At 49.6% G+C, this 68,125-nt stretch overlaps 2 protein-coding genes across 2 annotated transcripts; one reads left to right on the forward strand and one right to left on the reverse strand.

Annotated features, from left to right (window-relative positions):
• The first annotated feature begins 3,014 nt into the window (after positions 1 to 3,014).
• Dhcr24 (24-dehydrocholesterol reductase) lies at positions 3,015 to 29,821 on the forward strand. The gene is made up of 9 exons (XM_006987200.4): positions 3,015 to 3,455; positions 6,474 to 6,629; positions 13,680 to 13,785; positions 14,284 to 14,402; positions 15,821 to 16,084; positions 20,088 to 20,231; positions 26,489 to 26,686; positions 27,033 to 27,211; positions 27,297 to 29,821. Exons 1-9 carry the CDS (start codon positions 3,225 to 3,227, stop codon positions 27,448 to 27,450), a joined length of 1,551 nt encoding a protein of 516 aa, XP_006987262.1. The 5' UTR covers positions 3,015 to 3,224; the 3' UTR covers positions 27,451 to 29,821.
• A 7,564-nt stretch (positions 29,822 to 37,385) lies between these two features.
• Positions 37,386 to 67,675, reverse strand: Cimap2 (ciliary microtubule associated protein 2). The gene is made up of 10 exons (XM_016005733.3): positions 67,472 to 67,675; positions 65,997 to 66,084; positions 65,445 to 65,609; positions 65,143 to 65,265; positions 63,234 to 63,371; positions 62,973 to 63,116; positions 60,572 to 60,733; positions 59,494 to 59,619; positions 56,324 to 56,457; positions 37,386 to 37,680 (listed from the first exon to the last, which is right to left on the reverse strand). Exons 1-10 carry the CDS (start codon positions 67,528 to 67,530, stop codon positions 37,608 to 37,610), a joined length of 1,212 nt encoding a protein of 403 aa, XP_015861219.2. The 5' UTR covers positions 67,531 to 67,675; the 3' UTR covers positions 37,386 to 37,607.
• Positions 67,676 to 68,125: the final 450 nt, after the last annotated feature.

Here is a 68,125-nt window from a genome sequence, read left to right on the forward strand (position 1 = left end):
TGACCTAAGCAGCTGCTCCGAGAACACGTTCGTTCCTCTGATTTGACAGCTGCTTCCTGAAGATGAATTTTTAAAATCTACTTTTACATGGGCTTCCTTCTTCTCTTCCCAAGGATAAAACCATCCTAATTACTGATTTTCAGTTTCTCCTACACAATACTCGATACTAGTTAATTTGTAAGTTAAACTTGCTGTCCAGATTACAGTATGCCCAAACTTTCCTCGAAACACTTAACTTCCAAAATAAAGACCCTGTCCCACCACTCTCCTCTGAGAGCCTCTCTGGGTTGAAGCGTCGAGGGATACGGCACGACACAAACCTGTCGTTTTTCGTTTTCTAGAAACTACCTTTAAAACATGAACCAGGAGATAGCTCACTCAGCAGAGTGCTTGCCATGAAAGCGTGAGGACCTGAGTTCAGGCCCCCAGCATCCATCTTAAAAGCCAGGTATGGAGGGGGGCGGGGTAGGAGAGATGGCTCAGCCATCCAGAACCAAAGGTTCGGTTCCCAGGACCCACATGGTGCCTCTCAACCACAACTCCAGTTCCAGGGGATTCGATGCCCTCTTCTGACCCTCACAAGATCCTGCACTCGTGTGGCATACATGAACTCATGCGAGCATACGCATATAAACACATACACACAAAAACTTTTAAAAACATTTCCCCCGAAGCCTGGTGTGTCAGCGCACACCTGCAATCCCAGCACTGGGAAGGGAAAAACGGGAGGGGCCCTAAGGACCTGCTGGCCCACCAGTCTAGCGGGCTCCTGGTTCAGTGAACGTCACTGTCTCAAAAAGGAGGATGGAGAGTTATTGAGAACAACACTCAACACTGAACTCTGGTCTACACACACACACACACACACACACACACACACACAGAGGCATGCATTTATACCTGCACACACACACACACACACACACACACACACACACACACACACAGAGGCATGCATTTATACCTGCACACACACACACACACACACACACACACACAGGCATGCATTTATACCTGCACACACACACACACACACACACACACACACACACACAGGCGTGCATTTATACCTGCACACATACACACACACACACACACACACACACACACACGCACGCACACACACACAGGCATGCATTTATACCTGCACACACACGCACACACACACAGGCATGCATTTATACCTGCACACACACACACACACACACACACACACGCACGCACACACACACACACACACACACACACACACACGCACGCACACACACACAGGCATGCATTTATACCTGCACACACACACACACACACACACACACACACACACACACACACAGGCATGCATTTATACCTGCACACACACACACACACAGAGGCATGCATTTATACCTGCACACACACACACACACACACACACACACACACAGGCATGCATTTATACCTGCACACACACACACACACACACACACACACACACACACAGGCATGCATTTATACCTGCACACACACACACACACACACACACAGAGGCATGCATTTATACCTGCACACACACACACACACACAGAGGCATGCATTTATACCTGCACACACACACACACACACACACACACACACACACACGGAAACTAAACAGGTAAAAAAAAAATTAATACTAACCCAAAATAATGTAATCATTCTGACAAAAATTATCATGAGTATTATGAACATGTGTTATACATTTAAAGGACATTTCAATCTGGGTAAGCTACCGAAAGCTCCCCGGTTGTTGTCATAGTTGGGAACGACAGGACAGTTCAGGTCTGACTGCTCCCTTTGGAAGCAGACAACCTCTCACTTTGAACTTTGATTGCTATTGGATATCCCAACTCCCGCCTACATTCTTCATTTAACCATTGGACAATACACTGGTATGTCTACAATGCCCTAGTTATTATGCTACAAACTGGGAATACAAAAGTGCCCCAGTAGCTAGGTGCTGTTTGCCCTAAAGCTCCATCTGTAGGCGTGAGAGCCACACAAAGGGACAATTATACAAAGGTGGAAAGAACCGTGCGCCTCTGAAGGAAGTCCATGAGTGTGGCTTTGGAGGTGGCACCGCGGGACCTCCAGGCTGTGTACTGTTTTAGTGAAGTGACAGGACGGGAAAGGACATTCTAGAGACAGATGCACCAAAGGCATCACCATAAAGGGTGCCAGGATGGATGGAGTGCCCGAGCGTGTGTCTGGGCGAAGGTGAAAAGGGAGGGAATCAGGAAAGACATGCAAAGCCGAGAAGGGTCTAGTGTAATCTCCAAAGCTTCCTTCTGTTCAGGGAAAGGGTAAATGCCGCTGGGCTTAAGGTCTGGCGAGGTCAGAGGCTGTTCCATAGCCTGGACCTGATTGCTTTGCAAGGCCAGGACCATGTGCTCAGTTCTCTCTCTTAATCCAGGGCTGCTGTGGCGTCGAAGCCCTTTCTTTCTGTCCCCAGGCCTCCGTCCACTTTGGCCTCAGTATGGAAGGATGTCACTGTCACCTCTGTGCTTTTAAATTGCTCGACAGGTGGAATTGACACACCATCGTGCTTGTAATGGGGGGCTCAGCTACCCACGGCCCAGAACTCCTAAGGGGTGTAGTTCGAATGCATTTACGGTAAACACCTTGAAAATCGAAAAACTATCCTCCCCCACCCCTGGTCTTGTGCACATGGAGTGACAAGACCTGCCCGGGTCAAGGCCAGGGGACTCTCCTGCCAGGGATGCTGGGTGGTTGTCTGGAGCGCCTCCCACCCTCGAGAGGTAGCCCAGTGCGCGACTGCTTGACGCGTGTCCACGGGAGACGCCCCCTAAGGGGGAGATCAGGGTGGTCCTGCAGCCTTCAGGGCGGGAACCCTGACTCCCGCCAACCCGGCCGCTGGCCGACCCTACCAGCGCCCCCCGCCCGGGTCAGCCCCTCCTCGCGTGCCGGCTAGGAGAAGAGGGTGGAGCATCCCGGTTCCCGTAGCCAATGAATGCAGCGGCTCCCTGGTCCGATCCCCGGCGCGGCTCACCATTGGTCGCCGCCTGGGTCTCGGCCCACCGAACCTTGGCGACCCAAGCCAATCGCGAGGCGGCGGGCCCGACTTACAGGCTCCCCGGGCGGCGGCGGCAGCAGGCTCTGAGCCGGCGGAGCAGCGGAGCAGCGGAGCGGGCTGCCGTGACCGGCGGCGCGAGCCCGCACCCTCCCGCGCGGCGCGCCGCGCCGACACCATGGAGCCCGCCGTGTCGCTGGCCGTGTGCGCGCTGCTCTTTCTGCTCTGGGTGCGAGTGAAGGGACTGGAGTTCGTGCTCATCCACCAGCGCTGGGTGTTCGTGTGCCTCTTCCTGCTGCCGCTCTCGCTCATCTTCGACATCTACTACTACGTGCGCGCCTGGGTGGTGTTCAAGCTGAGCAGCGCGCCGCGCCTGCATGAGCAGCGCGTGCGGGACATCCAGAAGCAGGTGAGCGGCGCGGGGCGCGGCTGTGCGCCCGGGGTTGCGGTCCGCCGGGCGGCGGAGCGGTGTGCCGGGCCCGAGGAGCGGGCGTGGGAGGGGGGGATCGCGAAGGACCCCGCGCGTGATGGGGGAAGGGACTGCCCAGGGGGATGAAACGGAATCAGCAGAAGCGCTGGGGCAACCAACAGAACCTTGCCCGGAGGCTTACGGAGTGTCCGCTAGGTGCAGGGCATGCGCAGTGCCTGGAAAACGAGGGACCCTAAACCTTCGGGAGGTGGGCAACAGTCAGGTAACTCATCAGGCCCCTCGCATTCCAGAGGAGGAATGGCCTCCGGGAGGTGGTGCTGGGAAATGACTCAAGTGGAGAGATTGGTTGAGCAAAGGTAGGGAAAGCTGAGGAGCAGGGCCAGTGAGAGGAAGAAGATTAGAAAGTCGGTTGGGAAAGGAGCATCATGGTAGGAAAGAGGTGAAAGTTTGTTTTGCCTCCCACCCTCGAGAGGTAACCCAGTGCGCGACTGCTTGACGTGCTTTGGACGCCTTTAGAATAAAGGACTAAAGAGAGAAGGTGGGATCCAGCCCCCAACCCCGTGTGTAGTCTCAGACTCTGCTCAGTGAAGTCACTCTGCACCCAGTAAGTAGATGATGAGTTCACATAGGCTAGCCGGCACCTAGGCTGAGACTCCTTCACAGTGAAGCCTTCTTCCCCCATCCGGGGCTGGCATGGGCTCCCTCTGCCCCTCCTTATATTCTTCTCTAACTGGCATCGGCTGCAGAGAGCGTCTGCTTCCTGCTGCCGCCCTCATGGCAGACGTCCTCTTGTTCCATTTACTTCGTGCTGCATGCTGCAGGCTGAGCCTGAGGTGCAGGCGGACCGACCTCCAGACCAGAAGACCTTGCCCAGTGAGAAGAGCGCACAGAGGGTGCTGGGGTCGGCGGTACTTTGACCTGCCACCCTGGGTTTGGGAACTCGCAGTGGAAGCCCCACGGCTCTGCTCCCACCCCACCTGCACGCTCCTTCCTGGGTCTTTCTGCGGGTTCTGTTTATGCAATTACCTGCTGGACGCCCTGGTTAGGTTGTGAGCTCCTAACAACTCGGGACTGTTATCTGACAGGTCCCCTGGGGGCCAGAGTATATTATATATTAGTGAGTGCTTGTTAGCAGAAACTAAATGGAAGGATGCTCTGTGAACAGGAAACAATGGGGCCAGCGGGGCCGTACCTTGTGCCTTTCGTGACGGTGATTTGCAGTCCACAGCCACCTGGTGTCTGGTACCTGTGTTACTAAAATGAGGTTTAAGTTGTGAGTCGTTCCGGAACAGCATCACAGGGCAGGGACTCAGACTGCCTTGGGATAAAGAGCCTGAACTCTCGTCTCCCTCGAACCCGTTCTCCATCCCATCCCATGGTTCTGGTTTCATTGCCTCATGTCTAAGTTTCTTACCATAGCTGCTTAAGTCGTTACCCACTTTCTGGACCCTTCCTGTCTCTCTTGAGAATTTGACAAAGAATGGTTTTTCTGGGCTTTGCCTTTTTGCCCCAAGTCCAATCAATGTTCCAGCCCTGATAGCGTCTACCGGTGTGACCCACCATCCAGCAGCACCCTACTCCGCTCCTTCACACTCGGTTTCCATGACGCCTCTGACTGCAGAGCCAGGCCGAGCTGGGTGGTCATGGAATTCACCTTCTGCCTTTTTTACTGCCCACTCATACGAATGCCTTCCTGCCAGACTGGAAGCCCCTCCCCATCCTGAGCCCTCTGCCTGACAGCCCCAGGGCGGCTTCCTCAGAAGTCTGACCCCTGACAGGGCTCTTGCAAAACTTAGTTGAAGCTGGTTTAAGTAAAAAGGAGCCGCGCTGGCTTATGTCCTGAAAAGTCCAGCAGGGCAGCTGGCTGAGGTGTGACCGAATCCAGGACCCCCTCTCCCGTCCGTCTCCATCTCGCCTGCCATGTCTTTCTTGGCTCTTCCTTCCCCCGAGTCGACCATTCTCACGGGGTGCTGTTTTCCTGCAGCGTCCCCAACAGTTTCTGGCTTAGATTCGGCCAGTGTAGCCCCCACCTCGGTAAAGAGGGTGTGCGCCTCCCAGAACCAGACTCGACGGCTTGACTATTGGGATCACAGTCTCGTTCCTAAAACTGTCACTGTGGCCAGCAGGGTGGAATCCGCCTCACCTGGGTGGAGGGAAGAGGAATTACTAGAAGCAGATGAAGAGGAAATGGACGGTGCCTGGATGCTCTAACTACAACCGTGCATGGTGCCTGCCTTCTCCGTCTGCAGGGACAAGATACCTCTTTTATTCCTCACCAGCGGATCAGGCCCTGCACCCTTTCTGCTCTGGCATGGAGGTTTTGCCAAAGTACCACGGCCCACCGCTGCCTGCTCCCCCCTCTCCCTGTCAAAGTGGTACATGAGTTAGCATGTGTGGATGCTGACAACAGGGTTTGGCCCAGAAGACGCTTCATAAGGAGCTCTTCTTCCATGGACTAAGCCCATCTGTCTTCGGGGCTCTGTCTTCCCTGCTCTGTGATTGGTCAGTCCTGGCTATGAATCTGGGCCTTGCCAGTCATGGGTTGTATGATCTTAGACAAGTTATTTTGCCTGGGTTTCCTCATCTGCCAAAGTGGGGCAGGTGGAGCTCATCTCAACCTCCTGGGATTGAGAGAATTAACAAGACAGTGTACAGTAGGTGCCTAGTCTAGCAGGAGCACACTGGAGATGATAACCATTTTTATAATCGCTCGGTTACCACCGTAAAGCCTTTCCTGAACTTTCCACTTAATGTTTTCAGAATACTTCGTTTTCTAGTTCTTTTCATTCTTCCTTGTACAGTAGCAACACATTGGCCCTTCTGTTGGCCTTGTGAGCCAGGGAGACTCCACAGGGTAAGGCCCTCAGGGGTTCACCATCCTCCCCAGTGGTGCCTGGGTAAAGGCATCTCTCCCAGCTCCCTTATCCTGAAAGAGGGCGTGTGAGCCACTCTGGGGATCCCAGATGGAGGCAGCTGAGTCTCTTCCTGTGGTTGCAGGTACGAGAATGGAAGGAACAAGGCAGCAAGACCTTCATGTGCACGGGGCGTCCTGGCTGGCTCACCGTCTCACTGCGGGTCGGGAAATACAAGAAGACTCATAAGAACATCATGATCAATCTGATGGACATTCTGGAGGTGGACACCAAGAAACAGGTGAGAGAGCTGGGCTTGTGCTTCAGTGGTGGAAAGTTTACCTAGCGTTCACAAGGCCCTGGGTTCAATCCCCAGTACTGTCCCTCTCCCCGAGGGAAAAATAAAAAAAGAAACAAAACCAAGTTAACATGTGCTGTACCCTGGCTGTGGGAGCAGGTGGACACTGCCCCTGGTGTGAGTGACTCACAGGGAATTGAGTTCAGTCAAGGACATCCCAGAGTGGACAGGACCAAGGCTCTCAAATAAACACACTGAGGCTTATATTAATTATAAATGCTTGGCCGGTAGCTCAGGCTTATTACTAACTAGCTCTACCTACCATTGTTGTCCTCCCAAGCCTCCCAGCCGCTGGGAGGAAAGACTGGCCATAGCCCATCATGCAAGCTGAGAACTCCAGGGAATCTTTTGATCATTTTAGTTCTATTTTAAAAAATTAGGGATGGAAAAATCACTGTCAAACATGAGCGACAAAAGGGAACCTGCTTACCCGCTTCCTGGTAAGAAAATATGCTGGTGGGGAAAAAAAGGCATGTGCTGGGGAGAGGTAGCCAGGAGAGGGGAACTTGCCCAGAAATGTGTACACTCTTTGGCCCACCTACTAATTCTACTTCTTAATGCTTCCGGGCCGTTTAGCTACGATAAGGTGTAGTCAGTCATTCTGCTTCTCAAAACATAGCTTGAGGAAAAGAGAATTGGGCTTATATGTAATCAGAGATCTTCCACACACAGATTTTGATTACATTTTCGTTTCTAATAGGACAATGCAATATTTAGCAACAAGAGAGTCAAGGCATGCAGTGTGTCCCCTTGATGGCATTTCATCACTGGGAGACCCTGGCCAAAGCACATGTATCACTGTGTCTTCTCTAAGACAGCTTAATTGATGTATGCCCGGCATCCAGTAAACTGCACCTATTTAAACTGCGCAATGGGGTCATAAATTTTGACATGAGTTTTGACAGCATTGCACCAGTGAAACCATTATTCAAACACAGAGCGTGCCTGACAGCCTTAAAAGGTTACTCAGAGCTCTTGGTAATTCTTCCCCTTAAGCCCCTCCCCTACCTGTTCCACCCACAGCCTCGGGTTAACAGTGTTCTTCTGTTGTTAGAAATGAGTGCTAGATTTTGGAGACTATTGAAAGAAATCATTTAGTGCATGCTTCTTTGGTCTGGGTTCTCTAATGAGTATTTTAAGATGCATCCATACTGAAGCGTGTGTACCTGGCACGTACGTCTGGCTGCTAAATAGTATCCTTGGCATGGCTAGATCAGTTTGTTTAGCTGTTTACCTGCGGATGGACATCAGGTTATTTTCACTTTGAGCCTATTACAAAATAAGAAGTCAGGAACATTTCTGAGTAGGCCTTCTGTAAACATGCAAGGACTTTCTTTGGGGCTGGAGAACTGACTCAGCTTTTGAGTTCAGTCTCCATCACCCACCATGTCAGGCAGCTCACAACCACCTACAACTCCAGCTCCAGAGGAGCCACTGGATACCTCTGAGCTACACACACACACACACACACACACACACACAGCTAGAGTTTTCCTGCCTTGCCCACAGTCAGGACAAATCTCTGTCACCCGCCAGTCCCATAGCTGCTCAGACCCAACCAAGTAAACACAGAGACTTATATTGCTTACAAACTGTATGGGCGTGGCAGGCTTCTTGCTAACTGTTCTTATATCTTAAATTAATCCATTTCTATAAATCTATACCTTGCCACGTGGCTCGTGGCTCATGGCTTACCGGTGTCTTCACATGCTGCTTGTCATGGCGGTGGCTGGCAGTGACTCCCTCCACCTTCCTGTTTTCTCTGTTCTCCTCTCTGTTAGTCCCGCCTGTACTTCCTGCCTGGCCACTGGCCAATCAGTGTTTTATTTATTGACCAATCAGAGCAATTTGACATACAGAACATCTCACAGCACACACACATAATTTAAAAAATCAAAATTAAATTAAGATAGGAGCCAGAGAAGTGGCTCATCAGTTAAGCATGTGTACCGTTTTTGTAGAGGACCCAAGTTTGGTTCCTGGTACCGACATCAGAGGGGTCATAACCACCTGTAACTCCAGGTCTGGGGGCCCAAAACCTCTATCCTCCAAGGGCACCTGCATACATAAACCCACATGAAAAGTCTCTCCTTGGACAAATGCGGAGGAGGAGAATGGCTGAGGTACTTGGCAGGCGGATGTTTGTTTATGTTTAAGGACTTGCTCCCGTTGTTGGTTGTTTTCCTAAGGAGTAGCTGCGTGGTTTTATAGTCCTGCGAGCAGTGTGTGTGCCTGCTCTGCATATCACTGAACCTGTCATAGCGGGCCTCGATTTTAGCCATGGTGTGTTGTGGTGGAGTCTCCTGGTGGTTTTAGCTTTGCTCTCCCCTAATGACTGAAGACCCTGGCCACCTTTCCATGCGCAGACTGGCCGTGGGCATGTCGTCCTTGCTGAGGCCTGTTCAGATCCTTTGCTAATTTTTTAAAATCCAAAATCATTCCGTATTTTCTTAGTCCATGGCTTGTCTTTTGAAAACCAGAATGTTATTGCCCATGCGGGAGTGTGGAGGTCAGAGGACAGCCGTGGGAACAGGTTCTCCGATCTTACGGGTTTGGGGATCAAACTCAGGCTTGGTGACAAGTCTTTCTTTATCCACTAAGCCGAGTCACCAGCCCGAAAATACTTTCTAGTTTCCCTTGTGCTGTGTGTTTTGGCCTTGGGTTAATTACCAGGATGTTTAGTTTCCTGATACTTACCAAACTATTTCTATCTCGGATTTCTGATCTAATTTATCTGTTGTCAGAAAATTGAAATCTAATTAAAAAAAAAAAAAAAAGAAAAGAAAGAAATTCCAGGTTAGTGTGTGTGTGTGTGTGTGTGTGTGTGTGTGTGTGTACATGCACGAGCTCATGAGTGCACTGTTTGGAGGGACAAGTTCCACACATGTCACTTAGGTCTCGTGGCTCGTAGTCTTGTTCGAAGCTGACTTTCCACCTTTCCTCTGCTCCTCAGTGAGAGACTGAAGTCAGTCTACAATTGTAGGTTTGTTCATTCTCTGCCTGCCGTGTATCAGTGTCCCATCGTGTATTTCAAAGCTCTGTTACTAGGCATAAACAGATATGTTTAAGACCTTTTTTATGTCCTTTTGATTAATCCCTTCCTTTTTTCATTATGAAAAGATGTAGCTCTGGTTGGCCTTGAACCCTCTACCTACTGCCTCCTTCCAAATCATGAGATACAGCTGTGTACTGCCACATCTGGCTGAGATTACCTTTTTAAACAATCCTTACTTATGTTCTTTGCTCTGGAATCTGCTTAGTCTGATATTGATAGCTTTTCATTTGACTAGCAGTCACATGATTTTTTTTTTTTAATCCTTTTACTGTTGACCTAATAAAGTGTGTTTCTCTTACAGGCAACACCCAGTTGGGTCTTGCTTTTTTTTTTTTTTTTTTTTTAATTCAACCTGGCAACCTCTGTCTTTTCATTGAGGTGGTAAGACCCTTGCATCTAACGTCCTTAATTGATGGGGTTCAAGCCTGTTGCCTGCCGTCTGTTGTCCGTTCATGTGACTCATTTGTTCTCTGTTCCTTTTCTCTTCTTCCCTGGGTTCTTTTGGATTACCAAATAATCTTAGCGATTCTGTGTTAGCTTCCTCCCTGGCTTACTCAGCTGCAGCTCCGCTTCGGGGTTTCCAGTATACATTGTCCTCGTTGCAGTCAAGTGATGCTGTCTGACTTCACACATGGCGTAAAGATCTTATAACAATATACCTTGCCGGGCGTTGGTGGCGCACGCCTTTAATCCCAGCACTCGGGAGGCAGAGCCAGGCGGATCTCTGTGAGTTCGAGGCCAGCCTGGGCTACCAAGTGAGTTCCAGGAAAGGCGCAAAGCTACACAGAGAAACCCTGTCTCGAAAAACAAAAAACAAAAAAATATATATATACCTCCATCTCCTTCCTCCCGCCCTTTGTACTCTTACATATTTTTCCTAGCTCCGCGCTGTATCATTGTCAACATAAAGAAACTTAAATAATAACATGTTTGTCCATGGAGCTTATTGTCTTTTCATTTCTATTCTAGAGGTGTGTTTCTGTTCATTTGTTTTCCTTTTGCCCAAAGGCACTCCGAACATTTCTTGTATATGTATATATGTGTATATATATATATATATATATATATATATATATATATATATTTTTTTTTTTTTTTCTCAGTACTTTGAAGAATTTACTCCACTGCCTTTGTTTGCATTCTTTCTAGCAAGAACTCTGTCAGGAGTTTTTATTTTAATGTATTTTTTTCAGAAAGAGATCCTTGAATCCAACCTCCCTTGTTTAGTTTCCTCCCTTACCAGGACCAATAACAATTTGCAACCAACCCCCCTAAATGATGACAAACATTCATAAACTACCGAACAATCAAAAACCACCCACCCCACCTCTTGGGAATGTGGTTATTATATTCTTAAAATTACTTCCTGCTGACTGGGGGCAACAGAATCTTTAGGGTACCCTGGGAAAATTGAGATAGTGGTCAAGTCCTGGGAGAGCTAGCTGTATTATTTTTTGTTTGGTCTCTGTGTGATGGGAAAGTGTAGGGCTTATCTAAAGTCTTAGCTGGATAGTCTGCAAGGTTGGACCATCTCAACTAACTGCCTTGAAATTGTCCCGAGTAGTTTCTAGTTCAAAGATGATCTTTGAGTGGTGTTTGTCAGCTTAGTGGCATCACCACAATCCAGGTGGAATCTTTGTTGTGGGGGCCCCATCATCTTTTTTGAAGACTTCAAAAATCACTGTTAGGAATGATCACAGTTCACTGCAGAAAACTTGAACATTTTAAATATCATATGCAACAGATCACAGATAGGTTAAAAGACCACAATCTATTAAGTATATCCAGGATACACAAGCTTAATTCCTAGTTACCTAATTCAGGATCAAGCCTGAAATCATGTACAGGAAGCTAGATGAAGCCTATTTCTAGAATTAGTTAGTACTCTATATGACCATTAATATCATGACAGAAAGTGTATATTATATATACAGTAATCTTGTAAATTTAGAGATAATATTATACAATAGACTAGTCCCTCTAGTTTCTTCTGTCCCATATAAGGTGGCTCTTCTGACATGAGACAGAGAGTTTGGATTTTTCCTTTAACAAGCATGCTTGGGTTTAGAGAAGAAGAGAGCCATGCTCCAACTCCAAAGCCAGCTTTGATTTTTAACTGAATTGGGACCACAAACAGACCATTTGCCTCTATGTCTGTAGAGAACAGCAGAAACAAATATTTGGGAAGATTTATGAAATGTTATTCTGTTAGAAATGTGCTATACCATTAGGCCAATTTTGCTCTTTTTCTTGGGACATTTTTCTCTGAATGATTTGTGCTTCTTCCGATGTCTCATTTGTTCAGTGGTCTTCAGGTTCTTTAATGGGATGCTTTTATTCTCCTGGAAAGACAAAAACAAAACCCTGCCCCAACCCTAACTTGGGCAAATTCCTTTTTTTGTCAGGAACAAAATGGTTTTTGACAACAGAAAAAATATTATCTTTTAATAATAAAATATAATTTTTTTCCATACATGATCCAAATGAAAGAAGGCCTTTTTTAGTCTTGTAAGTTAGTTTGGATTGAATGACCAAGTTGTTTGATGAGCTGTCGCCTCTCCTATCAAGAGGTCTCTCTCCTGTCTGAATCTAATTTTTATTGGTCTTGATGGTCTCCATAGCGCTTCTTCCCCTATGGAAACAAAAGCAGTACGTTTTCACACGGTATACAAATATCCCACAGCAAGCTGGGTGTCTTCTGTAATTGCTCTCCACTGTATGTATTGAGGCAGGGCTTCTCACTTGAGTCCCGAGCTTGTCAGTTTGTCCTGTCTGGCTAGCCAACTTGCTCTAAGGACGCCTGTCTTCCAGCTATCATGCACAGGGCAGGTTGTCACGGCTGCCAGGCAGTTACCTGTCTGAACGTCTGTCCTAGCATCCACTGAGTGGTCTCCCCAATCTTTAATGCCAACTTCTTTTTCACATGTGTGGGTGGTTGCCTACATGTGTGTTTCTGCATTATTTGCATGCTTGGTGCCTGCAGAGGCCAGAAGAGAGCCCATCACCTTTTGAACTGGAGTCACAGATGTTTGGTTGTGAGCTACCATGCAGTGCTGGCACTCAAACCCGGGTCTTTTGTTTTGGTTTTGGTTTTTCGAGACAGGGTTTCTCTGTGTAGCTTTGCTCCTTTCCTGGAACTCACTCTGTAGACCAGGCCAGCCTTGAACTCACAGAGATCCGCCTGGCTCTGCCTCCTGAGTGCTGGGATTAAAGGCGTGAGCCACCACCTCCCTCAAACCCGGGTCTTTTGGAAGAGCATCCAGCCCTCCCAACCGCTGAGCCGTCGATCCAGCCCCCTCTAGTACTAAATTTTCCGTCGTCAAGCAGATGTGTATGTGTGGGTTTGTACTTGTGTCTATGAGTGCTGTATTAGAACATACAAAAGAGCAGCATAGACATATGGAAAAGCAAGACAGATCTGCTTCGTGATTGTCATTGCTAAGTGAGTAGCTAGACTAGATGATTGCTGTTTTCATCCTCGTTTCTTTGCTGTTACTTCCAAATTAATATTTCTCCTATAATCTAGAAAAAAAATAACTAAGCATTTGTTGTATTTGATTCTGTTTGTTCGGGATTTGTTTTCATTCGTTTTTTTTTACAAGATCTTGCTAGATAGCCCCAAAGGCCTCAAACTTGAGGCTGTTCTTCTGCATGAGCTTCCCAAGTGCTGGGATTCCAAGCGTGTGCAGTCACATCCAACAGATACGAGATCTTCCAGAGGATGACATTCCACACTAGCTGACTCAGAACCGGAAGTCATATTCACCATAATTAAAGCAGCCAGTATGGTATTCTAGAAAGATCCATAAAGGCTGTATAGGACTCTCCAGGCTGAGTGCTTGGGACGGCTGAGGTGTCTGTCGCTGTCTGTGCAGGCTTTCTAGTTGGGTCTGCTGTTTCCCTCAGCCCAGCCTCTCTCTCTCTTGTCCCCTCTACAGATTGTTCGAGTGGAGCCCTTGGTGTCTATGGGTCAGGTGACAGCTTTGCTGAACTCCATTGGCTGGACCTTGCCTGTGTTACCTGAGCTCGATGACCTCACAGTGGGTGAGTGCCCCATGTTCACGGCAGGAGGGCTAGGTGGTCCCGAGCGTCAGAGTGGAGGAACATCGACCCCCTTCCGTATAGCAGATCTGCTCTGTGACGGCTGCATTTCCCTTTGGGCCGGAAATGGCCATGCTCCATTTCTGAGCAGTTCCGATGTTTTGACCCTGTCTGCTCCCTCATGACTGTCCATTGCTCAAGTTCTACTGGTGCCGCACGCAGGATAAGTTTGGTTCCTCTCCCTGTAGGGTCCGTGCCCCCCACCCCAAGCTCTTTTCCAGGGACAGCATCTTCCCATAGGTCATAGCACCCTGCCACCCAGTCACCTCTCTTTTCATTCTTAAACTGGATGCACACACAGACTTTTTTTTTTTTTTAACCTCTGAGGCTGGCCAGAGGTGAGGGTGCTCTCAAGGAGAGCATCCTAATGTAGCAGCTCCGTGTCCGCCAGCCCCACCCTGCACACCACAGCTCTCCCTGCTGACATCCATGTCTCTGCAGGGGGCCTGATCATGGGCACAGGCATCGAGTCGTCGTCCCACAAGTACGGCCTCTTCCAACACATCTGCACTGCATACGAGCTGATCCTGGCCGATGGCAGCTTTGTGCGCTGCACGCCGGTAAGTTCAGAGATGGGGGCATTAGGGACGGTGGAGTCAGGGAGGCTGTCCTTGGATGCCTCGCTTTAAGTATATCTATTGGGCTGTACAGCCCCTTAAATGCACTTAGGTACTGTTAAGAATGCTTCATGTATGTTATTTTCTCCAACAAACTGTGAGGTCAGATAGGAAATTCAAGCACAGAGAGGCTAATAACCTACCCAAGGTCACACAGTAAATCTTACACAGCTAGAACTTAAACCTGGGTCATTGGGTTCAAGGTGGGTACATCAGAGCCTCCAGAGCCTTGGCCTCACAGAAGAGAGCCCAAGGAAAGATGACTAGCTCAGGAATTCCGGTCTGGAATAAATAAGCCGCAGTCAGCCAAGGACTGTGTCACATTGGTTCAGCGCATCTCCCAACATGCTCAGTGAGCCCTGTTATCTGGTTATCGGGGAGAAAGGAGACAAAGGCTCCTGAAGCCGGGTCCTCTGACAGCTGTGTGATCTGGAGAGGGAAGGTGTGATGTCGGTTCCCGGCATGGAGCCAGGGGTGCGGCTTTGGGAGTTTGTGCTGCTGTGGACCTGGACAGTGAAATGAGCTAGTAGCCTAGGGGAGGGATTGGTTGACCGAGTCCTGCTGTACCAGAGGCTCCTGCTGCCGGCCACAAAATTTCCTTGTCTAGTCCGCTGTCACTCTGCTCCCTGTCCTGCCTGCCCCCAAGGCAATGCAGGTCAGAGCTGGCACGTCGCGGGCCTATTGATAACCAGCCTGAGGCTGAATTTTTTTTTTTTTTTTTTTTTGGAAAAGGGCTCTTGGAGACATAAAAAAAAATCTAACTTAGAATGGCCAGTGGACAAGGCAGTATCCATCTCTAGGACAGGTAGGGTCAGATGTTCAGAACCTGAGGAGGGTTGTAGAAAGAGCACGACTTCAGAGTTGGGAGAGCCTGACTGAGGCAGGTCAACTTGTAGAGACTCATAATCCTTACCTGTCCAAAGCAGGCAGTGCCCTGCCAGGCCCTGAATATAAGGTGAAGCAGGCCAGGAAAGGCATCGCTCTTTTAGCGCCAGCTCAGGAAGGGGGCGTTTTCACATTTTCATGCCTCTTGGCTACCCTGACTCGAGTAGGATCTAGCTCATGTAGCCTGCACTGGTGCCCCTCTGGGGACTTTGGTCATGACCTTGTTGGGTAGGTAGCATGTGGTTCGGGGGCTAGGCCTCAGCAGCAGGTAGTGGATGCTGTTCAGCTGAGCATCCCTGGTATAGGGAGCATTAGGAGATTAAATATGAAGTGGAAACTGCGGAGGGAAAATTGAGTGCTGATTATATTGTACATTGCTCAAGATAGCAACAGGCAGGAATCCAGCCCAGACCCTAGGTCCCTTTACTGACCATGTCTAGAGAACAAGCTCTCAGCATGTGCCAATTCTGTCTCAGTCTGAAAACTCAGACCTTTTCTACGCTGTGCCCTGGTCCTGTGGGACCCTGGGTTTCCTGGTGGCGGCCGAGATCCGTATCATCCCTGCCAAGAAGTATGTCAAGCTGCGGTTTGAGCCAGTTCGGGGCCTGGAGGCCATCTGTGAAAAATTCACCCAGGAGTCCCAGCGGCTGGAGAACCACTTCGTGGAAGGGTTGCTGTACTCCCTAGATGAGGCTGTCATCATGACGGGGGTCATGACGGATGACGTAGAACCCAGCAAGGTAAGCCAGGGGAAGAAAGGTGGCCTGGGGCTGGGCCTCTTCTAGACTGTTCCTTGTGGCAGCCCACCAGGGAACAGGCTCCTTCAGAGCTGTGTTGGGGCCATAAGAGTCCTGTTCCCTCCACTCCTGCCCCCTGCCTGTCACGTGACCCCTTTGTGGTAGGCAAAACCTAATGTCTATTGACAATCTGTGCCATAGATGAGGAATCGGATTCTCCAAGGGTTAATTTAAATTTTCACAGGATGACAGGGGCAAGATTGAGCAATTACCTTGATACATCCTCCAAACCAAATGGGCACACCCTCAGCTTTCACCATAAAATGGTGAATGTTTTATTAACATATTTTAATTATACGTAACAAGTGCATAATGTTTTAATCTTTATTTTCAGACAGGGTTACATACTAGCTCAGGCCGTCCTGGAACTCACTGTGTAGCCCATGCTAACCTCCAACTAATAGCCATCTGCCTCCCAAGTGCCAGGTTTAAAGACGTGTGCTATCATACCTGGCAACCAAGTAATTCACGTTTTTAAACAATAAACTAGTATGGCAATGTTGAATATGTAAGAAAGATAAGGTGCATGTCTACACACACACACACACACACACACACACACACACACACACACACACACTGTAACCACTTCCACAGCATGTGCTGATTTTATCCTAATCCAAACCACTTGGTGGAATGTAAGTACTCGGCCTAATTCAAGACTCTCTTCTTGTCCTTTTATACCAACGTTTTTATGAATGAAATGGAATCCTGAGCCAAGATGGGAGCACCTTAAATATGGGTGAGGGAAAGCACACAGCCCTCAATGGAGTAATTGTGTTCCTGCCTGCCTCCAGGAACAGGTGGCCGAAGGCCTTTTCCCCTACATTCTTGCCAACGGTCGTGAGAGGATCACACTTTGATTTTTGCCCATCTGATAAGGTTAAAAATAGTTCCTCTGTATTTTGTAGCTCTCTCGTTACTCACAGGCGTGAACATAGCTTTGCAGCGTTTCCTCGTTTGTCTGCCTTTATCTGTGATCGCCTCTTCAAATTTGTCTGTCCTGGGCTCTGCTGCCTTAGCTGACTTGCTGTCCTCAGAACAGTGCGATAAGCAAATGGCCTGTCTGTTGCTTATTAAAAAAAAAAAAACTACTGTCCACAGTTGGAAATAATTTAAGTTGCTCCCAGTTTGTTTGTTTTGATTTTAACTTAATTAGTGGAGCAGCGAGAACCTGAAGAATATCTTAAAGTAGAATTGGCACACCAAAGTATAGGCATCTCTTAAGGCTCTTGATCTGTACCTACACACTTGTATGTTTTAAAATTGGGGGCCTCAAGATGGCTCAGTGGATATGGGTACTTCCCACCAAGGCTGAGTTTGGTCTCTGGGACCTACATGGGAAAGACCAAACTCCACAATTTGTCCTCTGTTACACACACAGACACAGACACAGACACACACACACACACAATCCATCGATCAATCAATCAATCAATCAATCAATTTTGGTGTGTTTTTGTTTAACGGGAGAGGAGGGCAAAGGTTTGGCCCAGGGTCGAGTGCTTACCTAGTGTCTGAGGCCCTGGTCTTGTGAAATACAGGGATTGAAAAGGACTCACAAGTCCTGTGGCACCGTCTCCTCTCCGTATTAGGACATGAGGCCCAGGGAAGGGAGACTCCTGGAGATACCCAGCAAGCATAGCGGGATTACATTCTGGTCTCTGCTCCTGGTTCATGTGGGTCCCTGAGTCCCAGCTTCTAGAGTTTAGTGGCATCCACAGCATTGGTTGCTGGTGGCACATGTCTGTCTGGAGGAGGACACATGTCTGGAGGAGGGCATCCAGGAACATTAGTGGCAACAGAAGCCATGGAGCTGAAGTGTTCTGGCTCTCCCTGGCCCCAAGCCTAGTCACGGTGAGCATCCCACTCCTGTTCACCTATCAGGGGAATCCGGTCCAGAGGTGTTCCAGCGTCGCCCAGGCATTTCCTTAGAGACTGTCCACAGTGTAAAGCTGAGGGGAGGGACCAAGGGGAGAAGTCACCCGCCATACCAAAATAACTTGACCATTGTCTGATGGATTAGAGGCCATCAAAGTGTTAAAAGGATTTGTTAAAAGGATTTGTTCCGCTTTTTGAAGTGTTTGGACACCTGACCCAATCCCTGTATTTCCTGAGGAGGGAACGAAGGCCCCAAGACCCTTCCAGGAGCTCCTCCAGGCCAAGCTCCTCCAGAAAAACCCAGAGGCCAGAGATTCTTGCTTTTTGTCCTAGCAAGCAAGACTGGGACATCAGATGTTAGCCGAGCTGGGACAGGAGAGTAGTAGATGCCGTTAGATGGGTCAAGCGCCCCACTTTAGAAGTCAGCCAAGCACTGTGATGGGTCGTCTGGTGGTACCACCCAGGGGGAGGCTCTCTGTGAAGATGTAACCCACTTTACAGCCGGGCGGGAGCAGCTCTCTGTGGCTATGTTAAAGCCAGAATGAGCTTCTGTGGCCACCTGGCCTTCCCAGCTGCCATGTGTCCTGAGTGGTGGGTTAGGTTGACTTATTTATTATCGTGTTAGGGCTTCTCTGGTACAATGGTTCCCTAAGACCTTGGACCTAGGCACCCCAAGTTTCGACTTAATTACACAGTGGATGCCACTGCCAGGCAGGTGGCCAGGCCTCGGCTGCCTCAGATCAAATTGCTCCCGTCTGCTGCTGAGTTTCGGTCCCCTTCCCTTACCGAGCAGAGGCCTCACTATCCACAGGGAAGCCAGCTTGGGCAAACCATCTAGCCCACTGTGGCTCCCATGCTCCTCTCTCTCCACAGAGTGCCTGCCGCAGAGACGGCTCCACAAGAGGGGGGTGACGGGTGCTGGCAGCAGAGGGAAAGGTTGAAAGTCGGGGGAGAGCAAGGAACTGCTGCTGTGGCTCACCGTGGGCCGGGCCCCTGCCGGTGTGGTCCGTGTCGTGTGCTTTGATCTGTACAGCCACTCCAGTCAGAAGTATCAGTATCTCGCCATATGTAAAGTGAGACAAACAGGCTAAAGGATCAGCCGCATGGCTTATACATGGGAAGAGCAGATTGGTACACAGAATGTATAGTACGATACGGTCCTGATTTTTTGTTTGTTTTTTGTTGTTGTTGTTGTTTTGAGAGAGAAATAAAGCCCTGAAATTTATAAATTTATAATTTTATATATATATATATATATATATATATATATATATATATATAATTTTTAGATAATGTCTATTATTTTCATTGCTAATTCACACCAGTTCACACAGCTAGAGTATGGCTGGGCAACATTTGGCCAGCCTTCCAGCCCTAGAACGTTCTCTCTTCCCATCATGCCCAGAATCCACTTCAGGGGAGAGGGAGCTGGGGTCTGAGCAGCTAAGTCATCTTGGAGCCAGGCAGATCAAGGCCCCCGAACCCCTGAGAACCCTAAGACAACAGTCCAATGTGTCATTTAGGCATTGGAGGACACAGAGCCCTGGGCCGGGACCTGTAACCCTGGAGCTTCCCTCCAGGAGAGGGAGACTGTAGCGAAAGTGCTGAACCCAGAGGACTGGAGCCAAGTCGGGGAACATCAAGGAAGTGCCATGGTTGACTGGAGCGGGACCTGTGGCTTGCGGTGAGGGTGGGCCACGCCGGCTCTGTGAGGGCCTTGAAGCTAACCTGTACAGAGACCTGATTTTTCACTGGCACCGTGAACACTGGCTTCTGCTTGAAGCAGGACACTGGCTAAGATGGGCCACCAAGTTCCCTAGAGTGCCAGAGCCAGCTCCACGGCCCTGTGCCCAGCACGAAGGTCATTGAGCGACCGCTCTCTGCTGTAGGGTGCCCGCTGAGCCCAGCCGGCCTGGCTTTGAAGAGGGTCCAAGGCCACAGTTGACATGTCAGAGCTTTGAAAAGGCCAAGGGGATTGAGCAGCGGCCCGGATCACTGTTGCTCCCTGGTGGCTCCCTCGCGGTGTCGGGCGCTCTCTGATCACAATACCCTCTTGTCATTTCAGCTGAACAGCATTGGCAGTTACTACAAGCCGTGGTTCTTCAAGCACGTGGAGAACTACCTGAAGACAAACCGTGAGGGCCTGGAGTACATTCCCCTGAGGCACTACTACCACCGCCACACTCGAAGCATCTTCTGGGAGCTCCAGGTGAGGCGGGCCTCTCTCAAGGCCCTGGCTCCTCTGGGACAGCGGGCCATTCACGTTGTGGCCACAGTTCTCTGTCCTTTTGGTGAAGTCAAGGGTCTTGTCCTCACCGTCCAGCAGAGCAGTTGCCGTGTTTGGGGCTGGACACAGCCACCTGTAGTGAGAGGTTAGCTTTCACGGTTGACGTTGAGGGTGGGGCCATACTTTGGGGAAGGCAGACCTGCTGCTTTATCTTTCAGGAGGCATTATACATCCTTACTAAACAGAAGGATTCTAGCTCGGTGTGGGGCCAGAGCAAGATGGGGAAAGGCTGTGCAAAGGGGCAAGGGGAGAGTCAAGTTCAGCCTTGAGGTGAGATTGTGTGTAGAGATGAGTGGACAGGAGGCCAGGCCACACAGAACCTCCCGGACAGCTCCTGGGCAGAGGAACGGCCAGCGGGGGGCTAAGAGAATTAACTAGTACAGGCTGCATATGTCTGAAACACAGCAAGGTTGCTGAGCAGCTAGAGCCAGGGTGCAGAATGAGGTCACCAGCAGCCAGAGGCTGGGTCACACGGCTCCTTGTAGGTCAAGTGAGAACTTAATGCTTCATTCTAGGTGTGATAGGAAGCCGGTGGACGCTTTGAGCAGGGCGGTGGCGTGTCCTACTTTTTATTTTTAATCTTAAAGAATGCCTTTGGTAGCTGGAAGGAGAGTGGGGCCGGTTGGGGGCTAAGCGATCATGGAAAAAGAGATGAAACATCACTGTTGTCTGTGAGGCAGAAGAGGAGAAGAGCAGCGTGAGGGACTGTGATAGCTGAGCCGACCTACAGGATTTCCAGACAGATTGGCATGAGTTCAAGGTTGGAGACCCAAGAACTAGGTGAAGGAGGGCCCCTAACCACCACAGGAAGCGGGGCGGGGTGGGCATGGCAAAGGACCCTGGAAATTCTGCCTAGAGCAGCTCTTCTTGGAGCATACAGGTGGGGCCTCCAGTTGGTCGCCAGTCAGCTATGTGTGTGAGGACCGGAGGGTCTCAGCAGAGGTTAAGACCGTGTGTATAGATATGGGCACCGGTGAAATGTTTTTGAATTTGTAGGGGTTTGGTTGGGTTTGGTTGTTTTGTTTTTGAGATAAGATCCCATGCAGCCCGCGCTCATCTTTCTGTCACTGAGACTAGCCTCGCTCTCCCTGCCTCCAGCTCCCAAATGCAGAACTCTCAGGCCTGTTCCACCACACCTTGCCTTTTTTAAAATAGAAATGATATTTAAAGCCATGATAGTAGGCACATGAAGATGCCCAGCCCTGGTCCCCTACAGCCTCAGGGAGAGGAACCAGCAGAAGAGAAGGTCCCTTAGCCAGAGCCCAGGGGACCTTTAGGAAAGTGTCAGTGCTAAGTTCAATGAAGGGATAGAATCGGCTTTGAATAGCAGGTGAAAGCCGGAAGGCTGAGCTTGAAAGCATGGGATGGGAAAACCAATCTCAGAGGCGAACTTAACGTGGCAAATAGACACGGACAGAAGCCGGAAGGAGGGTGGGACTGAGGAAAAGACTCTTGTGTCTGTGAGTGTTTTTAGAAGGAGAGGTGACAGCATGGTTATGTGTCTGTCCTAGGGTGATGGGGAGAATGACAGTACAGGGCGGGGTGTTTTCAGAGTGGGATGGCTCCTTGGCTCAGCTGAGAAAGTGGCCTCATGGTGGTAGCATGTGTAGGAGGGAGCTGTCACTGGAAGTTGGGGACAGTCCAGAGGTGGGAAGTTGAGGGATTGCCCTTCTGGTCGTCTGTAATTTCTTAATGAAATCAGAAGTGGGAATCTCAGCCGGAGCATGGTGACAGCTTGAGAGGGGGACATGTGAATTGTCCCTTACAGAACAGGAAGTTCATTGACTGGGGATGACCAGGGGATTCAGCTTCCCGAGACTAGTGACCATGAACTCAGGGCAAAGCCGGCTTGTGGCTGTGGCTTTTCACACTGTGACTGGGTGCCAGGTGGGTAGAGTGGGCCACCTCTAGGGGAGGCTGGACAGTAGGACTGTGGAGTAGATGAATATAGACAGTGATCGTCCAGGGCTCAGGAAACATTCCCCCCCCCCACCGCCCCCGCCCCCGAGCTGAGGACCGAACCCAGAGCCTTGCGCTTGCTAGGCAGATGCTCTACCACTGAGCTAAATCCCCAACCCCTCAGGAAACATTCTTAAAGGACCAGCTAGATGATACTTTTATACTGAGTTCTGCTGCCACAGAGCACCGACCGCAGTGATCCGATCTGCAGTGAGTATGGTATGGGTGGTTCTGGGAAAAGATGCACCAGGACTAGTTTGGCTCTGAGATTAGATTGCCATGGTGACAATGTTGTCAGCTGTTCTGAGATAGGACCTGAGGGCAGTAGCTGAGCTCAGCGGAAAAATAAGATTGCTGGAAGATAAAGGCAAGCAGGCCGGGGAGCTGGGGTACCAAAGTGTGAGTAGGTCATAGGTGTGGCTATTAAAATCACCAAATATGAGTGCAAATGAAGGTGACAGTGATCCCAGACTCTGTAAAGTAGAGCTGCTGTGTACACCAGTGAATGAGAATGCAGGGATTCAGAACCCGGAAAGGGAATCAATGACAGTGAGGAGAGACAGTGGCCCAGACCTCAGTGATGAGAGCCATGGATGTGGGTGAGGGATTGCAATAGTCCAGACCCAGTGAGGGGTTCCCATGAGTGTGGATGAGAGGATGCAGCGGTCCAGGCCTTATTGAGGGGCACCATGAATGTGGGGTGAGGGGCACCCATGAGTATGGATGAGAGGATGCAGCACTCTGGGCCTCATTGAGGGGTGCCATGAAAGTGGGGTAAGAGGATCGCAGTGGTTCAGGCTCCAGTGAGGGATCCGTGAGTGTGACGGGGTGGGTGATGGATGGAGGAAGCCCTTACTCATGACCCCATGACAGCAAACAGCAAAGCAGTTGGCATCCCCCACAAAAGATCACCCAAGAGAGACTCGGGCAGATTCTGCAGGGTGCCTTTCATGTCCTGGTTTCCGGTCACTCCCGCCACATCCCAAGTGTTAGCAGCGTGTGTCATTTAATTGAACCCACTCCAGCTGGGGGTGCTGAGCCCCATCTCCTAAGGAGATAAGATTTTTTAACTGCTTCACAGTCTGTGCTCAGAAATGAAGCTTGTCGTGTAGGTGCGCTGTTAAGTAAACACTGCCCTAAATCGACTTCATTTACAGGACGGAACTGGAAGAACAGGTGTTTTCAGCCTGTGTTTGCCTACCCGGAGTTTATTTGCTCTTGGGACTTAGAAATGCAGGGAAGCAGGCAAAAGACCCACAACGGCAGCCGCCGAGCTGTCCGTCACAAGGAAGGCTTCAGCTGGCCCCCAGGAGCTCCAAGCAGAGCTGCCCTTCAGAATGTCGTTCCCCTTGAGATCAATAGACTTTACCCACACCTATGCCCTTCGACCAGGCTTTTTCCTTTCCTCCTGGCCTGCGTGAGGCAACTCCCTTCCGCCAAGGGTGGTTTCCTGAGGAGGCACCCAGTTCCCTGAGTCCCCGGGGGAGTGGGTGGAGCGCCCAGCTAGGTGGAGTTACAGAAGTTATGGAAGCTGAGACCTCTCTGATAAAGGACACACACAATCTCAAAATGTAGGCTTCCCACTGATATGTCTTTCCTTCTGTTGGCTGCCTTCAGCTCACCTTCCTCCCTGTAGAGGAAAAGGTCTGTGAAAGAACCCGCCGAACCTGCCTTCTGGGTGATGAGTCAGTCCTCCCCTCACCTGGGCCTAGCCTGGCTGGCTCAAGCACCTCCCGCCCTCCCCTCCCCCATCTGGGTCACTGAGCAGCACCAAGTTCAGGGCCAGCTAGGTAACCTGTCGGGCTGGGGGCACAAAACAGATCTAGAGTGCCACTGGAAGTCCTAAAATATAAAGCCTCTTCCTTTGTTCTGTCATAAATATTAGCATAATAAGTAAAACATTTTTAAGTTATTAGTATAGATTTTACTCTTCATCTTTTAAATATAAATATAAGAGCGCTTGCTGGGGCTCAGGGATAGGGTACTTGTCTAACACACATGAGACCCTAGCACAATGGGGTGGGGGGATCAAAGCGGAGGAGGGGGACGATGGGACTCACTGTCTTGATAATACTTTGGTCTGGAGAGATGGTTCCGTGGGTAAAGCGTTTGCTGCTGTTCGAGACTGAGGACCTGGGTTTGAATCTCCAGAACTCACACTAGGCATGATGGCCCACCCACATCTATAATCCCAGAGCTTCTAATGGGAGATGGAGCAGGAGAGTCTGGAAGCTTTCCAGACAGCTAGCCTGGCCCACAGGACAGCAGACAACCGAGGAGACCTCATCTCAGACAAGGTGGAAGGCAAGGACAACACCCAGAGTTGTCCCCCTGACCTCTATCAGTGACCTCCACAGGCCTGCATTTGCATGCATACATGGATAAACATGCAAGGCTAGTCTACTTTTTGGTACATGAAAATTCTCTTTGACTTTCATCCTTCGGTTAAGTAAGAGAGGCCTGGGAACCTAGGGCACCCGTGTCATCCTTCCGTTAGGGGTTGGCATTTTCATTTGTAGCCAGTGGGTGGGTATGTGGCTGGGGATTATTAACATGGGTCAGGAAGGAGGTACTGGGATCCTTGGTCATCCCTGGGGCCCTGCAGCCAGCCCTAGCAGAGGTGGCCAGTATCCAGGCAGCAGTTGAGGTGACAGGAGCCTGAGGAGGAAGCAGTTTGAGGTAGATTACTGGAATGAGTGACTTCAGCATATGGCAGGACAGGGCTTTGGAACCCCGGGTCACCAAGGAGTCAAAGGATGGGTGTGGCGGAGGCAGGAAAGGAGCAGCGTTTAAACACGAGCTTTCTGAGGCTGACACGTTCAGCTGATACAATCCAGTGGATCTGAGCAAGGTGACACAGTCTCCCCGAGAGCCAGAAACAGGCATCTCACGGCGTCTTACTGTTCACCTGTCAGGGACACCGCAGAGGTCTGGAAGTGTGACCGCACATTGGTAGTGAGCACGCAAGGAGCAATATTCACCTCTAGTTTCAGAGTACAAGATGGTGCAAGCGTCTGAAGTCAGATCCCTTTAAGATCCCCACAGCATTCAATCTAGAATTGTCCATGCCCAGGAACATCACATGTGCGCATCAGTGGACAAAGACATAGGCAAAGGATCTTCACTGATAATCTTTGAATGATCTAAATGCTCATCAGTGTAGACCTACTTAAATAAATGGCTCTACATTCGGGCAAGAGAGTGAGGCACCCCACGTAGTCTGGGAAGGACTGGAGAGGTCTGTTATGGGGAGGGAATACTCAGCCTCTTCAAGTACTCTCTGTCCCCTGAGTCAGACAGGGGCCATCAACACATAGATGAGTAGATGTGGCTACAGGGGGCTGACTCTGTGTGGATCTAGCAGACTGAACAGTAAATAAATGCTCTCGTAGGAGAGCTCTGACTTGGGATGTATGAGTGGTGATACTAGACTTCCGGCACTTGGCACATACTGCTGCTTTGGGCTCCTAGTCCAGGGGACCTTCAGCAACTGCCTCTGACTCTCTGTCCCAAGAGAGTGAGCATCTCAGGACAGGACCCATGTCTGGAACATCTTGTCTGACACCCGCCTTTGGTGTCCAGGGGCTGTGATACTCTGCACACTGGTGACTTGGGAAGGTGGCAAGGCCTAGAGCCGGGAGGGACATTGTGAGCTCGGGAGTCCTCTGCATGGCTAAGCAAAGGGCGTGGTAGGGAAGCTGGCATGAGAGGAAAGATGGCGTCTCGGGAGACCAAGGGAAACAAATGACTGGCTGTGTGCAAGCTAGTAGACTCCTTGTGGAGCGAGACTCCACCCACCTGGTGAGAGCTGTCCTTGCTGCATAACCCTAGAAAAAGTGCTCAAGCTCTCCGAGTATCCCTCTTCTCACGGGACAGCGCTTGTTTAGCGAACGTTTACGGGATGCCGACCACTCTGACCTTAATCTGGAGAACAGGAATGGCAGCCACCTTATCATTGTGTTCCTGGCACTGGTCACAATATCTCCATTTGCCTCACATGTCACTTTTCACAGATAAGGAAGCTGAGCTAAGAGAAGTTAGGTAACTAGCCCAAGGCCATCATAGTTGGTAAATGTGGAAGATGAGGATCAAACCCAGAGCCATCTGGTAAAGGTCCTCTCCACCTTTAGTGAGGGACTTGTACCCTGGAGTACTTGCCCCTAGTGGATCAAGGACCTGGCCATGGCTCCTTCTTCCCATCCCCCATCTCTGTCTTTTAGGATATCATCCCTTTTGGCAACAACCCCATCTTCCGCTACCTCTTTGGCTGGATGGTGCCCCCCAAGATCTCCCTCCTGAAGCTGACCCAGGGAGAGACTCTCCGCAAGCTGTACGAGCAACATCATGTGGTGCAGGACATGCTGGTGCCCATGAAGTGCCTGTCTCAGGCCCTGCACACTTTCCAAAATGACATCCACGTAAGCTAGGCGGCCAGGCGGGCACGGTCCCATGGAACCCACATCTTCTCCCTAGAGCCATGTCACCCACCTCTGTGTATCTGCCTCCGGGGCCCCGGTTTCTCCAACTATAAAATGAGGATCTTAGCCCACTCAGCCAGGGCAGCAAGGAGGAGGGGGCCATGGTGCCTGATGGGCCGCTCTGGAGTGGCCCCGTGAGATAGGATGGGTGTATCTGGGAGTAGCTGGGAGGCCCCTAGTGAGAGCTGCAAACTCAAAAAGTCTCCGTGTGGGATGTGGGTGGGCCAGTTCTGTGTCTGCTACCTGCTGGGAGAAGGCAGGCCAACCCACTTCCCTGGCCTCTCAGGTCTACCCCATCTGGCTGTGCCCGTTCATCCTGCCCAGTCAGCCAGGACTGGTGCACCCCAAGGGAGATGAGGCTGAGCTCTACGTGGACATTGGGGCGTATGGGGAGCCTCGCGTGAAGCACTTCGAGGCCAGGTCCTGCATGAGGCAGCTGGAGAAGTTTGTACGCAGTGTGCACGGGTGAGTGGCCCCGGGTCTGGGGACACAGGGACCCTCTCACCCACCTTGTCCATCCTCACACCCTCGCCCCTTCCCTCCCATGCAGGTTCCAGATGTTATACGCCGATTGCTATATGAACCGTGAGGAGTTCTGGGAGATGTTTGATGGCTCCTTGTACCACAAGCTGCGCAAGCAGCTTGGCTGCCAGGACGCCTTCCCCGAGGTGTACGACAAGATCTGCAAGGCGGCGAGGCACTGAGCGGGGCCCCTGGGGAGCCAGATGCATGGGAATGGACTTGCTCTCCCTCGCTCCAGCTTCTCTGCTTTCCCAGATTTCAGAAAGGGACCCCTCCAGAAATCCCCGAGGCAGCCGGATGGCCTCCAGGGCAGCTCAGGCAAGTGGAAGCACAGGGGTTTGGAGTCAGAAAAATCCCAAATCCCGGTCCCAGATTAGCCACTCATTAGCTGTGCGACTCCGACTCCGGGCTAGTCACTTGGCCCCTCTGTGCCCGCGTTCATCTGTGGAAGGAGGTAAAAATACCTACCCGTGGGATGTCATCTACATAAAGGGCCGGTTGTGTGGGAGGAGCTTCCTAAGTGGCAGCCGCTGCCACTGCTTCCCGTTCAACCTCACACCTGACTCATGCTTTGGATCCAGTGCTGACACCAGGAAGGCTCCCCACAGGTCACCTGTGCGCAGGTTTGGCTGGCACGATGAAGGGGGTGTCTCGAAGTTGCCCCCGCATTACCTGCATCAGCCACCACAAGAGCCCTTCATGGGAGCAAAGGAGGTTCTCCTTCCCCTGGACCTCAGGGGGCCACGTGATGGGCAGGCCGGCCCAGGATGTGCTGTGCCAAAGCCAGGTCCGGTCCAAAGTTCTCTCTGCCGTCTTTGGGCCATCCTGCCCCTTCCTCCTGTGTGCTCAGGCCCCAGGGTCACGCCAGCCATCACCGCGAGCCCACTCAGAACTGTTCCTAGAAAAGACATCTCAAGATGGGAAGCCTGGCTTTCCTGGGCTTTTCTTTCTTGACTCCCACCAACCAGACCTCCTCTAGAATCCACTGAGTCACAACAGGGGCACATGCACATGACTGTGTCCCATAGGGGTGGTTCCCACACTGCGTGAGAAAGGGGTATCCGCCCTGTGCTACTGTGAGGACCCTCCCTGGGGTCGGAAGGAAAGCATCCAGGGTCACTCATTTCCCCCTCCCCCCATTTTGTTCCCCCCGCCCCCAGCTCTAGTTAATTTCAGTGCCTTACAAATCCTAAGCTCAGAGAAAGTTAGCTCCATTTCCGTTCCAGAGGAAGGGGCCTCCAAGGCCCTTCTGCCTTGTTAGTGAAGCGTGGTTGGTTGAACAACCCCACCTTCAGAACTGCCTGGCTGAAAACCCAGAGTCTGGGAGTGGGGTGGGGGTGGGGGATCAAGTCCTGGAAGAGAAGCCAGAATTCAAGAGCTGAGCTGGTCACAGTCCCCGATACGCCGTAGTTTTCTCATGTCGCATTGAAACGTAAGAGCTCCTGAAGCCTTTCTTTGTTAGACACTAGAAAGCCTAATGTTAGAAGTTGGGGGGCATAAACAATCCAGGTGACAGTTAGGGACTGTCCATCATCTTAAGTCCTTCCTCCCACCACCAAGCCAGCTCCCGGGGCATTTTCATCTGTCTGGCAGGTGCCAGGGCCCTTAGAGTCATACTTTAATTGAAGGGTGCTCACTGATGCCGCTCAGAGCTTGGCATACTGCACGGTGCCAGTGTGGTCCTGGGAAGGCTGGTGCACTTGTGGCATTGGAAGGCAGAGGAATGACCTCATCCGTTTGGCCTGTGAAGGAAGTAGTCTTCACTTGGCTGTCTGTACAGCATGAGTTCCTGGCGTGGGCTCTCCTGGTGGTCCCGTGTGCATCCTTATCCTCGCCGACTGATGACTCTGTCTGCTGCAGATGAATGGTCAGTGCGAGCTAGGTTAGTTACTGTGATATCTAAAGCACCATCGTCCCACCAATCAAGCCTCTATCCCAAAGCCACGGGGACTGTGGCAGTGATGCCGGCAACGTGTGTCACCCTAAATAACCAAAATCCAACCCTCCTCAGACATTCCCCAGGACCTGGGAAGGGAAGGGATTTTGAATCACATTAGCCTCAGGTTAGTGTTTGGCTCCAGTAATATCTTGCCTGAAAAGTGGCCGTCTTCCAAGCATGGTGAGCTGGGTCCCAGGTTTTCCTCATTGCCAGTCCTGACACCCAGCCGTGCAGTGGCTGGGTGGAGTCACTTTGCTGCTGCAGGACAGTGCATGTGGGAAGTCAAAGCAAGCCTCTCCCCTCCATGGCTCTGGTTTCTTGGCTGCATGAAGGTTTTCTGTAAAATCAGAGGTGTAGCCACTGTCTGGCTAGAAAGCTGAATTGGCTGTTACTGAAAGGGAAGAGGGGGATGGGGATGGGTGTGGCAGTGTGTGCTGTGTGATTTTTTTGTTTTGTTTTGTTTTGTTTTTTTAATTTGGTCATGGGGACCAAGGAGAAGGCATGAATCCCCCTTAGCAGGCTCTTGCGGTCTCAGGCATGGTGCCTACTCTCCAGAACACATGTCCCTGTGGCTGTGGGGCCACCACTTCTGTAAAAATAAAGTATGGCCTGGACGCTCGTCTTTGTCTTTCTTTTTTTTTTTTTTTTTTTTGCTCAGAGGACCTCAGGATGGAGTCAGAGCAGGACTCCACAGCAGCTGGTGCCACTCAGCTCTGGCGTCCTGTCTGCACACAAACACCCACAGACACGAGCTGAAAAGAGCTATGTGTAACCAATGTGTTTCCGTCGTTCCAATGAGGAAGTGGTGTGGAGAGTCCCAGCGAGAGGTGGCAGCTCAGGTCGGGTGGGCACTGTCCTCAGGCACCAGACTTGTCGTCAGGAGGTCTGGCTGCTGTCCTGGCCCCTGTCACTTGGTTGTGACCAACTGATTTTGACAAGCTCATTGCTCCTGTGTAGACTTTTCCTCATCTAAAAGCTGGAGGACCCACTCGCCCTCCAGCAGAACAGAATGCTCCCCTCCCTGGGCACTCGGCCAGCCTTCCTTACAGCCAGGTGTGCCCTCAGGGTTAAGTGGGTTTTTTTTCTGCAGTGAATGTGAAGTACACCAGCTCTGGCTGTTCCCCCACAGTAGATGGATGCAAATACCAGAAGGGCAGGAGATGGGAGGGAAAGCCTCAGCTGGGAAGAGGCTGGGTCTCCGCATCCCGGGAGAGCCGCTCACCAGCTTCCGACTGTCCCTGAAGCCAGTGATAAACTTTTGTTATGACTGAGCCACTGTGGATTTGTAACTATTGTTTGAGCAGTTTGGCTCACCCCAGCTGCCTCCAGGGCTGTGAGGCTTAAAAGCCCGGAGTCAGGAGGATCAAGTTTAACTCAGAGTTTTGCACAGATGTACACACGATGAGCATTTTACCAGAACATGGGAGGTAGGTGAACTTCATTGTGAAGCTCTCTTCAAGGAACCCTTTGGGAAATCCTTTCTTCAGTTTTACAGGTTGTGTATTTTAAACCTTTATTGTTCTGCTGCTGCTCAGCTTTCCGTCGCTGTAACAAAATGCCCGAGGTAGTCAGCTAATAAAGAGGAAAGGCGTGTTTCGGCTCCCATTTTCAGAGCTTTCACTCCATGATCAGTTGGGCCTGTGGTGAGACAGCATATCGTAATGGGTGGGTGTGGCAGAGAAAATGGTCACCAACCAGGGAGCAAAGAGAATAGAGGAGGGAGTTGGGGGTCCCTTAGTCCCCTTTACAGGCCTATCTCCCGTGAGCCACAGGCCTCCTACTGAGACCTTTCCAATAGAACCAAGGCCTTGGACACATGGACCTCTGGAGACATTCCAAGCCCAATCTACCATTAAAACAGAACTTTTGCATTTCAGCCCTGGACATCACCTAACATTTGGATGAGTGTCTTATTCAATTCTCGGTCTTGTAGCAGAAAGGGGGTGGGGTCTTAATTAGGGTTCCTGTTGCTGTAGAGGAGGAAAGGGTTTGTTTTACTCACACTTCCAGTGGTTCTCAGCCTTCCTAACGAACGCTGCAGCCCTTTAATACAGTTCCTCATGCTGTGGTGACCCCCAACCATAAGATTATTTTCGTTGCTACTTCATAACTAATTTTGCTATTGTTATGGATCGTAATGTAAATATCTGTGTTTTCCGGAGGTCTTAGGCAACCCCCGTGAAAGGGTCATTCAATGCCGCCGCCATGCCCCCCCACCACCACCAAGAGGCTTGCAACCCACAAGCTAAGAACCAATGATATGACAGTTCATCAAAAGCAATGAAGGCAGAAATTCCTCAAGTAGGGCTGGAGCCTGGAGGCAGGAGCTGATGCAGAGGCCATGGAGGAATGCTGCTTACTGGCGTGCCTATCATGGCTTGCTCAGCCTGCTTTCTTATAGAACCCAGGACCACTACCGAGGGCTGGCACCACCCAATGGGCTGGGCCCTCTCCCATCAACCATTAAGAAAATACCCTACAGCTTGATCATATGGAGGCCTTGTCTGAGTTGAGATTACCTCCTTTCAAATAACTTTAGCTTATGTCAAGTGGGGTACGTTATCTTCCCCTTTAGACGTGAGGAAAAAGTGAGGCTCAAAAAAAGGTTACGTGGGTTGCGTGTAGGCTGACAGGCTGTCTAGTCACATCAGAGTGCCGCAGGAGCCTGCACCACCCCAGGAGCTAAGAAAGGCGTTGGCCTGGTCAGGGGCGGAGTCACTGTAGAACTGCCAGGGGTGGAGGCTGCCACTGGCAATCAGAGAATCATGTTCTCTCAGAAGATGTTGGAAGAGTGTGGGGGGGTGGCAGAACTCACACAGCTGAATCCTGCTCTGCCCATCACTATGATCCAAGGAAGTTTTTGTTGTTGTTTTTTTTAATGGGGCACTTCCTGTCTAGGCTGATACCTGTGATAGCTGGGCTCAGAGCTCCCTGGTAAGTTGGACCAGGACTCTATGTGTCATTCTGGCCAGAGTTGCTTCTTCCGGTGTCCCAGTTCTAGTTCTGAGCCTGAAACCAAGGACTGGGACCTGGGAGAGGCAGTCAGAGAAGAAGCAAGGGACCTTATCTTACTGTCAACTGGGTCATGGGCAGGGGTGCCAGGGTGTGTAAGAGAGACATTCAAGCCAGCGGCTGCTCACTGCTGACCTCCTGGAAACCGAAAATGGGAGACCTCATGTGCATGACCTTGGAACTCTTAGGAACCCCACAAATCAAATCTGTTCTCTTCTGGGAAGGAGTATGAACCGTGGTAGACTGGGGCAATACAAATGCCACTGCCACGTCTCACCCTGAAGATGTCACTAGCTCAGTGGTGTGGGTAGCCTAGTCACCCGTTCCACTGTGGAAGCTGGCAAGCTCTGCCAATCAAGCTTGCCGTAAGCTGGTGGTGTAGTCAGGAACAGCTGAAATGGCAGGAAGGGGGAGGAGAGAGAGGCGCTTATTTCAAGTGTTGGCTTAGACAGCTATGGAGGCAGCCTTGGCCCAAGGTCTAGAGACCCAGGAGAGCTAGTGGTGCGGCTGGTTTTGAACTCTGTCCCCAGGCCATGACTTGACCTTGATCTGTCTTGATATCAGATCATCTGTGGTTACCTGCAGAGCCCTTGACAAGATCGGGCCTATTATTCCCTTGAAGAAAGAGGCAGCATCATCGGAACCTAACCTATGATTCCAGGCACCACTCCCCGCTGTCTCCTCCCCGCTTCCTGTGATCTGGGGAGGTACTGGAGTCTATAAGGTGGAAAGCTGACGGGGATTCCAGTGACAGCTTTTCAGAGTTCCCAGGTCAGCATGGGACTTGGCTGTGATGTTGCTGCCTTTGAGTCACCCCCCTCCTCTAAGTAACCCTATGCTGCTGTTAGGAACCCTAACAAGCTCATTCGTTTACAAATTGGGCTTGAATGGAATAGCTTGTTTGGTCTGCTGATGTCCTACCTGGAGCAAATTGGTGTTTCTTTGCGCCTCTCCAGGAAAAGTAATAACAGTTTCAGTTGAAAGGAAGAACTAATGCTTCCGCTCTAACGCAAAGGTGGGAAAAGATGGTGGACGGCCCTGCTCCAGTCACTGGGCAGGAGGAGTGTCCTCACTCAGTCTTCAACACTCAAGGCTTCTGCTGACTGGCCAAGACCCAACTACCCACATTAAGTAAGACAAGATTGCAAATGACGAAGTAATGCTTATTACTCAAATGCCTGGATACCACATGACACAGACAAGTTGACACATACAATTAACTATCACGGGCACATCATCCTGTTTTGTTCTGAGAGACAGCTGTTGGACATTTCCTAACACACCATGTGGTGATATTTTATTTGCATGTTAATAAATAAAGTTTGCCTGGAGATCAGAGGAAATAGCAAGCCGTTTTAAGTAAACACAAAAGTCAGGTAGTAATAGCACATGCCCTTAATCCTATCACTTGGCAGGCGGGGTCTCTGTGTTCAAGGCCATACTAGGGAACAGAGCCAAGCGTGGTGACACACACCTTTAAACCCAGTACCAACCATAGAGACCTGGAGGTCTGTACAGACAGGCAGTGACAAGGAAGTGAGGTAGCTGGGCTAAGAGCCATGAGAGGGCCAAACAGCAAGGCAATAAAGGTGTGTGTGGACAGGAAGCTCGCGCTTCGGAAGCTGCGGGGTGGTGAGATAAGGTTCGCTGGTGGCTGTTCCGATTCCTCTGATCTCGGTCAGATTTTCACCCCTATTTCTGGCTCTGTGTTTTTTATTTAATAAGACTACTTAGAAATTTGTCTACACACCGTGTATCAGATGTCAAGGTCAGCAGGAAGTGGCCCCACACCCCTAGCTCCAGGACAGCCACCTCTCTGATTTACATCGCTGAAAGCCCCCCAGCATTCTACACCCCATTTATCCTCAGTTTGGTTGACTTCCCTTTCTCTGGATGAGTCTGCAGGACTCTAAGAGAGTGGACCAGTAGGGCCTGAGCAACAGGTAAATGGAAGAGGAGGAACTCCCAGAGCCAAGCTGGATACAGCACCTTCAGAGTAAAGGATACAGCGGGGCCAGAAGTGGGAGCCAGGCTTGCTTAGGCTTGGGCAGTTCTTACTAAGCTGCTCACAATGATGAGGACCAAAGATCCAAACTCTGGATGAAAGGGGCCCTCAGGCATGGTGGTACATGCCGATGATCCTGGCTACTCAGGGTACTGAAGAGGACAGTCACTCGAGCACGTGAGTTTAAGGCCACCCTGAGCAACATAACAAGACTGTTTAAAAAAAAATTGTCTTGGGATTGAGGCTATAGTTTAGTGGTAGTGTCTTAGGGTTACTAGTGCTGTGACAAAACGCCATGGCCAAAAGCCACTTGGGGAGGAAAGGGTTTATTTCATTCACACTTCCATATAACAGTTCATCATCAGAAGGAGCCAGGGCAGGAACCCACACAGGGCGCAGGATCCTGGAGGCAGGAGCAGAGGCAGAGGCTGTGAGGAGTGCTGCTTACTGGCTTGCTCAGCCTGACTTTTCTTCTTTCTTTTTAAAGACAGGGTCACTCTTCAGCCCTAACTGTCCTGGAACTCGCTCTGTAGACCAGGCTGGCCTCAAACTCACAGAGATCCACCTGCCTCTACCACCCAAGCACTGTGTTTAAAGGCGTGGGCCACCACACCAGGCTTCAGCCTGCTTTCTTATAAAACTCATGACTCCCAGGGTGGCACTACCCACAATGGGCTGGGCCCTCCCACGTCATTGAGAAAATGCTTACATTCTTGGCTACAGCCCGATCTTACAGAGGCGTTTTCTCAGTTGAGGTTCCCTCCTCTCAGATGACTCGAGCACATGTCAAGTTGACACAAAAACTGGCCACCATCAGGAGAGTGTTGGCTTTGCATGCACACGGCCCTGGATTTCAGCCCCGGTGACGCTGTGGACTCCCCAAGAACGCACTGCAGAGCGTTCATAGCGATCAACCTGTTACCCTCGGCTGGTAAGAAAAACGCAGCTCTGTGTTTAGGAAAGGAAAGGTGCTGGGCAACTTCCGTGAATGTGTGCCAATCTGAACCTCACTTTCTCTGTCACATAAACAGCCATACAAGTCATGCTCAGTTCTACCAAAGTATCGCCCGTACCCGCCTGCTCCTGTGCACTAGCTGGTCACTAGGATTTAGACTAGGACTGCCTTCATGAGATGCCCAACTCATTGTATCAGGGGGGTCCACATTGTGCGGTCTGATAGCATGACTTCAAAGGGGCAACTTCTCCCTGCTCAGGACGTCTCACAACCTGGCAGGATTCCACACCTGAGTGACGGAAATTGCTGGGCAATTAGAGAGATGCTAGAACCTGATGCAACTGTTGTAAGATTTATGTGTCTGACATTCATTCAGCCCGGCTCCTCAGAGACGGAACTAGAATGGATGGTTACTAGATGTTGATGGGCTGCTGGCTATGAAGCTCTTTGTTCCCCCAACCAAATCATTTAGGAAAAGTCCAGCCTATAATCAATATGGAGCTGCTTGGAGTTTTGTGGGCAGAGCCAGGACCCAGCCTCATGACCCCCTCCAGGCTGGCCTTCTCCATGGGTTGCTAGAGGCCTCAGAAGGGTCCAGGCTCCAAACCTCAGCTCTCAAGTGTTTGCTCAAGCCCTGTCCAGGTGGAAGGCTAAAGAAGCTGCCTCACATCCGCTTCACACCCAAAGGAGTCATTCACAATCGGAGACAGGTGCAACTATTGCTGGGCAGTAGAAAAGTAGTCTCCAAACTGAAGTGCCCAAACCAGGGTGTGAACTAACCACCCACTGGGCTGTCAGAAAAGATGTCAGTGTTCATCTTGGTATGTCCCTTTCCCAACCCTGAGCTAAAGACCTGAGTACAAGTGGGTTGCTAGGAGGTAAAGAAAACCCCGGGAGGAACGTGGGGAGGGATGGCGCCGGCAGTGAGCGCTCTCAGTCAGCTTGCCCTGTGGGCAGCTAGGGTCACCTAAGCCTGTGGAGAACACACTTCAGTTCTGCCTGAGCACCGAGAACTGGGGGTTTTGATGTACCAGCTCCTGCAGGTATGGTGTCCCTGGGACTTCTCGTAAAGCCTGCCCTGGCAGTCTGAGGAGCCTGTAAGAGGTGGGAATCCTATAGCACACGTGACTTTCGTAACACGCGCAAGCTCGCCGGTTACCTCCGGGCCAAGTGTTTAAACCAACTTCCCAGGGTTCTCACCTACAAAGGCAAGGGTTTCCAATCTGCTCACCTTTTCTATGGTGATGGCAAGTGCCAGTGATACAAGAGCTGGCCAAAATATTTCCTAAAATGCACTCATTCTATAAGGTAGTCTTTTTAAAGTTTTATTGCAGTTATTTTTTAACTTTCAAAAAAGATTTATTCTTTTATTTTATATGAGACCCAAGACCCGCAGAAAAGCTGGATGCTATGATGTGTGCTCTAACCCCAATAGGCAGCGTCAGGGGCTCCCTAGCTGCTACAGATGACATTTTAAATTTCAGTGTGCAGCGCTGTGTTTTCTAGTCTATGGAGAGTTCATCGGATAGACTGATCTTATTTCCTGTTACCTTGATGAATTAACTATCAGGCCAGTTTGAAGAGTCAGCGGGGTCAGCTTTTACAGAGAGGATTCAGTTATCTCTGTGAATAGAGACACTTTCCCTCCGCCCACAACAGCCTCTTTAGCACAAGTGAGGCCGCAACTGGGGAGACAAAACCCGCTCTGGAGGAAGGATCTACTGTGCTTTATTATGTGAGGTCTGTGGCTGAGTCCACTGGGTCCCAGCACCCTCTTCTCTGGGGACAACCCTCACCCCCCCACCCCCACTCAGCTCTCATTGATGTAAACAGCGAAGAAAGCAAGGCAGGAAGTTGTCACTCGGCCCCCACAGACCCACCTGACTATACTTGTGTGCCCACAGTGCTGACTCTGGGGTGCAGAGGCTCTTTCAGTTGCTGGCCCCTGTCTGGAGATCAGCAGCCTCCTCCTTGCAGGAAGCCCTGGTGAGCTTCCAGAAGCATCCTAGTGTGGAGGTGGGGTGTTCCTGCAGGGGCCTAGACTGCTGCATGGCAAATGTTCCCCTCCCACCTCCTCTGGGACAATGGGCTGGGTACCCACGCTCTGGCTTAACAGTGGAAGGTTTCCAGGGAGTCACCCACATGCCCCTCTCCCCCCCACCTACTGTCTGGCTCCCAAATTCATGCCACCAGCTGACTGGAATGCTCAGGACAATGGATCTCTTGTAACAAGATACCTGGCCCCCAACTGTCCCAGCAGACTCTGTGACTTTGGGCCACAGGGCCACCGCAAAGATGACCCTCCTGGTCTCTCCCCTCCCCCAGGCATTCTCCGAGGCCCCTGCTTCCTTTCCCATCCTCCCATGCCAAGATTTCTCTTCAGGCCTTGGGCCCTCTGGGCGCATCAGGTGGTCCTCCTCGTGTGGCTTTAAGGAACAGGATCTGAATTGTAATCCACAGTGGGAGGGCACTTGCCCTTTGTAAAAGGTGTAATCCGTTCCCTGTAAAAAAAAGAAAGAGAGAAATATGGACACGATCCCTCGCAAGACGGTGAGTTCCTCGTCCGTGGGTGGATGAGTAGGTGGCTGTTAGCTGTGCATCACAGGGAAATCCTACCTTGGTTGAGAGGCCAAGATTCATGACCTCCAGAAAGGACCCCTTTCTAAGGAAGGGATCTCTACTTTGTACCCATTTCATCGCAGTCAGAATGTCTTATAAGAATTCCAAGGGAAAAACACATAAAGTCTAACTAGACTAGCCAGAATCGGTGAGGTCCAGCCTCAGCAAGAGACTCTGACTCAATAAAATAAAGCAGAGAATGATTGAGGAAGACACCCCATATAAACTTGAGGCCTCTACACAGATACAAACACATGGGCACAGGCACGCGCGCGCGCAAACACACACACACACACACACACACACACACACACACACAAACACATTTTATACACATGCAAAACAGACAGGAAAAACCAAAAAACAACCGAGCAAGCTGGGCGTGGTGGCACATGCCATCTCAGTACTTGGGATGTAGAGGTGGCAAGTTTGGCCAACCTCAATTACACGGTGAACTTGAGGCCAGTCGGAGCTATGTGAGACCCTGTCTAAAAATGAAAGAAAAGAAAAAAAGAAAACCGGCCACTGATGTACAGTGGCTCATGCCTGGAGCCTCAGTACCTGGGAAGCTGAGGTAAGGGGATCACCATCAGTTTGAGGCCAGCCTGGGCTACATAATGAGTTTCAGGACAGCTTGGGTTACAGAGTGAGTCCTCTCAAAAATCAAATGAACAAACAAAACCATAGCATCTGGAAGATAATACAGCCCTGCCCTGACAGGGAAACTGAGGCCTAAAGAGAGGAGGGCAAGCTTGCATGAGATCACCTAAGGCCAGGGTCAGGGCCAGAACTCAGGGCCAGCACCCCTGAGCTTCCAACCTCAGTCCCATGCTCCTTCCACCGTTTAGATAGTGAGCCAGGAGTCGAACACCCTGCCCCTGCTCAGGACTGTATCTCCATCCTGCAAGCAACTTGGTTTTCTTATAGGAACCCCTACCTTCCCGTGACCAACCGCAGCTAGTGGCCATTGTCACATGCGGCACACTCTCAGTGACTGCCTGTTTTCCCCACTGAACAGGCAGGGTCTCCATGGAGACAGGGCTGTGGTTGTTACATGCTTTTGTTCCGAACCCTCAGTCATGACCCAGGGCTGCGAGGCTATGCTACAGATCTTAGTCAAAGGATGAAGGAGTGAGAGAGGGCTCACCAGAGTAAAGGGGCCTCTCCTGCCACCCGTGGGTCCATGTCTCAGGTCTCTGCACCCCTCCCTAGACCCTCATCGCTCAACTAGACTTTGAGACAGAATCTTTGTCTCTGCCCCCCCCTCTCCATCTACCCACCTAAAACACAAAAGTTGCTTCCCGCTAAAATCCTTAGGAGTACCTGGGAGACAGTATTCACTTGTATTCGTAACTACAATGTCTAAGAAAGGACTTAGGACGATAATATTTAAAAATTTTTCAAAATGTGGGGCCAGAGAGATGGCTCAGAGCTGAATGCAGAGGGGTCCACATTCAGTTCCCAGCATTCACATCAGAAAGCTCACAACCATAAATAACTCCAGCACCTCCCTTCCCTGTGATTGGAAGCCTCCAGCCCCTGTGGGCACCTGCACCCCTGTGGGCACCTGCACCCATGTGGGCACACCCACAGACACAGATGACACAGACACATAGGTAAAAATTGAAAATAAAGACAAAGAATTCTCCAAACATAATATAAGCAATATATATATATATATATATATATATATATATATTCATGCAGCCTGCTCTTTAAAACGAATAAATAAAAAGCGTTGAAAATACTTTAGCAAAGAAGTGAAGAAATATTCAACGTCCTTTCATGAAGAGATGCAAATTCGAACCATGGCGAAACAATTAGAACGACAAAATTCAGAATGCGACGTGACCACCGATGTGGTGGGGCTGGGCTGCGGCTCAGTGGTAGAGTGCTGTCTAGCATACACAAGACACAGGGTTCAATCCCCAGCACCACCAAACACAACACAAAACCAAAACCAGGGCGTGACGCAAGCAAACCCTCACACATTGCTGGTGAAATGCTTAGAGACCGCTGTGTGTGCGTCTGCCAAATGACCTAAAACAGCCCATTCTGGGCCAGTTACCGGAAAGAAATGAAAACCTGGCTATACAGAGCGCTGTATGAGCTCCTTAAGGCAACTTTCATAAACACTGAGATGGGAACAAAAGGCAGCCTATCCACACGCTCGGACACACCGGCAGCAGGGGAACAATCCGCCGCTGCAATGTGGGCAACTTCAAGAGCACTGTGTAAAATGAAAGGGAAAGATGTGTCCGTGCGTGGTCGATTCCATTCGGGAACGGCAAACACATTAGTCATCGGTGTGGACACAGTGCCTCGACAAAGGCAGAGTGTGGTTTCACAACTGTGTGCACTTGTCAAACTCAGAAACTGGGAGCCGAAGAGACGGCTCCATGAGTGAAGTGCCTGCCATGCATACAAGATGACTTGGGTTTGATCCCCAGCACCCACATAAGAAGGTTATCCCAGCATGCACTTGTAATCCCAGCATGCACTTGTGATCCCAGCATGCACTTGTGATCCCAGCATGCACTTGTTAGTTATCCCAGCCCTGCAGAGGTGGAGACAAGCAGATCGGGCTTGCTGGCCAGTCAGCCTAGCCTAGTGGGTGAGCTCCAGATGGACGACGACAGATCCCATCCCCCAGATAAGGTGGACAGTATTCCTGAGAAATGACACCAAAGTCTGTCCCTCTAGCTTCCACATGCACAAACACATTTTTCAAATTAGGGGCTAGACAATGGCTTAGTGGTTGTGTTAGTGAGGGTTTCTGTTGCTGTGCAGAGACACCATGATCACAGCAACTCTTATAAAGGAAAACATTTCATTGGGGCTGGTTTACAGTTTCAGAGGTTTAGTCCATTATTGTCAATGGTGGGAAGCATGGAGGCATGCAGGCAGACATGGTGCTGGAAGGAGCTGAGAGTTCTACATTTTGATCCACAGGCAGCAGAAGGAGGTCATGTGCTATACTGGGCAAAACTTGAGCATATAAACCCTCAAAGCCTGCCCTCACAGTGACACACTTCCTCCAACAAGGCCACACCTCCTAATAATGCTACGCCCTATGGGCCAAGCATTCAAACACATGAGTCTATGGGGGCCATTCCTATTCAAGCCACCACAGTGGTTCAAAGCACACACTATTCCTGAAGAAGACAAGTTGTTTCTAGCACCTACACTGAGTGGCTCACAAACGCCTTTAACTCCAGCTCCAGGAACCAGACGCCCTCTTCTGGCCTCTGTGGGCACTGCACTCACATGCACAAACCCACTCTCAGCTGTGCATATACATACATAACTAGAAATTAGAAATAAGTAATAATTTTAAACCTCATAAACTGCATGCCTGCGAAAGGACTTTTATGTATGCAAGTAATACTATTATAAATCTGACTTTTAAGGCTGGGTGTGGTGGCACAGGTCTTTATTCCTAGCATTCAGGAGACAAAGTCAAGGGGATTTCTATGAGTTACAGGCCATCCTGGTCTACATAGTGAGACCTTGTCCAAAAAACAATAATAATAAGTAAATAAAAATATAAATAAGTCGCCGGGTGGTGGTGGCACACACCTTTAATCCCAGCACTCAGGAGGCAGAGCCAGTCAGGTCTCTGTGAGTTCAAGGCCAGCTTGGTCTACAGAGTGAGTTCCAGGACAGGCACCAAAACTACAGGGAGAAACCCTGTCTTGGAAAAAAAAATGTGTGTGTGTGTGTGTGTGTGTGTGTGTGTGTGTGTATAAATAAATCTGACTTTTATGAAAAGCCATGGCTTCTTACAGAACAAATCCAAGTATTTTAGCTCCATGTCCAAGGCCTTTAATGACCACTGAACCATCCTTGCCCTGGTCTCACTGTCACTTACCCACTGCACACACCATTCCCAGTGACACCCTCTGGGTTCAGATTAGGGTTCAGGAGTGCAGGGAGGGGCTTCCTAGAGTCCCTCTTTCCGACTCCAACACCCAAATCTCTCACCAAACAGTATATGCAAATGTCCAGGAAGTGCAGAAAAGTGAGCATGCGTGTGTGTGTGGGGGGGGGGGGAGCATCAGCATTCATCTGTCTCTGCTTCCTAATGGGGAGACAATGTGACCAGGTGCCTCACCCGCCCGCTGCCACAGAAGAGCCGTTCCCACCAATGTCTTCTCATACGATGGACTATGTCACCAACTCCAAGTCACGGTGACCCCTCCTTCCTCAAGTCACTTTTGGCAGGGACTTTCTTACGGCAATGAGAAAAGTAACTATATAAACACATCGACATTTAAAACACTGTGTATACTGTAAACATGCCCCAAGAACGTAAGAATTTATTATTACTGTGAACAAGGAGCATTTATGGCTCCACTTTGGGACTTTTTAGGTAGAGAATATGCATTTTTAACTAGAATTCTGAAAGAACGGTGTATCTTCAGTGTTTTGGCAGAAGCGTATTAATGATTCCATTTCCTTTGAAATTTATCAAAAATAAAAGATGATTAAGAGGGACTGAAGAGAAGGCTCAGTGGTTAAAAACATGTGCTGCTCTTACAGAAGATTTGAGGTTAGTCCCCAGCACCCACATCCAGTGGCTCATAACCACTTGTAACTCCAGCTCCAGTAGATCTAATGCCCTCTTCTGGCCTCCACAGGCACTGCACCCATGTGCACATACCCACATACAAATGCAAAAACACATGTAATTTAAATTTTTTTATATTTTAAAGATGTCTAATAGACAGAGTGACAGACAGATGATATGCCATTAAGCATTAAAACATTAGTACTGTGATCATTTTGTAGAATAATAATTTTGTATGTAAAAGAGAGTACAGGTACATGGATGCTGTGTCACACGTCAAAGGCAACTTTCTTTGTCTAATTCCACCATGTAAGCACTAGGGACTGAACTCAGGTCATCAGGATTGGCAGCAAGTGTTTGTCCCCCATGAGCCATCTCACCAGCCCAAATAAAATCTAAATGATGTATGGGTGTAGAGGTGTGCAGTATAAAATCCTTTTAACTTTTCTACATGTTCAAATTTTTTTTCATAAAATAAAAACAAAAGAAAGTGTAAATTTCTGCCAAACAAAACAAAACAAAACCCAGAAGTGTCTCAAGTGTTCCTTTTGTGGTGTTCTCAAGACGCTGGCCCATTTCATTAATGAATGTGTTGGCTCATCATTTAACAAGTGTTCATGAGCTCCACCTCTGAGTATCAGCAAGACACTGGAGCAAGGGAACAGGACACTCTGTTCAGTTTCACTGTGGGCACGTGAGGAAGCCACAGTACCACAGAGATGCATGTGGTGCCCTGGGATGTACAAGAGGCTAAGAATAAAGAGACATTGTCTAGAAAATCAGGGAAGCTTTTGTATTTATGCTGAGCTGTGGCTGATACATAGGCGTTTCCCAGATAAACACTAGAACAGCCATGTACAGTCAATGGCCTTAGGATTAGGCCAGTAAGGGAGATGCCAGGCTGGCATTGGTCCACATGGCTAGAGAGTGGGCCAGCTAGAGTTTCGTTTGTTTGTTTGTTTGATTGGTTGGTTGGTTGGTTTTGAGACAGTGTCTTACTATGCAGCCTTGTATGGCCTAGAGCTTAGTATGTAGACCAGGCTGGCCTCAAATTTAGCAATCCACCTACCCATTGCTGATATTAAAGGTGTACACCACTATACCCCAACAGGGTTTTAGAATCCTAGTTAAGAGCTGGATGTGGTGTTACATGCCTTTAATCCCAGCACTTTAGGCAGAGATGGGTGGATATCTGTGAGTTTGATGTTAGCCTGGTCTACATATTTAGTTCCAAGCCAGTCAGGGCTACATAGAAAGATTCTGTCTCAAAAACAGAAATGTTGTGGGGTATCCACCAGACAAGACTACTTGGACACAGGTTCAAACCAATAGAAACTCTACACTAGCCAGCCATTGACTACACTGAGTGTTCAGGACCCAAGTGCAGTCCCGAGCCTTTCTCAGGGTGAGCCCTTAAGCACAAAAAACACATCCTGGGCTGACACACCTCAGTTAGCAAGAACAGTTAGCCGGAAGCAGAACTATAGAAACCAAAAAGCAAGGCCAGTCCAGGGAGGGACTTTCCCAGAGCTATGAACTTGGATGGATTCCGTCTTGCAGGTGGTGCTCCCTACATGCTGGGTTCCAAGGCCGAACTGGTGCTTCCATCATGGAGTCAGTTATACTAAGGTCTGGGGGACTGTAACAAAATAAAATAAAATCTCCTAGCCAAAAGATCCAGAAAGGTAGCCAGATGGAGGTCTGTTGTCCAGCTAACACACTTATGAAGGACCTACTATACACACAGTTGAAAGGACCTACTATACACACAGTAGAACAAAAAGCAGCCTTTCCCACACAGGACTTAAATCAGAGGTTAGCTGATTGGAAGCCCAAGACCCAGTGGGTCCAGCCCAAGAACAAGCAGCTGAGATCTGGAACTGAGACTGAGGAAGATTCAATGGCCTCATATTCTGCACCTCTCCTCTCTCATGCACGCTCTCCCTCACCTGGACTAGAGACAGCGTGCTGGTAAAGGACGTGTCTCACCACCCATGGACTCATTTTTTATTATTATTTTTTTAAGACAGGGTTTCTCCGTGTAGTTTTTGGTGCCTGTCCTGAATCTCGCTCTGTAGACCAGGCTGGCCTCGAACTCACAGAGATCCACCTGGCTCTGCCTCCCGAGCACTGGGATTAAAGGCATGCGCCACCACTGCCCGGCTCTGCAGCCTCATTCTAACTTGGCCCAGGAAGTGAAAATAATGCACAAGACCAGAGGCAGAGGCACACACTCCGTTCCCTGCATTGTCTCTGCTCTCCTGCAGGACTTGGCAAATCCCTTCACGCACCGATTCAAACCATGCTTGCTCGAGTCATAAGATGGGGAAATGGCAGGCCAACCACTGCTATCTGCTATCTGTGGCCTTACACACTTCACAACCACAAGTACGCAGGAGCACAGCGACCACCCTGAAAAATGGCGGACGTCAACATAAAAGGGTAGTAAGGATCCAGTGAGAATCCCTCCCCCATCCAGTTTCTATTCATTTTTACTGCTTATTCCTGCTGGTTATAGTGTTTTAATTTTTAAAAAAAGTGTGTGTGTGTGTGTGTGTGTGTGTGTGTACATATACATGGATATAACTGCATGTTGAGCCCAGAAGAGGGCATCAGATCTCCTGGAGCTGGGGGGTTACAGAAGATTGTGAGCCACTTGGTACATGGGAGCTGGAACTAAACTCCAGGCCTCCAAAAGAGCAGCAAGTGTTCCTAACTACTAAGCCATTTCTTCGACATGCTTTTCTAAATCAAGCGTAAATGTGTGTTTGTGTAGGAGTATGTGTACTTGTGAGTGCAGATGCCCAAGGAGTCCAGAAGAGGGCCTCAGATCCCCTGGAGTTAGAGTTACAGAAAGTTGTAAGCCACGGATGTGGGTGCTGGGAACCAAGCTTGGGTCCTCTGCAATTACACCAGCTCTTACCTGCAGAGTCATCCCTCCAGCCCCTCCCCCTCCTGCTGCTCACAAGAAGCAGTCACAGCCCAGGGTCTTCCTGGGCCAGAGGCTTCGGCTGTATTTCACAGGTTTGTATCTACAGTTTCATTGGAATTATTTTCTAAACAGTTCAAAATTTCAAACTTGATTATTCTCTCAGACTTAAGAGCTGTTTAGAGGTGTGCTTGCTTGTCTGTTTGTTTTTAAACAGGGTCAGACTATGTAGCCTCTGGCTGACCTGAAACTTGCTATATAGTCCAGGCTGGCCTTGAATTTATAGAGATCTACCTGCCTCTTCTGGGGTTAGAGACATCTGTCACCACACCTAGCCCGAAGAGGACTTTCTCTCCTGAAAATGCACTACAATAAAAGTAAAGTACTACGGATCTTAAAGCTAATGCTGGCCAGAGCTGAAGTATGCTTTTTCTTGTACACTGGACTTCTTTACCTTCTAGCCACACGGCTGACCTGCATGCCAGCTTTACTCAAACGGCATGGCATTTTCTCTCCCACCTATGAATCTATAATAAACTTTTCTCTAAAAATAAAACAAAACTCTTAAAGCATAGACTCACGAGAACAAACAGATGGAAGAATCAATATGCAAAAAAAAAAAATATTTTGTGAGTAGAAAAGTGGATGGAAAAGAGGTAACAGAGCAGATCCAAGCCCCGAGTCAGTAGAGGATAAAGCTAAGAAATTTCCCACTCCAAAAGACTAGAGCGCTGGCAGCATCAGGCGGCGCCGCAGGAAATGGGGATGAAATAGAAACTGAAAGCAGGAACAGTTAGAAAGCCTGGAGAGTGTCGGTTTCCTACCCGACTCTCAGCAGCCAGAGAGGTGCCTGGGAGCGTGTTTACAGGGTGTTTACACGGTGTTTTAAATGTCGATGTGTTTATATAGTTACTTTTCTCGCTGCCGTAAGAAAGTCCCTGCAAAAGTGACTTGAGGAAGGACGGGTTTACTGTGACTTGGAGTTGGTGACACAGTCCATCGTATGAGAAGACATTGGTGGGAACAGCTCTTCTGTGGCAGCGGGCGGATGAGGCACCCAGTCACATTGTGTCCCCCATCAGGAAGCAGAGAGAGAATGCTGGTGTTCAGCTTGCTGAAGACTGAAGATTTATTCTTGGAAACTGAGGTTCTCCGTTCACAGTGACACCAGCCAAGTACTCCATCTATCTGTCTGTCTGTCCATCTGTCATCCATTCATTCAGTGGCAGGGTTGTGATGTATAATAGGTATGCACCACCATGCACAGCCCATGTGCAACATGTTAGTTTTATTGTTGTTTTGTAAAAATTTGTTTTTATTGTATATGTATGAGTGCTTTGACTATATGTATATGTACCATGTGTGTGCCTGGTGCCCGTGGAGTCCCCAAGAGGGTGTTAGATCCCGTTGAACTGGAGCTACAGATGGCTATAAGCCACTATGTGGGTGCTGGGAACCAAAACCAGGATCTTTGCAAGAGCAGCCAGTGCTCTCAACTGCTGAACCATCTCTGCAGCCCAATGAGCACCGTGCTGTAAAATTTGGATTAAACGGAAGTTGAATGACTGACTATTGAGTCTAGCCTCTTCCCCTTCACTTACATGGAAGAACTTGGGCAACCAGGCTTAGATGCCCAAGAAAGCTTTCTCAGGCCAAGGCCAAGAACAAAGACCTAGCAACAACGACACCAGAAGACACCTCCAACAAGATCACCGACACTTGCTCTTCTGTGGCAGCATCCATTATCAGAAAGCACAGAGGGACCTCCTGAGGAGTTTCTAGTGGGACAGGCATGCCAAGCCAGGGATAAGAAGACGCCGTGGGAAATCTCCAACAGAAGATGGAAATCAAAACAGAGAACGAAAAGGATCGGGCAGAGAGACTCTATCAAACAAATGTATCTCCATATTTTTTAAGGGTGAGGAAGCAGGGCTTCCATAAAATAAGGGCATGCCGCCATTAACAGAAACATAAAGAAAGCAAAAATGTGGAGGTTTGTGGGGCGTTTACCCACCACTCCCACAGCTTCCCAGAGTTTTCTTGAGTGCGATCAGCAGGAAACATTAGATAGAAGGATTTATAGCGGAGAATCTTGCGGAGATAAACAGATAGAAAATAAAGGATAGCCTCGAGAGGGCCTGGAACCTATTCCAACGGGCCCCGACTGTCTCTGGCCCAGGGTTTTTATAGAGACACCAAGGGGTGGAGCAAAAGACCTCCTCCCCCACAGCCAAGTGCAGACCATCTCAGACATCTGCACTCAGGCCCGTGGTCCTGATCATCCTCTATTCGGACCTGCTGGGTAAAGCCACGAGGAACCCGAGAACGGGCTCCCACAGAGGTTGAACTAGGAAGGCGAAGACGACATTTGCAGTGGGTGAGGGACTATTTCCACTCACCGGGAAACAGAAGCACCCAGGACAGGACAGAGCAGGCTTCGCCGTGACCACTTGATGAAAGAGCGTCACAGAATGTGGACTCTCTCACGCCTCCTGACCTCCCTCCTGGAGGGGCACAGTCCTCCAGTCCCAGGAGTCCGGGTGGAGTCAGGGCTTCCCAAACAATGCCCCGGAAGCCCCAGGGAGACTCTTCTCAGCTAGACAAGCTGACATCCCCAGGGACCCTCTAAGTAGCATTCACAAGCCCTAATTAAGCTTCACGTCCTTTGTGTCCTTGTGGGGATATAAATTATTCTCCTCTTACAGACTGGAAAACCGAGGATTAGAAGAAAAGGGGGTGAGTCCTGCCTGGAGATGGCACTGAAAAAGAATTCTTTTATCTATCTATCTATCTATCTATCTATCTATCTATCTATCTATCTATCTATCTATCTATCTTTCTTTCTATCTATCTATCTATCTATCTATCTATCTATCTATCATCTATCTATCTATCTTTTATTTATTTTTATTTTTTATTTATTTTTATTTTTTTATTTTTTGGTTTTTTGAGACAGGGTTTCTCTGTGTAGCCCTAGCTGTCCTGGAACTTGCTCTGTAGACCAGGCTGGCCTTACACTCACAGAGATCCACCTGCCTCTGCCTCCCAAGTGCTGGGATTAAAGGCATGCTCCACCACCATCCAGCAAAAAGAACTCTTAGGTTGTGTCTATTTCAAGAATTCCTGTTTTGCTCTATTTGCAGGCTTTTTGTTTTTGTTTTTGGCTATAAAAAGAATCTTTATCCTAGCACTTGGGAGACAGATACAGGAGGACCAGGTATTCAGGATCACCCTCAGCCACAAACTGAGTTCAGCTACACGAAGTCTTATCTCAAAACAACAACAAAAATAAATAAATAAATAAAAAGCATACACAAAAAATTTTGATAAAAATCAAACAGTTCAGAAACAAACTTTCATAGTCTTTCTTTCTAGATACAACTGTGGTCAGAAGTTTGATGCTCTGACCAGTGAGATGGCTCAGCACGTAAGGAACTTGCTGCTAAGTCTGAAGACCTGAGTTCAGTCCCCAGGGATCCACATGACAGAAGTCAAGAACTGACTTCCACGTATGTGCCATGGCACACACATGTCCTTACACATGCACAGATAAGCAAATAAAAAATTTTCTGGGCTGGAGAGATGGCTCAGAGGTTAAGAGCACTGACTGTTCTTCCAGAGGTCCTGAGTTCAATTCCCAGCAACCACATGCTCACTACCATCTATAACAAGATCTGGTGCCCTCTTCTGGCCTGCAGTCATACATGCTGTATACACAATAAATAAATAAATCTTTAAAAAAAATTTTTTTTCTGCTTGTTTTTCATCTTAAGCTTTCTAAGCATATGCCTATGCATCTTTTAATTTAATTTTGTTTTGTTTGGTTTGGTTTTTGTCTGTTTGTTTTTGCTTTTGTTTTCAGACAGGGTCTCAGTACATAGTTTGGCTGTCCTAGAACTTATTATGTAGAGCAGGCAGGCCTTTAACTCACAGAGATCCTCCTGCCTCTGCCTCCCAAGTGCTGGGATTAAAGGTGTGAGCCACTATGCCCGGCTAATTTAATTTTTAAACAATCTTTGAGCTGGTAGGATAGCTCAGTGGCTGTATGAGCCTGGCTACCAGTTCAACCGCATAACCCATAACACACATAAAGATAGAAGAGGAGAACTGACCCCCAAAATTATCCTCTGACCACCACCTATGCGTGTCACACACACATACACAAAGTTTTTAAAAAGAATAAAATGAGCAGATGTCCTCCAGGTATTTATTAGATATTGAACGTGCCCCCTGCACCCTCTTCTCTCAGTCCTCTACATTTTAACTACCCACTTTGTTCCTTAAGGCAATTTCTCTTTTACTATAGTTTTATATATACATACATGATTTTGTGCGACCATAAAAAACCTTAGGGACTGCAAATGAGAGAAAATATACAATATTTGTCTCTTATAAGACTGGCTTAATTCACTCAATATCCATGCATCTTAAATTGGGTCATCATTTTTTTACCAAAAAATATTCGTATGTATTTACTCTTTCAGATAAAGTTTATAATAAATTTATCGTGTCCTCCTCTGCCCAGAACTTTATGATGTAATCTTTTTTTAATTTTGTGTGCATTGGTGTAAGGGTATCTGATCCCCTGGAACTGGAGTTATAGTTGTGAGCTGCCATGTGGTTGCTAGGAATTGAACCTAGGTCTTCTGGAAGAGCAGCCAGTGCTCATAACTGCTGAGCCATCTCTCCAGGCCCCTAGGATGTGATTTTTTTTTTTCTCGGAGCTGAGGACTGAACCCAGGCCCTTGCACTTGTTAGGCAAGTGCTCTACCACTGAGCTAAATCCTCAACCCCAGGATGTGAGTTTTAATGGGATTAAAGTACAATGAGTGTACAATGAGAACAATGACTGTTTTTCTTTCTTTTTTTCTTTCTTTTTTCTTTTTCCTTTTTTTGTTTTGTTTTTGTTTTTTGTTTTTTTGTTGTTTTTGTTTTTGTTTTTTTTGTTTTTGTTTTTGGTTTTGGTTTTGGTTTTTCGAGACAGGGTTTCTCTGTGTAGCTTTGAGCCTTTCCTGGAACTCGCTTTGGAGACCAGGCTGGCATTTTTTTTTTTTTTTTTTTTTTTTTTGAGACAGGTTTCTCTGTGTAGTTTTGGTGCCTGTCCTAGATCTCGTTCTGTAACCCAGGCTGGCCTGGAACTCACAGAGATCTGCCTGTCTCTGCCCCCTGAGTGCTGGGATTAAAGGTGTGCGCCACCACTGCCTGTTGGTACTGTACACTGCTCAATGACTGTTTCTCTAACACTGGGTTTCTCATCCATGAACATGGTATTCTCCCTGGTTATGCGAGTCCACTATCCTTCAGCAGAGGTTCCAATCACTTCCTTTATGTTTTTTTTTTTTTTTAAGATTTATTTATTATATATGCACACAGTGTTCTGTCTGCACGTGTGCCTGCATGCCAGAAGAGGGCGCCAGATCCCATTACAGATGCCTGTGAGCCACCATGTGGTTGCTGGGAATTGAACTCAGGACCTCTGGAAGAACAGCCAGGGCTCTTAACCTCTGAGCCATCTCTCCAGCCCCCACTTCCTTTATGTTAACTCTGCCGTATTAACTTTACTCCATTCCACTTCATCCTTGGTGCTGTTGATGAGAGTGGGATCTTTTCTCAAGCCGTGCTTGTGTCAGGAGAGGGAATTACTCATTACCTACTTTAATGAACTTGCCTTTCTGTTTTGGGGGTTGTTTGAAACAGGGTCTCTCTATATATATTCTATATAGTCCTGGCTGTGTTGACCAGGCTGGCCTTGAACTCAGAGATCCACTTGACTCTGCCTTCTGAGTGCTGAGATTACAGGCGTGCACCACCACCACCTAACTTTGAACTTGCCTTTTTTTTTTTTTTTTTTTTCCTTCTTGACTTTATAGTTTTAAAATTAACTGTCTTCAGAATTTTTCATCAACACATAGATTATTAAAATCATGATGATTTTTCTCTTCTTGACCAATATTTGTATTTCTTATTTCTTTTCCTTGTCTAACTACATGTCCTAGAACCTTCAGAGAAATCCTGAGTAATAGGGCTGAGGAGATTGCTCAGTGGTTAAAGCTCTTGCCTCACAAGGGCGAAGACCAGAGTCTGGAAACCCAGACCCCACATGAGTAAGTGCTGGGTGGGAGTGGTGGCCTGTTTGTAATTTCAGTCCTAAAAGGCAGAGACATGGGATGCCAGAGCAAACTGGCTAGCAGGAATGTTCATATCTATGAGCTCTGAGTTAGATTGAGAGGCCCTACTGTGGCAGTTTGATGAAAATGTCCCCATAGGCTCAGGGACTGGCACTGTTGGGAGGTGTGGCCTTGTTGGAGTATGCTTGGTGGAGGTGAGTCACATGTGTATGTGTGGGCGGGGCTTTAGGTCTCAGATGCTCAAGTCAGGACTAGTGTGTCTCAGCCTCTTCCTGCTGCCTATGGATCCAGATGTAGAATTCTCAGCCATCTCTCCAGCACCATGTCTGCCTGCATGCTGCCATGTTTCCTGCCATGATGATAATGGACTAGACCTCTGAACTGTAAACCAGCCTCAATTAAATTCCTTTATAAGAGTTGCTGGGCGCAGTGGATGGGAGAGAGGAGACGTGCCAGGTGTTCTTCCAGCTTTAGGAGGTGCTTGTCAAGAGCTTTCTTTATTTGGTGTATTGTCAGATCAGGATTTTCATAGCTGATTGGAAGACTTGTGGGAAAACTTATTTTGATAAATTATTACACATGCAGAAAACCTGATCACACTGACTGGATCTGTCCACAACATGGAAAATAAACTGGATTTTCAGAAAAAAAAAAAAAAAGAGTTGCTGTGGTTACGGTGTCTCTTCACACAATAGAAACCCAACGACAGCTCCCTTGAGGAGTAAGGACGGATGAGAATGCTTCCCTGCACCCAACCTCCAGCCTCCACATCCATGTACACACATGTGCACTCACTCTGACCCCTACACATGCACTCACATGTGCATGCACCCCCACACTCCCACATGCATGCACATGTGGTGAGCATGCACACACGGGAACTCACATCCACACTTCCACATGTATGTACACACATGTATGTGCAACCCACACACACCACACACATGTGCACTCACACCCACATCCCTACATGCATATACACACTTGTACACTCACACCCAGACCCCACATGCATGCACACACATGTACATACCCCACTCTCACATATATGCAGATACATGTGACTCATACTCACACATGTGCATGCACACCCTTCCCCGCACGCACACACACACACACACACACACACACACACACACACACACACACCTTTGATCATTTGATCATCCAGGCATGACTCTTTCTAGGCTCCCAAATCCTCACAAGGGCCTGACACGGGAGAATAGTCGCCGACCTAGAAGAGGACAGACTGGCTTCTGGTCCTCAGTCTGCTGCTCACCAGCTGTGTGACTTTGGGCAACTTACCCGCTTCCTTCCTCTCTCTTGCCTGGGTTTAATATGTGTAAAATAAGACTAAGCACCTTGGCCAGAAAGGTGACAGGTGTTTTTATACACTAAAAGTATTAGTGTTCCTTAATGACAGGTGGAGGGCTAGAAAGAGGGTTCAGCTCTTAAGAGAACTTGCTGCTTTCGCAGAGGACCTGGGTACAGTTCCCAGCACCCACATGGCAGCTCACAGCCATCTGGAACTCCAGCTTCAAGCAATCCGATGCCCTCTTCCGACTTCCACAGGCACCAAGCACGCACATGCTGCACACACATCCATGCAGAACATCCATACACATAAAATAAATCTTTTTTATTCTAAAATTGCAGATGATATGTACATTTATTTCCACTCCCACCTGAGATCCACCAAAATGTGTTTAAAGGAATTCTTAAAGACCAGGCAAACTATAGAGAAAGGGGAGGGATGAGGGGACTCAGGGTTTCGGGGGTGGGGGTGGGGGGTGGGGGGGTAACTATGTCTGAGGAAATGGACAGAGAAGGGAGAGTCGGCCAGGCTGTGAAGATGAAAAGAGAGATCTGGGCCAGGAGGAAATGCAGCCCCTGCCACAGACCCCAGGGAGGCCCAGGAAGTGCAGACAGCAGGCCCAAGACCAACAGAGAAGATGGAGATGGAGATGGAAAGCTGTACCAGCCCACGCTGGCTCCTCGCCTCCTTCTTCCCCACCTGACACAGACAGCAGGTTAGCTTGTGGAAAGGTTCCGGGCAGGGGCTGGGCCCAGGCAACAGCAGACGGCAGAGGACCAAGGAAGGGGAGGAGCGCAGTCGTCAGGAGGAGCCCAGCCTTCCTCCCCAGAGCACTCACACTGCACCAGCCTCACCCAGAACGGAAGATTCTCCTCCAGGAAATCCCAGTGGTCCCAGGGAAAGCCCTGGAAGCGTGACAGGTGAATGATGGATCCCGTCAGCCCCTGCCCCATTAGACTTATAGGGGCATTTGCAGTGTGTTTCTCTTGAATGTGAGTGAACAAGGGAAGAAAAAGGAAGAGCCCAGAAGAGCCGGAGACAACACGCTTAGGAAAAACTGTAGTATCTCCTTGGATAAGAGAGTGTCCTTGGTAAGAAAGCATCCTACGTCAACAGCACAGAACTACTCTGTGAAAGAAAAAAGAGCAGGTGATAAGACAGAAAGGCTCTTGGAGATTAAAAATACGATAGAATCGGGGCTAGAAAACTAGGACCAGGAAATCTTATCAGAAAGAACAGAAAAGGCAGACAAAGAAGAAAAAAGAAAAGAAAAGAAGAAACTAGGAGCCAGGGAGATGGCTCAGCGTGTAAAGTTCATCCAAACTCCAGTCCTTCCAAGTGTGAGGACAGGACTTAGGATCCTCAGAGTTCATGTAGAAGCCAGGTGGTGGTGACAGTCTCCTGTAATCACAGCTGCTGTGGGATGTCTTTCTGTACACTGTGAATATGTGTTGCTCTGATTGGTTGAGAAATAAAGCTGCATTGGCCTATGGCGGGGCAGGATGGAACCAGGCAGGAAGATCCAAGAGATAGTGAAAGGAGAAAGGAGAGGCAGAGGAGACGCCAGCCGCTGCCAGGAAAAGCAAGATGTAAAAGTAAGTAAGCCATGGCTATGTGGCAGCTTATAGATTAGTAGAGAGGGGTCAAGTTATAAGAGCTAGCTAGCAAGAAGCCTGCCATAGGCCATGCAATTGGTAATTAATATTAAGCCTCTGAATGATTATTTTATAAGCAGCTCTGGGACCTTGGGAATAAGCGAGACCGGAGAAAACTTCCGGCTACACACAGTACTTGGGAGCAGAAAGGGGAGGTAGGAGAGGAAGTCCTTGAGCTAACCTGTTAGCTTGACTAGTTGATCCAGGAGTTCTAGATTCCACTGAGAGACCCTGCCTCAGTAAATCAAATCAAGACACTGACGTCAACTTCAGTCTTGACACACATGTGCACATGTATGCACACACATTTACATATACATGGACCCACACACATTCTCATATGCATACATACACACACGCACATTCACTACACACGTGTACACATGTAAAAAAAAAAAACCAAGAATGCCAAATAAAGACATCTGACAAATTTCTAAAAGAGAGAAGAAAAGGGGGGCATTAAAATCATCACAGACAAAACCCCAAAATCAAACTTCCCCAGAGGAGAAGGACCTGAGCTTCCAGATGACTGGAACACACCAATTGCCCAGCACAATGCTTGAAAATAGACTACAGTACAGCACATCACCATGAAGATTCAGAGCACCAGGGACAAAGAAGGTCCTGGAAGTTTCCAGAAAGAAACATGCAGGTTACATGCACAAGCCAGAATGATATAGAACCAAGCTGGGAATTAGAAAACCTGCAGCAAAGCCTTCCAAATCCTGAAGGAAAATGAATCCCAATTTGGTTATTTCCAACCAGACTATGGATCAGTTGTGAAGGCGAGGAAAGTAGACAGCATTTTCACATGTGAAATCTATTAAAACTCTTACTTCCCACTGCCCTGTCTCAAGAACCCCCAAACAAAGGATTAAATCAAGAAAGACTATCTTTACACAAATAATACCGTCATAAATTACATTTAAAAACTAGAGATGGCTCATCAATTAAAGGGCTTGGTTGCCAGAAAAGCATGAGGACCAGAGTTGGGATCCCCAGAATCCCATGTTGGGTGGGTAGAGTAGCCTAACTCTAATGCTCACCTAGGGAAATGGAGAGTGGGGATCCCCAGAGCAAGCTCACCAGCAAGAACATGTGCATCAGTGAGCTCTGTGTTTGATTGGGAGACCCTGCCTCAATGAAAAAGGTGGAAGAGAACTGAAGAATGAATCTCAATATCAACCTCAGGTCTCCACATGCATAGGCACACACACACACACACACACACATGCAAAAACATGCATACATGCACACACACATACATGCAAAAACATGCATACACGCACACCCACACGCACATGAAAAATGGGAAAAGAAACAAACAAACAAATCTCTGAGCAAATCATCTGGTGCCCAGCACCGGGTCCTCATACTGTCCACTCCATAATTTCCCAGAAAGAAAACACTCAATTCTAAAGTTCTTGTTCCATCAAATTCAAGCAAATCTACCATGGAAATTCTATTTTAGCCAGCGCTCTCTTAGATCAATAAAACATGGCCATCGCTGATATCTGAGACTTCTTCATCGTTTGCCACAGGGTTTCATGTGCCCTTCATGCTTAGGCTCCACGGTGCCCTAAAATGACTTTTACCAACCCTTGACAAACACCAAAAACCTGGGGTTCTGTGAGATGCGAGCACCTAGGGCTAAACCTGGTGGTAGAGGATTGAAACCAGGAGCCTTTTCCTCATCCCAGACTGATCACCCCATCTTCTCAGCCATCCGCTCACTTAACAGCGGAAGGACACAAAGCCCAGCTCAGCTCCCACAGCCAGTACGTGCTGAACCGAGATCTAAACTGAACGTCTCCGGGGTCTCTTGGGTGTGGCTGGCATGGGAACCGAGCATGCCCCTCCTCCAGGCCACCCAGGGTCATACTCCCTCCCCTCAGCCCCCTCCAGGAGCTACAGTGAGCTATACTCACTGCAGGAGGTGGTCTCGGCTTGGGTCTTCCAGGTAGCGCTTGGATCCGTTCAGGAACAGAGAACGGTATCGCTGCCGGCTGTCTTTGGTCTCCAATAGCGTGGTGTTGAGGTAGCGGCCTACCCCAACTGGGTTCTGTCCAGGGAGAATACAACAGGATGTTAGTGAGCATGGCTTGGAGACTTGCCCTCAGGCCTTTTCTCCTCCCTTCAGGCCCCAGAACCCCCCCCCCCCCCGCCCCGCAACTGTTATGAATCAAATTGTGTCCTCCCCCCAATCCCAAAAATGTGCTTAAGCCCTAATCTTAGTGGCCTTATTGGAGAATTGGGTTGTTGCAGATATAATGGGCTGAGATGAGGTCATACTGGAGCAGGTGGGACCCTGGTCTAATATGACAGAGGTCCTTGTAAGACAAGGCACTCAATGGGGGAGATGATCATACACAGAAGTAGAGATCAGAGTGGTCCAGACATAAGCTGGGAGAGCCAAGGGTCTCTGGCCACCAAAAGCTGCAAAGAGGCAAGGAAGGATTCTCATGAAACCATCAGTTTCATAGGCAGTATGGACTCTGGTCTTCCGGGATCCAGAGCTGTGAGAGGACAGCTCCATTCACCAGGCTGCCCAGTTTGTTCTCCATTGAATGATGCCTAGGCCATCCTGCCCATGGGTCTGCCATGAGAGGCTCAGAGGCAAGACATAACTTTCAAGATGACATAGTAAGATCATGACAGAGAAGATAGGAGGTAAGGAGACCAGTCTAGGCCATTCTCAAGCAGGAGTGTCCAGAGGGGGCCTTCCCGCCCTGCCTCTGGAACTGGCTCTCACATAGTCCTTCCTTCCACTTTGCATGGCTGGCTGTGAAAGTTAGCTTTAATTGTCAGCTTGGCACAATCTAGAGTCACCACAAGAGACTGTCTGGATCAGGTTGGCCTTGGGCGTGCCTGTGGAGGATAGTCTTGATTTCATTAATTAATGTGGGAAGACCCAACCTGCCGATACCATTCTGGGTTTGGGTCCTGGACTGTACAGGAGCAGAGAGAATAAGCTGAGCAGCACACATGTGGGCATTTCTCTCTGTTCTTGACCACGGCGTGATGGTTTTAAGCTCCCTTCATCCTGACCCGACACCGCTCCCCCACCCCCACCCCCGACCCCACCCCGAGATGGTAGGCGATAGTCTGGAACTGTGAGCTAAAAGAAAGTGGCTTTTCCTCTAAGGTGCTTTGTACCAGGGCTTTTTACATCACAGCAACAGAAATGAGCCTCAGGCACCGGCCCTGGGATGGCAGGACAGCAGCACAGCTGTCCAGCTGCAGGCTAAGCATTTGACTTGAGATTCTGAGAGCTCAGCGGTTGGTTAATGACAATTAAAGTCCGGGTTTAACTGTCAACGGCCTACAATCATACAGGAAGAGGATCTCAACGAGGAGTTGTCTAGATTGGGTTGGCATGTGGGGTGCTGAGCTAGGAAACAGAATAATAAAGCTAAAGCAAGTAAATTAAAAGCAAGATGTGTCTCAGAGAGACCATGTTATGGATATGAAGTTTGGTTTGAATATGGCTTGGATGTGAAGTGTCCCCCGAAGTCTTGGTCCCCAGTTAATCATGCAGTTTAATGGTGAATGGATTATGATGGCTACTGGAAGGTAAGGCCTAGATGAGGAAGCTGCTTCCTGGGGGCATGCCTTTGAAGAGTATAATAGGACCCTGTCCCCTATCAACACCCTCAACTTCTCTCTCTCTCTCCTCCCATTTACAATGGGGGGGGGCAGTTTTCCTCCACCATGGTGTTTCTGTCTTACCCTAACCCTAAAAAAGCAATGGAGTCAGCTGCTGTGGATTGAAACCTCTGAACTGAAGGAAATGGTTCCTCCCTCAGTTCACTTGGCTCAGAGTTTTGTTTTGTTTTGTTTTGTTTTGTTTTGTTTTGTTTTGTTTTGTTTCACAATGGCAAAAAGTGACTGTCACAAATCAGGAAAGATCTTAAAAACAGCAAGTTCAAATCTGGACAAAGCTTCCCCATTCTGCTGGAGGCAGGAAGCAAAACCTGTGAATGGGGGGGGGGGAGGCTAAGACAATTTTGTGACTCATGGAACTGTTCGCTTAGGATTTGTGTATAATTATTGGATTGATACGATTGATAAATGTGCACTAAAAAGCTGGTGGGGAAAGGGTTTAAGAAGTGTTCACAAATGCTAGGACTAGCCTGTTCTGGAAAACACTACCAAACTGAGGGCGTCATCACTCACCCGGGGACAACAAAGAGCCGGGGAGGGAAAGGAACAGGAGAGGACTTGTCCACTTGGGCATAAGAAATGAGCTAACATCTCCACCAGCTGCCCTCCAAGACCCAAGACTAATGGAGAGCAGGGAGAAGCATTGCCCAGGGAAGGGAAGAGAAAGGGAGAGCTGTACGGTGGGTGGAGCCTCTCGGCTCTTTGGTTCTCAAAGGGTGGCCTCTGTGTGCTTATCAGTGTTAACTGTCAACAACCTACAATCGTACAGGAAGAGGATCTCAATGAAGAGTTGTCTAGATTGAGTTGGCGTGTGAGTGTGTTTGTGTGAGTGTGTTTGTGTGGGGGTGGGTGGGTAGGCGGGGGTTGTTGATTATATTAATGGAGGCTCACCCACTGTGGGTGGCATCATTCTGTGTGTGGGTTGTGAACTGTGTAAGCATAGAGAGGGGGCTGGACACAAGGAGGCATGGATGCGTTAATGCATTCCTCTCTGCTGTTGACTGCGGCTGTAATGGGTCTAGCTACCCCGTGACTCCCCTGTGCTGACTGACTGTAGCCCCGGAATTAGAGTAAGCCTTTTCTCCCACACAGGTGGCTTTGGGGGATTACCAGATGACAGCGACAGGCAAGGAAAAGAGCACACCCCAGGAACTTGTTAGAAGAGTCGTTTCCTGCCCTCCTCCCCAAGGCAGACTCAATCAGAAGCCTGGGCACAGGCCCACTGAACCGACCCTTAACAAGCCCGCCATGCCTGCTCAAGCTGGAGACCCTAGAGAACAAGCGACTAGAAAAATAAGATGGCGAGAGGGTGAGAGAGAGATAATATCAGGCCCAAGGGGCTTCCATGTCAGGGGCACAACGGGTTGGGACTGTCTGAAGAGGTGGGAGAAGTTCCCTGTCCATCACCATGCTCCCCTAACCCAGATGCACTCACCCAGCTTCCCATAATCATCTGGTAGGCCTTATTGCCTGAGCGCTTGGAGGCCAGGAGGAATGGTGGCCGATTGACGTGTTTCTGCTCCGTCTCATGAGGAGTCCAAGAACCAGGGCCAGCTATATCCTAGGGGTAGTGAGGGGTGGTGACTGAGGAAGCCCTCGAAAGCTCAGCCCAGGTGGGATTAACTGAGGGTTGATGGCAGTTGACCTCATCTGTCCAGCACCACTGGGCCTTTGTCAAAGGATGAGGTAAGGGAAGCACCCTCGAGTCGGACATGTCTCATACCACCCACTCTACCCACCCCCAACCAGACACCTCTTGACAGGTTCCCAGGGGCCCTTGGGATGAGCAGAGATGCGCTCTGAACAGCAGCCTGGGACTGAGGCACACTGGCCCTGAAGCCGGACAACTAAGTCCTATAAAGGGTCTCCAGGCCCCTCCTGGGGAACCCAGCAAACCCTTTTCGAGGTCTGCGCCCCGGTTTCCTTTTATGGAATGCAAGTGGTGTCCCTCCCAACCTCCCTTGGGAGAAGGATGGACAGTGGTTTAGCAGGGGTCAGAGTGTCCACGCCCTTAGCCTCCCCTACTTCATTCCTTCCCTTGGGCAGGCGCTGCCAGGTCCCACTCAGAGAAATGGCCACTGTGCCCCAAGAGGACTGCCTTGAGGAGGTAGAGACCGGCCCCTCCCTGGGTAGAGCAGGTAGGCAAACCTGAGGATGGACCCTATCACACTCCATCCTACCCGGCCTTCTTTGCCCATTCTCCAGATCTTTAAGGCCAGGGGAGGGAGGGCAGGGAGGAAAACATCCCTGGCTGGGGTTTCCTGGTGGCCTGGTTCAGCTACGAGGGTCTACACAGTCATCCTGATCACAGCTGCTCACGCACTGGCTGCGTTCACAGGCCAGGTGTGTGAAGCGAGGCTCAGAAAGTGACTGACCAGGTCAAGGCCAGGCTGGCAGACAAAGACACAGCTTCCCACCCGACCTGACCGCTGCCCCCTCCACCTCCCCCAACCTCCCTAGCCTACTGGAGAGCTGCCTTCCAAGAGAGAAAACAGACCGTGGGGTACACTGACCATATTTCTGGGGTACTGACTAAGGGTGGTCCAAAAAATTCTCTCTGTGGGTTTTTTCGGTTCTCGGGGATATTTTGAAAAAACCCCACGTTTCTTGTTTTGAGCTGAGTTAAGTTCGTCCACGAAGCTCTTATAACTCGTTGGTTCCCGGGGTTTCTTTTTCTGAGGAATGGGAAGAGAAAAAGAAATGTTGTCTCAGGAAGGTCATGGGCTCAAGAGCCCTCACAGAAAAGCAAGTGGCACTGACGAGGTACCACCCACCTCTCTGTGCCAGATCGGACTGTGCTGGCACCAGGCCGGCATGTGCACACACTGCCACCCGGCCGGCCGTTATCCATGCCTTTCTTTTCTTTCTCTCACTTACTCAGCACCCGCTGTGCCAGTCAGGGATAGTATTTCAAATATTTAAAACCAAGTCTGAGCACAGATTTTCCCCCCAGCTAGTGAAACTACTGTGTCCAAACACAAGAGTCCAAATTCACAGAATGGGCTGGCAGGGTAACTCCGTGGGGAAAGGATTCGCTTCAGGAGTTGCTCTGTGATGTCCACACACGTGCCAGGGTGTACACACACACACACACACACACACACACACACACACACACAAATAAATACATACATACATACATACATACATTTTTTAGATTTTTATTTTGTTTTGTTTTTTGAGATAAGATTCCACTATGCACCCTTGGCTAGCCTGGAACTCGCTGTATAGACCAGGCTAGCCTCCAACTCACAGAAATCCAACTGCCTCTGCCTCTAGAATGCTGGGATTAAAGGTATATGAGATCATGCCCAGATTTATAAAAAAATAAATAAATAAAAGGAAGGAAAGAAAGAAAGAAAATGAAAATGAAAAACTAAACAAAAGAAAACCCAGCGCATAGACTGACTCCAGTGAAGAGAATCAGTTTGTAAAACTACTGCTTGTGATGAGGATGGCGAGTGCCTGAGGACCCTTGACTGACAAGTGCACTACTCTGGTGTGGGACTTTGACAGCGGAGCAGGGGACGAGGATGGGTAAAGGGCCTGGAGTGAAGCTTGAACTCCTGAGTTGGATCTTAGGACCCAAGGCGTTTGATCTCCTTCCACCTGGTGGAAGCAGAACGCTGACTCCTGAAAGTTGTTTTCTGTCCTCCACAAGCATGCCATGAAACAAACCCGCACGCCCAAAGAAATAAATGAACGTACATTTTAAAAGATTTATGGGGTTGCTGGGTGGTGGTAGTGCACACTTTTAATCCCAGCACTCGGGAGGCAGAGCCAGGTGGATCTCTGTGAGTTCAAGGCCGGCCTGGGCTACCAAGTGAGTTCCAGGAAAGGCGCAAAGCTACACAGAGAAACCCTGTCTCGAAAAATAAAAAAAAAAAAAAGCAAAAACAACAACAACAAAAAAAAAACCCCAAAGATTTATGGGGGAGGGGGTCTGTATGTGGTACAGGAGGCAAAGAGTATGCAGAAACTCCCTGTTTGCCTCTCAATTTTGTTGTGAATCTAAAATTGCCCTAAAAATAAAATTCATAACAAAGATGTCCAGCCCTGGTTGTAGTAGCAACAGGGCATGGAGGGATGGGGGGGGGGGGGATGGAGAGATGGGGGGATGGGAGGGTGGGGTATAGGAGGTCCAAATGGTTCCCAAGGCCCTGCTGTGCTGGGCACATGGCCTTAGCGGCAAGTAGATCTGGGAGGCCCTGAGATCAGCCACGTCATGGGACACAGGATGGTGACTTTTTACCAAGCGGCTCACAGCTATTTCCACTTTAACCATCTCCTTCCTAGCGCTGTTAACACCATCTGCCTCCACAGTGGTTCCCCACTAACGCTGCAGGTTCTCTCCTACTCCTGGCTGATGGTGCTTCCCTTCCCCTCGACCGGAAGTTCCACGCGGGCTGTTTCCCTGCACCTAGTCTGTGAACTGCTTTCATCCTGCTCACACAGTGACTCCGTGGTGGGGGCAGGACAGACAGGTCTGGACACGTACGGCGGTCCCTTTAGCCATAAGCGTGAAGACAGCAACACACAGAAAAAACTGTGAAATCCCGTAGAAGATTTGGATGGGATGGGAAATGGGTCTGGCAAGCAAAATCTCTACCTCTGTCACCTCCTCTCCCACTTTGGGGCTCTGTCACCCAGAGCCCTGGCACTCACTGAGCTAGGTTTTTGTCCGGGAAGCCTGCACCTGTGCCCTTGGGGTCCCCCGCAGGCCTGGCGGTTGACTCACCAGCCCTGCCTGCTGGACCATCAGTCTATCCGTGCATTTCATGGTGGTGCTGAGCAGAGAGCTAGCCATAGGATCAGATGTGCAAAGCCTGGCTCTGGCCCCTCACCTAACATGGGGAACCATATCCCACCCTGGCAGAAGCGGTGGACCTCACCGCCGCCCACCCTGGCACATACCTGTGTGGAATAATGTCCATAGGGCACAGGCTTGCTTCGTTCACCAGAGAAAATGTCATAGGGGCCACGAGTACCAGTGGATCGTGCCACATAGCTCTCAATGTCACTTTTGATGGTGTAGGTCCCAGGTCCCAGGCCACTGCCCTAGAGACGAAAGTGGTGTAGGTGCCTATAGGGGAATGACCAAGGTGGACTTGAGCCTCCCCGCCCCTGAGGTCATCATCCTCCAGGACCATGCGGGATGAGCCTGGCGGGGGGTACCTGGTGAGATAAGGGGGGCGGCTTGTTGGACATCCGACACATGAGGCCCTCGGAATGAGAGCGGTTCCAGGCATTCTCCTCCAGCCGCGTGTATGGGTTACCCTTCTCCCCGTAGTTTCCAGGGCCTGGATAATAGTTCTGCGGGGCAGGAGACAGAAACACAAAGGCTGCCGGGCCCACATTTTGTGCTGGCTCACCTGAGGAAGAAATGCCTGGGGTTTCAAACCTCAAGAGAAACGAGGTTTTCAGATTGTGCGTGTGTTACCCACCCCACCACCCAGCATCACCCGAGAGTCTCCTCCTCCATCACTGACACCTTTAACTCAAGTCCAGCTACATTGCCGCCGCCTCAGCACCTGGCATCCGGCCTGGTCTCCCTGCTCTTGTTTGTTTAACAATGCTTTCACCCACACCCCAGGATTCCCTTCCTACCCTCTGGTTGGGCAATCATAGCAACCCTGCAAAGATCCCCAGACACCATCTCTCCTGGGACCCACACTTTCCTCCCCAGCACACAGGCAGCTAGCTGGTCTGCAGGCTGAGTACGTCTCCCACACCTACAGTTCTGTGACCGGCTTCCTCACTGTGCTGTGAACAGGCTGGGATAGATGAGCACCCCGAGTCCTAGGTTGGGACCCTTGGCTCTGTTGCTTCCTAGCTGGGGGAGCTTGGGCCTCTGAGCCTCATGGACCATGGGACTAACACAGAGATGGTAATACTTTCCTGCAGGGAAGGATGATAAAGCAGAATGTCTACAAAGCCCTCTGCCCAGGGCCTGGCACATTGTAGGTCCCATCACACAAGTCGGGGTGTGGTGACTGAAAGTTTTAGGGGCAGAGGAACTGCGGTTAGGATAGGATCAGAAGCCTGGTTTAGCTTCTAGGGTCAGAAGTTGGTTTTTTGAAGTACAGTGAGCAGCGTTCATCTGTGGTGCAGGGAGGTGGGGCTTGTCTTGGGTGATATGCACCTTGTAGCCACATGGTGGCACTGCAGCTACGCAGATGATGCAGCCCACCTCACCTCTGGGCCCAGCAACCAGACCCTAGGGGAGCCAGACCTAGCAGAGGAGGCGGGACCTGCACATGGAAAATCAGACCACCCTGAGGATCCCATCTGTCTGGCCCCAGAAGAATGAGATGGGTCTTGCTTCCTCCCATGGCTCAGAGGGCCATAGTGTATTCCAGAGAAAACCCCATTGTTAGGAAGCTGGGTCCCTAACTGTGCTGACTTGATCCAAAGCAAGTCAGCAGCAGCCCCTGCAATCAACACGCAGGAAACCTGTCAGTCAAGTCCTTGGCCTCCCCAGACCTCAGTGTCCTCTCACAACACCCAGGAGGACACTTGAAGGCCTTCCCTTGGCTGCAAGGCCCTCCTTACAGCCTTCACTCCGGACCCCCTCATTTCCCACCTCACCAGCTCTCTCTAGCCTGACTGTCTATTGTTCTAACTAGCCAAGCATATTCCCACCTCTGGTCCTTGGCCTATACTGTTCCCATTTCCAGGAACGTTCTAGCACAAGAGTCAGGTATCGGAGTCCCCTCTGTTTTGTTCCAGAGGGCCCTTCCCAGACTGCTCTCTGAACACCACCTCACAGCATTCTCCTTCCTTGTGTGATTTCCCCCTCAGCACCCCGACCAGGTGCTGGACTCCCCACCCCCCCACCCCCGCGAGGCCTAGTTCAGAACATGCATTCCATTGTTGCTGCATCATTATTTCCTGGTTGAACAGCTAAGTGGGCAAATTGGTTGTTGAGCTTCTACTACATTCTAGGTTTCGTCTGAGACCTGGAGGTGAACCACATCCGTCCCTTCTGGAAGAGACATGTTCAAAGAAGGGTGCTCCCCAAACTATCAAAGCTGCCACACTCTTCCCGCCAAGGACAGAGGGCCCGAGGGACACCAGCACCTACCCCGATGAGTCCTCGGAAGCGGGTCTCCCCGGAGCTGAGCAGTCCGCGCCTGCTCTGTGGTCTCTGCTGCAGCTGGGTTAAGAAGTCTTTGAAGTTGTAGGAGCCAGGCCCCAGCTTGTGCACCTGCCCCAACAGAAGAGACGGCAGGATGAAGAGACCAGGGAAGGTCGGGCCAGGAAGGAGCCCAGGGGATGATGGTGCTCTCCAAGAGGAAGCTATGTCCACCAGGACTCTGAAGGAATGGCCGTCAGGACAGGAAGCCTGGTTCCTGGAGGTGGGGAGGACCATGCTCCAAGTCTCACCTGCTGCTGTCTTTCCTTCATGATGGACTGGTACTGGAAGTGGGGTAGCTGGGTCAGCCGAGTGGCTTCTTGGGCCCGAGCCCAGCCCGTGCCCAACTTCTGTTCCAGAAACTTCTTACTGAAGCACGTATCCTTGGAGTTATAGGTCCCAGGTCCTATATGGGACTAAATCAGAACAGGCTCAGAGCTGAGTCAGTCATAACTATGTAGCCTCCCACCCCACCCCCCAGCAAGTCCTCCCCCAAGTCTCCCTTGACCTGGAAATGGAACCAGACAGTCCCCCAGCTGATACTCAGGGGCTCCGCACTCAGGAGTCAGTCCTGACTGCCCCTGTCACTGGCCCCGTCCATCCACTTCAGGGAAGTATAGTGTAGAACCAGGCTGCCGCTGAAGTCTAGAAGGAAGCCTGCTGCCCCCAAACTCCTGGGTTTCCTCCACGGTCCGGAGTTTGTCAAACACAGCTGAAGCCCGGGTGGGAGCCAGGCTTGGGTGGGAGCATGCACAGGTGGGTAGGGCGAGGGACACGGACCCCGTGAGAGGAGGCAGGCTCACCTGTTCCACAGAATGATGCCTGGAGTACGGGGCCTCTGTGAAGGTGCTTAACTTCTTCTTGTTAGGATAAACAGAGGAGACATCAAACCTAGAGAGTTATGTAGCCAAGTGAGAACCCAATGCCTGGCATCTGGTCCCGGCTGGGGCAGCCCTGGGGGACAAGGGAGCTGGTTTCCCAGGAGAGATGACTTTAGCTGGCCCATGGAAGTGACTTTGGATCTGCTTCATTGTTTTGAGCGTTCCAGAGATGTTCTGCCACTAACCATCACACCTAAGCTCTGCTTCTCCTCACAGCTTCATCCTTTGTTCCCAAGTCCTTATCATCCTCCCCACCTCTAGACAGCTACACTGCATCGTGTACACTTGACATCATCTCTAATATACTTTTATATATATATATATATATATATATATATATATATTTTTTTTTTTGTTTGTTTGTTTGTTTGTTTTTCGAGACAGGGTTTCTCTGTGTAGCTTTGCGCCTTTCCTGGAACTCACTTGGTAGCCCAGGCTGGCCTCGAACTCACAGAGATCCGCCTGGCTCTGCCTCCCGAGTGCTGGGATTAAAGGCGTGCGCCACCACCGCCCGGCTCTAATATACTTTTAATAACATATATATATGATTATTATCCATACCACCTCATGACCTCAGATCCTAGAACCATGTGTGACACACGGGTCATTTATACACAACTATATTAAATATAATATAAAGAGAAATATGGCAGTTGGGCATAGTGTTGCACACATTTAATGCCAGCACTTGGGAGGTAGAGACAAGTGGATTTCTGTGAATTTGAGGCCAGCCTGGTCTACATAATGAGTTCCAAGACAGCCAGGGTGATGTAGAGAGACTGTCTCAAAAAGAAAAGAAAGAAAGAAAAGAAATATGACCTCTGGGCTGCAAACCCACTCAGAACTTTTTAGCTGAGTGTTTTATGGACAGGGCCTGTGGCCTCTCTGAATATGTTACAAAAGAAGATGTTCTAGAAATAGTTTAAAGAACTTATTACAGAAGTGTAACAGAAAACAAAAGAACTTAGAGGCCAGGCGTGGTTGTCCACGCCCTTTAATCCCAGCACACAGAGGGCTATGGCAGGCAGATCTTTGTGAGTTCAATGCCAGCCAGGGCTACATAGTGAGAAGAAGGAGCTGGGGAGAGGAGGAGGAGGAAGATGAAGGAGGAAAAAAAGAAAGAGGAGGAGAAGAGAGAAGGAGGAGGAGGAGGAGGAGAAGGAGGAGGAGGAGGAGGAGGAGGAGGAGGAGGAGGAGGAGGAGGAGGAAAGACTCAGTGTGGCAGAGCCTGGGCCGGGAAGTGAGAGGTGGGGGAGGGGCGAGCCGGCCCTCTTCCCTTCCTCCCCGGGCTCCAGGCCTCTGGATTAGCCTCCCTCTCCCGGGTCAGAGGAGCTGGTGGGGCCCACAGGAACTCCCTTGGACTCTGGATGCCAGACCAAGAAGCAGCTGGGCCCCACCTGTGACTCTGCACCCCGAAGGGCGCCCCTTTGAACCACTTCGGGGTGGTGGTGGACATGGTGTTGCGCGGGGGACATGGAGTCCCGCTGAACCCGGCCTCCAGCCTGCCCCCACCCCCGCACTCAACACCGCCCTGACATCGCGTGCTGCCAAGGCAACCCGCAACCCGGGCGTTGTGATTCAGCAAGCACAGACCGGCTTCGTGCCGCGTGGGACCTCCCCAGCGTGCTGCCTGCCCCCTGACGTTTTCATTCATTTTTATATTCCCAGTGCGGCCTCCCCAGAGACCCTTCTCGGGATCCCGCAGACCTGAGGATCCCTCCTGGGGTTTAAAGAGAGTGTTCCTGTCACTTGGTGAGAATCCTTTTATTTCTGCTCCGACTTGGGAAAGCCCAGGCTCAGGCAGGAATCGCCTTCATGCCCACCTTGTGTTGACAGAAACCGACGGGAGAGCAGACTTGGGAATTCTGTTCCTTCCCTACTGGGAGGAACTCGGGGAGGGCAAGTAAGGTGGAGAGGTAGGTGAAGGAAGGGTCTAGGAACATCAGTGGGATGTATAGTCGCATCAGGACCGGTCCATACTCAGACACCCACTCTGAGCAGACACTGAAGAATGTCCCCAACCCAAATGTGGTCCTTGTCCTCTGCGTATG

This window comes from Peromyscus maniculatus, chromosome 2 (assembly GCF_049852395.1).
Source record: "Peromyscus maniculatus bairdii isolate BWxNUB_F1_BW_parent chromosome 2, HU_Pman_BW_mat_3.1, whole genome shotgun sequence".
Classification (NCBI taxonomy): Eukaryota; Metazoa; Chordata; class Mammalia; order Rodentia; family Cricetidae; genus Peromyscus; species Peromyscus maniculatus.

What these genes read in the sequence shown, in the direction of transcription:
- Dhcr24 (XM_006987200.4), top strand. Translation starts at nt 3,225, where the DNA reads ATGGAGCCCGCCGTGTCGCTGGCCGTGTGCGCGCTGCTCTTTCTGCTC. An exon ending in AGGTGGACACCAAGAAACAG is followed by an intron (nt 6,630 to 13,679) that starts GTGAGAGAGCTG and finishes TCCCCTCTACAG; the next exon opens with ATTGTTCGAGTGGAGCCCTT. An exon ending in GCTTTGTGCGCTGCACGCCG is followed by an intron (nt 14,403 to 15,820) that starts GTAAGTTCAGAG and finishes ATTCTGTCTCAG; the next exon opens with TCTGAAAACTCAGACCTTTT.
- Cimap2 (XM_016005733.3), bottom strand. Translation starts at nt 67,530, where the DNA reads ATGTCCACCACCACCCCGAAGTGGTTCAAAGGGGCGCCCTTCGGGGTG. An exon ending in GCTTCCGAGGACTCATCGGG is followed by an intron (nt 63,372 to 65,142) that starts GTAGGTGCTGGT and finishes CCTGCCCCGCAG; the next exon opens with AACTATTATCCAGGCCCTGG. An exon ending in AGCCGAGACCACCTCCTGCA is followed by an intron (nt 37,681 to 56,323) that starts GTGAGTATAGCT and finishes TTTTTTTTACAG; the next exon opens with GGAACGGATTACACCTTTTA.